General features: G+C 37.8%; 1 protein-coding gene and 2 long non-coding RNA genes across 6 annotated transcripts; 2 read left to right on the top strand and 1 right to left on the bottom strand.

Annotated features, from left to right (window-relative positions):
• The first annotated feature begins 1,637 nt into the window (after positions 1-1,637).
• Positions 1,638-3,721, top strand: LOC114821192 (uncharacterized). Of its 3 annotated transcripts, XR_011575599.1 has the most exons (4): positions 1,656-1,858; positions 2,245-2,635; positions 3,306-3,417; positions 3,526-3,721. It is a non-coding gene; the product is annotated as an uncharacterized lncRNA (long non-coding RNA). The 3 variants fall into 3 exon arrangements; XR_003768631.2 differs by lacking the exons at positions 1,656-1,858; positions 2,245-2,635 and adding an exon at positions 3,078-3,211; XR_011575600.1 differs by lacking the exons at positions 3,306-3,417; positions 3,526-3,721 and having other exon boundaries at positions 1,638-1,858; positions 1,934-2,434.
• A 46,372-nt stretch (positions 3,722-50,093) lies between these two features.
• LOC103426983 (probable WRKY transcription factor 29) lies at positions 50,094-51,893 on the bottom strand. Of its 2 annotated transcripts, none has more exons than XM_008365060.4 (2): positions 51,457-51,893; positions 50,094-50,956 (listed from the first exon to the last, which is right to left on the bottom strand). In XM_008365060.4, the coding sequence occupies exons 1-2, from the start codon at positions 51,786-51,788 to the stop codon at positions 50,338-50,340; spliced, it is 951 nt and encodes a 316-aa protein (XP_008363282.2). In that variant the 5' UTR covers positions 51,789-51,893; the 3' UTR covers positions 50,094-50,337. The 2 variants fall into 2 exon arrangements, with proteins under 2 accessions (XP_008363282.2, XP_070668645.1); XM_070812544.1 differs by having other exon boundaries at positions 50,094-50,953.
• Positions 51,894-54,375: 2,482 nt separating this feature from the next.
• On the top strand, positions 54,376-59,172 carry LOC139191615 (uncharacterized). The gene is made up of 4 exons (XR_011575720.1): positions 54,376-55,430; positions 55,924-56,538; positions 58,645-58,823; positions 58,912-59,172. It is a non-coding gene; the product is annotated as an uncharacterized lncRNA (long non-coding RNA).
• The last annotated feature ends 12,917 nt before the right edge of the window (positions 59,173-72,089 follow it).

Here is a 72,089-nt window from a genome sequence, read left to right as displayed (position 1 = left end):
AAGTAGGAAAGTGCCTAATTGAAGATGAAATCCTAGTCAACAAAGGATTCCTAGTTGATGTGGGATTCCTAGAAGAATGAAGTTTCCTACTAAATCAAGGTTTCCTACTTGAAGTAGGAAAGTTAAACCTAATTGGCCTTGAGTTTCAGCTACAAAGAGGAGTCCTAAACACTTTAGGACACCTTAATCCTTGTTCTAGAAAGATTCACACCAATTTCAGTAAGGAAACCCTCCTTGCCGTGCATTCCTTGTTTCTAGAAGCTTTATCCATGCACACACATCCTTGCCGTGCCTATCCCTTCTAGAAGACCTATTTTCCTTGCCTTGCAAGGCTTTCTAGAAGCCTTATCCTGCCCTATCCAAACCTGCCGCACCTTGTGGACGTTTTCCCTTGTGTATTCTAATTGTTAAGCCTTTTTCCTTGTGGATTTGGATTTTACAAGTCCATATCTAATTTCCCTAGGGTTTTAAGTGCCTATATATACTCTCATTCACCCCTTGGCCGAATTACCACCTCTCATTCAGATCATTCACGCCAGAAACAAGAAGCCACTCTCTGCCACAGCCTTCCACCACCATTCTCCATAATTCTTGCCAAAAACCACCCCTTGCCACACCACCCATCCATCCTAAACACCACCATACTACCCCCATCCATTCTACACCATTCATAACCCCAAGAACCTGTCCATGCGTTTGTGCCGCAGCAAGGAGGAATGAGGAACTTCGTGGATGCACCTGCTGTCCAAGTTGGAGTGTCTAGGTTTTCTCTTTCTTTGGATTTCAATGTCTAAACTTATTTATCTTTGCTTTGTGCGTATGAGGAACTGAACCCCCCTTGGCTAGGGGGGATTCGAAACTATGTTTATGCTTGCTATATGATTTAATTACTTTCAATTGCGTTTCATAAGTTGTGGATTCAATTTGCTTATCTATTTGAATTAAACTGATTTGTGTGTGTTGGTTGAGAGTGCACGCTTAATTTTCATGCATAAATCTAATGCTAGGATATAAGGGAGTTTCACCTAATCGTTATGAACTTATATTCGCAAGTAGTAAAGGTTGTTGATCACAATTGTGTTAAGTAAATTCTGGGCATAAGTTTCATACACTTTCATAGTTACGAGTGCCTCGTCAATGCTTATGATTTCCATTGAACGTAATCATCTTTGATTGTATCTCTATTATGCGCTTTCATGTAGGGAGCTTTTGATGAATAATTTGATTGCGATGCGCTTTTTCCATCCAATTCATTGACTTAAGGGAAATCTGAAAGTTAATTTAAGCGTATCTAATTAACTTGGGGTGTTGAGAATTCATGGGTTATTGAAAAACAATTGGAAATCGTTTTGTATGCAAGTGTGACATGTGTGGAAAAGAACCCCTTAGCTAGCTTTCTATCCATTCACTTTAACCAAATTCGTTTAAAATCTGTTTTAGTTACAAGTTTCTGTTTTGTTTTCAATTTCGTCAAAACCAAATCCCCATTTATTTTGAAGTGTTAGATTAGTTAGAAATCAATTTAGTTTGTGTTTTTAAGTGTCGCTACAAGAAAATATGGTAATTGCGACACTTTTTTTACGACGCGTGATGCAGCCGTCGCAATAACTATTAAATTTCATTATTTTATGCGCGCTAAACTTTGGCGCTCTGTTGTTTGCGACAGGAATAAGTTCCGTCGCACACACCTCTGTTGTGAATAAGTAGAAGAAAAAAAAACACAACTGCACGCTCTCATCTCCTTCTCGCTCTCCGCCTCTCTCGTTCTCGTTCTCCGCCTATCTCCCTCTCTTCAAAGCATAGATCCTTCTTTGCCACTCTTGCCACAACCACTGATGCTGAGACACAATTGAACCAGGTAAGGATTTATGTTTCTTGTTCCTCTCTTAAATCTCCCCTTTCCCTAACCCTAATATTTTTTGTCATCTCTTAGTTTTTTCTTTTTGCCGCTAGAAATTCGAATTCAACCTCATCCCTTCTGATTCGGTAATATTATTTGAGGAATTATCTTCTAATTTGTTTTTTCTTGGTGTTGTTTCGTCATTTTTTTTCCGCAAATTCCAGTCTTATCTATTCTCCATTAGTTCTCCCATTGTTTAGGGTTTCTTTTTGTTATTTCTATGTTCAATTTCATCACTAATTGCTTATATTGTTGGAGGATTTTTTGTAATTGGAGCTAGTCAAAGAAGTATGCTGGCTTGGTTTTGTTTATTTATTCTTTATTGGCACTGGTGACTCGGTCAGCAAGAGAAGCAGAAATTTGGTGGTGGATTAATTGGAGAAGGATGAGGAAGAAAGCATTGATGAATGCAGAGATAATGGCGGTGCTTTTGTGAAGAAGCACGGGGTGGTCAGAAAAAGGTGAGATTTGTAGGGGAAAAGGGAAGAACTGTTTGGAAAGGAATGGTGAATGATGAGTAGAAATCAGAGCAAGGCGGAGGAGAAAATGGAAAGCGAGCCTCTAAGAAAAGTGAGAATGGGGTGTAGTTTAAAGGTAGAAGATGAAGTGAGGCATTTTGATGACATCGATACAGAGAAAGGTTTGCGAAGAAGCAAGAAAGTGGGTTATTTTCTTGGGGCCATAAAGGATCATACGAAGCAGGAAGAAAGAAATGTAAATAAGCAGTCCAAGAAAGTAAGTAATTTGTAAATTCTATGTTTATGTCATTTGTTGTCAATGTTGTGATTTACTCGTTTATGTTAATAAGTTACAACTTAAGTTAGCATCTGAAAGATTACCCAACTGTTTGAACAATCTCTAATTGAAATGTAATGCTTTATTTTACAAGTGCTATTTTTTCATGAACCTATTATATGTAAAAACATCCCTGGAATAGTTCCTGGTAATGGCTCGAAGTCATTTCTAATCTTGAATGTAAGTAAAATGATGTGGGAAGTGCTCAATACGTGTCCAATTTACAGGTTGGAAGAAAGCCATATGTATTCCTAGGCATGCCTTTGGCGATCAGTATCGAGCCTGATACAGTTGTCAAAGGGCCATGAAAACTTGAAATGGTTTTTAGTAAGTTAATCTCAACATTCTAGATCATATGATTGTGCTGGTGAAGTAATTTCCCCTTGAATATGGTTTTCTGCTTCGCATCTATCTGTTTGTAATGCTAAGTCCCAGAAGGAGTCTCCCCTGTTGCACTTGATGTCTACAATTTCAAGGGGCCTGGTGTGGCCCTTTCTGTGTATAAATGCTGATGAGGTTTGTGTTACCACAGTGGGCATCGCATACCTTTTTGTTCATTTAGGCAAATGTGCCGATAAACTTTACTAACAAAACCTTGGTTTTTTGGTAGGCTATTCCAGAGTTTGCCGACTTGTCAATGTCGTTGGCTCTTTCCAAGAAGTGGCCACTATACTTAAGCACCAAAAACACTATTATGAAGAAATAGTGAAGTACGATGGCAGGTAAATTTACCTTTGTTGGAAGAATTATTCAACATTCAACTATCAATTCTATATCACTTAGTTCTATAAGGAAATTATTACAAATGTTGAGTTATTTGACTGCCCCAGGTTTAAGGACATATTTGAGGAGGTTTAGGACGAGAGGTGGAAGCATAAGTTTGAAGACAATTCTACATGGTTTGTATTATCATGAGGACCTTGACGTTGGAATATAGAACCTATTAACGTTTTGATCATGTATATATGTTTCATTACTGTAAGTGAAATACATTCTTTGATATCAAAGTGTTTCTCATTTTGTGAATTATGAATTTTATCAGTTTGGATTTTATTTTAGTTTGAAATATGTAGTAACATTTCACATGAAACAATAATGTGATTGTGGCGTCCCATTTGACGCCTAATATTTTTTTTTATACCTGGTGCCAATTATTTGCGACGCATTACTTGCTGTCGCAAACCCCGTAGCAAATAGTATTTGCAACGCGCTAAAAACGTCGCATATAATTGACCAACATTTACGACGCCTATGTATTGTGACGCGTCATTGGCCGTTGCAAGCTCGTCGTAAAAGGCTTGTTGCGACGCTTTTTGCTGTTTTTGCGACACGTTTTGACTATCCCAAAAGGGCTTTTTTTTTGTAGTGTGTCTTGAGTCAAGTTCTAACCTATTTTCGTCCAAATTTGTGTTTGGTGTTCAAAACTGCCCAGATTGTGTTTTTAAGGCAGTTTGGAGTGTTTCTGTGCTGTTTTGAGTCTTTTGGTTTGTTTTAGTGTTTTAGAGTTTAGTTTTACATTCTTTGAGTCTAGTTTAGTGTTTTAAACTTTGTTTTTACGTTTTGAGTTAGTTTTCAAGTGATTTAGCAATCCCTCATAATCCCCGGCCTAGAACGATCCCTACTTACATACTTTGCTACAATTGATAAAAAGAGGGTTTAATTTGTGTGCTTATATATTGTGCATCAAATTTTTTGGCGCTGTTGCTGGGGATTAGCAACGTTGCTAATCCCTTGGATTGTTTTATTTCAGTTTATTTAAATTGTCCAGATTCTGACCTTGTTTTTGTTTCTTGTTTTAGCTACTAGTTTATGACTCAAAGTTCTCATCCGATTCGTGAACACATCTTGGACTTTGACGACGATTTCGAGCGAGAATTGAGACGAAAAAGGAAGAATCCAGAACCTAGTGAATCAAGTTCAAATTCAGAAGCCGAAGTTGAGGTTGAAGAAGAGGAACCCACGACAATAGTGGGTGAAGTAAAGGAAGTCATGGCACAAGACAATCGTACAATCAAGGAGCTTTTGGCTTCGGGATTGGACAGTGCCGCACCCTTATGTATTCAATATCCCGCGGCTGCCCAAGGAAAGACCGAGGAATTCGAGTTGAAGTCAAGTTTGCTACACCACATTCCGAAGTACCATGGGTTGTGTAAACCATCTGAGATTATCTAAGGAAATAATTATACAGAAGCAAGAAGGAAGAAAGAGATAGAGAGAGAAGAAGAATGTCGAAGATATTAGAGAGAGAAAACTGTTATTTCTTTTCTTATCAGTTACAATGAATTGTTACAAGCTATATATCCTAACACTTTGTAGCTTACACTCTAAGTAACAATATAACCAACTTAACTATCTTCATGATCTTTTGACACTTGTCCATTTCCTACCTATTGGATCTTAATACTCCTAACATCCCCCCACAAGCTCAGGGGCAGAGAATGTGAGCCTGAGATTGGCACAATGAGTTTGAAAAAGAGGAGCAGATAAGCCTTTGGTAAGTATATCAACAAAGTGCTCGGTGGAAGAGACAAAATGCACCTGCAGTTGCTGTTTTGCTACCCGCTCGCGAACAAAATGTACTTCAACTTCTATGTGTTTTGTACGTTGATGCTGAACAGGATTTAAGGTCAGTGCGATAGCAGATAGGTTGTCACAGAAGAGAATTGGCTTTTCGACAACTGGAACCTGCAGAAAATGTAACAATTGGTGAATCCAATCAAGTTCAGCAGTTGTAGTAGATAAAGCCCGATACTCAGCTTCTGTGGATGAGCGAGAAACAGTTTGTTGCTTCTTAGATGACCATGAAATAGGATTAGATCCCAAAAATACAACCATTCCAGTAGTCGATCGCCTATCATTAGGATCCCTAGCCCAATCTGCATCACTATATGCAGTAATATCCAGTGAACTCTTGACATAATGAATGCCACAACCTTGAGTAGCTTTTAAGTACCTAAAAATTCGTTTCACTGCCATGAAATGTGACTCCATAGGATTTTGCATAAACTGACAAACCTGATGCACTGCAAAGGCAATGTCAGGTCGAGTGAATGTGAGGTACTGTAAAGCGCCAACTAAACTGCGATAAAGGGCCGGATTATTATAAGGTTTGCCATCATCTTTGAGCAATCTGTTGTATGGCAAACAGGGAGTGGCACATGGTTTAGACAGTAGCATATCAGCCTTAGTTAGCAAATCTGTAACATACTTGTGTTGAGAGAGAAATAAACCATCCGTCTTCTGTAAAATCTGAATCCCCAGAAAATAGTGGAGGGGTCCCAAATCTTTAATATCAAACTCTCGGGTAAGGGAATGAATGACCTCAGTAATTGCTTATGTGCCACTACCAGTAATAATAATGTCATCCACATATAGGAGTAAAATCACCACAGAACTGTCAACAACCTTTACAAATAGTGAAGAATCTGCATATGTGGATTTGAATCCCAAGGATGGGAGAAATCGAGTAAACCTATCATTCCAGGCCCTTGGTGCCTGTTTTAATCTATATAAAGATTTATGCAACCTGCACACATAATCTTCATGCTTTAAATCAACAAATCCAGGTGGTTGAGTCATGTATACTTCCTCTTGCAAGATATCGTGGAGAAAAGCATTTTTCACATCTAATTACCGCAATGTCCAACCAAAATGTGCAGAGAGAGCTAGAACTAGTCTTACTGTTGTAGGCTTCGCAACCGGACTAAAGGTTTCCCCAAAATCAATACCTTCTTCTTGATTAAACCCTTTAGCTACTAGGCGAGCCTTATACCTCCCAATAGAACCATCAGCATTCTTTTTGATCTTAAAGACCCATTTACATCCTACTAAGTTTTTATGTCTTGGTAGAGGTACCAGAGACCATGTACCTTGATGATGCAATGCTAAAATCTCATCTTTCATAGCTTCATGCCATACCAGGAACTTTAATGTAGACTTATATGTGGCAGGCTCAACTTGATTCAGATCAACCCCTCCATGTTCATGTATAACAGCTAAAAGAGCAATTTTCTTGGAGATACCACTCTTTGACCGTGTCTGCATAAGGTGGAGATTCATTGGTGGGATAGATAGAACCACTTGTAAGTGTTCAGGTCGAAATTCAGGGACCACATGAAGTGTAGGAGGTAAGGGCTGTGTAACTGCTGCACCAATGGATTGATTAGATACTGATTCTGCGGAGTGTGAACTTGTAGTTGCCTCTGGTATGGACTGGAGCTCAGGAGAGACTTGATGCATATCAGTATTTGACAGAGGACTCATTGTAGTATCGGAACTTAGGTGTTCAGGAGAATCAAGGGATTGACCAAAGGTGGAAGGATTCTGAGTTGGTGGTAAGACAAGCACACTATTTTGATTAGGTATTGGAATAGGTGATGGAATGAGGGATGGTAATGGTGCAGAAGTAATCGATTGATATTTGAGAACCAAGGATTTGTAAGGAAAATCAGTTTCATAAAAAATCACATGTCTTGACACATAAACTTTCTTTCTAGACACATCATAGCAGAGAAACCCTTTATACTTAGAAGCATAGCCTAAGAATACACATTTTGTTGTTCTAGGTTCGAGTTTTGTGCTAGTGTATGGTCTTAACCAAGGATAACATGAACACCCAAAAACTTTCAAGTGTTGGATCTCAGGGAGAGTATTATGCAGCAACTGAAATGGTGATTTATGATTTAATGTGGATGAAGGCATTCTATTAATCAAATATACTGATGTTTGACAGGCAAAGGACCAAAACAGAGATGGTAAAGAAGCAGTTTGTAATAGGGTAATGGATGTTTCAATTATGTGTCTATGTTTTCTCTCTGCAGTGCCATTTTGTTCTGGTGTATAAGGGCATGACATCTGGTGACTGACTCCTTTATCAAGAAGAAACTGTTGAAATGCCTTACTTGTATACTCACCACCACCATCACTTTGAAGAACTTTTATGGATGTATGAAACTGATTGAAAATAAAATTGTAGAAGGACACAAAAGTTGGGAAGACATCACTTTTATTGCAGATTGGAAAAATCCAACAGTACTTGGTACAATGATCAATGAAAGTCACATAATACTTGAATCCCTCTAAAGACACACAAGGAGCAGGGCCCTACACGTCACTATGAACAATACCAAATGGGTTTACAGACTTTGGAACTAAGGGAGAGAAAGGAAGTTTACTAAACTTGCCCTCTAGACAGGTTTGACACAGAGAAAGAGTACTATCAGCAACACAAGGAATTTTGGAAGTGCTTAACATCTGAGAAACTATTTGATTGGACGGGTGACCAAGCCTCTTATGCCAAATACTGACAGTGACTTGTTTGCCAAGAAAAGCTACAGGTTGTCCTTTATTGTTGACTGGAGGAGAACATGATGAGATGATGGGATACAATCTATTGTTACACAGCCCTTTGTAGAGAATCCTCCATGTGGTTTTGTCCTGAATCCAAAAAGAAAAAGCATCGAAGATCAACTAGCAGTTGTTATCCAAACAGATTCTATGTACAGACAACAAGTTTTGTGATAGTTTCGAAACATATAAGACATAATTGAGCTTTATAGGCTGCATTGAAGTTGATAAGAGAGAGAAACCAATGTGAGAGATAGCTAAACCTTCACCATTAGCGGTCTGGATTACTTCATTTGCAGGATATGTAGTAGCTAAGGAAAGATTGCTCAACTCGGAAGTCATATGATTATTTGCACCTGAATCAGTAAGCCAAACTTGTTGCTGTGTAGGTGCAGGTGGTACTGAAAAAGGAGAAGTAGCAGCATGCATTGCATTCATTAGTGAATTAGAATTCTTTTAAAAACAAGTTTCTGCAGTATGATAAGGATTGCCACAAATCTAACAGCTTGAAGAAGCAACTGCATTCCTATATCTGCAGGTATCAGCAAAGTGATTGTTTTACCACAAATTTGACAGCCTTGAAAGGTGTTTGTATTCCGAAACTGACAAGTAGAAGCCAAATGATTACTCTTCCCACAAATCTGACATGGTTGATTGTGAACACCATAGTTTTGAGCCCTTGGTGGAGATGTACCAAGAATTCCAGGAGCATGGTTCGGTTGAAAAATTTTGTTGTTACCAAACTTCGGAGTAAAGTTGGAATTGAACCGATTTCTACCCTTATTGTTGTAGTTGAATGCCTTGTAGCCAGTAGAATTAGAACTGCTATGAGTAGTACCAGAACCAGAGAAAGACTGATTCTTGGAAGGAAAACTATTGCTTTGTGCCATAAATGTAGATAACACAGGTGAATTAGAGTCTTTCTCAAGTAAATTTTCTTCAGCAAGTAATTGAGATCGAAGATCTTTCAGTGATATCACAGTTTCACGGCCCCTAATCACAGATCTGATGGTATTGAATTCAGTAGGCAGCCCATTTAACGTAAGAATCACAATGTCGTCATCATCAAAAAATACACCAGTAGCAGACAATAAATCTCTTGCTTCTTTAATTTTCTGCAAATATAATGTGACAGAATCATTACCCTTCTTAATTGTCTGAAGCTTAGATTTGAGTTGAAAGATACTTGTTCTTGTGACTGTAGAAAACTGGTCTTTGAGGCGATTCCACAGTTCTTTAAAACTAGTACTTCCAATTACACAAGAAACTGCAGCAGGAGACAAGGTTGCAGTAATTAATTGCATCAACGCTTTATCATGCATCTTCCATATCTTGTAATCATCAGTCGGAACCCTTGTAGAAGAATCACCAGACAAAATTGCTGAACCATCAGAGGAATCGTGACTGAATTGAGCAGGACAGGACATTGAACCATCAACAAAACCAATTATGCTATGACCTTCAAGCAAGAGCTGCATTTGGAAATGCCAAGCTAAATAGTTCGTCTCATCCAATTTCACATTAACCGAACTGGAAATAGATGTAATCAAAGAAGTAATTGGAGATTGTAAGATCTGTAACTAAGCAGTTGTCACCATTGTTGCAAATTGTAAAGAAATCACACGAAATCTTGACAGAAACCAAACCACAAACAGTTGGTAGGCACGTTCGGAAGATTGAAGAACCGGACGGAGGAGTACAGAGAAAATACCCCAAATATCATAAACGAATCAAATCCAATCACAATATACTAATGAACCAGAAACCAATCACAATAGCGGAAGCAATGAAAACCAAGATCGACAAATCCGTCAAGCTTTTATGCTTGTTCCGGCGATGATACCATGTAAACCATCTGAGATTATCTAAGGAAAGAATTATACAGAAGCAAGAAGGAAGAAAGAGATAGAGAGAGAAAAAGAATGTCGAAGATATTAGAGAGAGAAAACTGTTGAGAACTGTTATTTCTTTTCTTATCAGTTACAATGAATTGTTACAAGCTATATATCCTAACACTTTGTAGCTTACACTCTAAGTAACAATATAACCAACTTAACTATCTTCATGATCTTTTGACACTTGTCCATTTCCTACCCATTGGATCTTAATACTCCTAACAGGTTGTCCATGGAGGATCCTAACAAGCACTTGAAACAATTCGAGGTGGTGTGTTTAAGCATGACTCCAATCAACGTCGATGGGAGCATATTGAAGATGAAGGCCTTTCCCTTTTCTCTCTTGGAAAAGGCAAAAGATTGGTTGTATGAATTAGCTCCTGGAACTGTCACATCTTGGGAGAGCATGAAACGGGCTTTCTTGGAGAAGTTTTTCCCAACTTCTCGAGTTATTCTTTTACGAAAAAGGATAAGTGGAATTCAACAAGATGAAGGTGAATCTTTTCCTACTTATTATGAACGTTTTAAATCTCTTGTTGCGTCTTGTCCACAACATCAAATGAAGGAAGAGCTTCTTCTACAATACTTCTACGAGGGGCTTCTACCAATCGAACGTCAAATGCTAGATGCCTCAGCGGGATGAGCTTTCGTGGACAAGACTCCCATGGCTGCAAAGACATTGATTGCGAATCGAGCGTTGAATGCTCAACAGTACGAAGGTGTTGGACAAAGGAGCACCTCACGGCAAAACCAAGTGAATGAGGTAAGTGCCATCTCCGAACTTCAAAATCAAATGGCTAACCTTACTACTCTTCTTTCTTAGGTTGTGGAAGGACCAAAAATACAAAATGTAAGTACTTGTGGCGTGTGCTCCATGCATGGACACCTTACGGACAAGTGCCCATAATTGATAGAGAATGGAAGGTGGGAGACCCTCAATGACGTGGGTTTTGGGCAGCCATACCAACAAATAAATGATCCCTTTTCTAATACATACAATCCGGGATGGAGGGATCATCCAAATTTCAAATGGTGAGAACCCCAACAAGGCCAACAACAAAGTACATTTAGGCAACAACCCTCGGGTTTGTATCAAAAGCCGTTTGCACCAACTCAACCCCAAGCACAACCTGAAGGAATATTTTGTGAAAACATGTTCATTTAAGCAACATCTATAAGCATGCAATTAACAATTAAAGGCGGAATCATGCTTGTATGCACTTAAAAACAAAACATTAACCATGAAATTCAAAGCCTAGTAGATTGGTGAACCAAGACTCAACTAAAAACAAAGTGAGTTGAAATTGTACCTTTGTAGATTCATCTTTGCATAAGCAAAGGCTAATCACCCAAAGAGAGGGCCTTCATTCCTTGCATCTAAAATCTATGGATTTGGATGGATGAAAAGGTTTCTCCAAGTTCCCAAAATTGAGAACCTCTAAGTCTCCACACCAAGGAGAGATTGGAGAAGAAAATGAGTGACCTTGGAGTAGTAGTATGGCTAGATACACCCTCCAAGGGTCCGGCCTCTTTAGAGAGAAATGGAGAGACAAGTTCTCACCAATTTTCTCCAAAAGAAACCCTTAAATGAATTTTGGCTATAAAGTCATATTTATACCTTTATTCATTTGAGTGGCAAACTTGTAATTAAAGCAAGTTCACTACCCTTCCTCTAAATGGCCGGCCATGGGGTTTTGTTTGGGCTTTTGGGCCTTTGTGAATTAAGTTGTCATACAACTTAAGTCAATGGACTTGACGTTCGAAGCCCATTGGGCCTTGAGGCCCAAAACTAACCCGTGGTCTTTTAACGAACTTTATTCGTTTGACTAATTAACATATTAATTAATCCTTGCCATAAATAAATAATTAAACCATTTAATCATTCTTACTCATCTCCATTGTTTCTTCAATCTCCACCTTACACGGTGTACGATCCATTAGGTTCCTTTTAGCGAGGCAGTGGGCGATTAGAACTCTTTCAAATCGATTGTGAATTGAAACTTACTTTCAATTCTCCCTTTAGTGTTTACACACGTTTAGGGCTTCCACAAACCATGAGTGACACCTAGCAGCATATCATGGTTACCCAAGCTAATCAGAAGAGGTGAAGAACCTATTCAGTTTGAGATTACAAATGCAATACGGTCTTTCTCTAATACAATACTCTTGACCACATTGTTTGGTTTGATAGTTTATTTATTCATGTCTACTATCCAATGTGATTCGTGTGCTTATATGATTACCTTGAATGTGATTTAGAACGACTTTTCTAAATCTCATTCATACTCTGGCCAAAGATTCTAAATCATATCATAGAGTATTCTCCCCCAACGGTTTGAAGGTTAGAGATCCCTTGTTGCGCATTCACTTGTCTCCATGACTAAGTGGCTTAACCCCAATGATGCCGTGGACACCCCGATGGGGTGACTTTGACATAATCAAAGATCAAGTACTTAACCACAAGACAACTGTGATGCCTCAGGTCAAAGGACTACTTTGCATTATCCCAACCATGAGTTCTCATGTGACATGAATATGAGAACTCTTCGTTGATCGTGTTCAGTGAACTCATTCTCTATTGAGCACCTACGTACTTGACTTGACGTCACACACACCAATGACTCGAGACTAGTCACTCTCCCTGAGAGAAGACACAGTACGTACTAATCTTAACGGACTGTCAATGCCCAATTGGCAATCCTATGATCAGGAACGTTTAGGATCTGTCTACGAAAGAATGGTCTCATGAATCTAACTTCTTTATATCATATTCTCCCAATCACATATTCCTTGGACTTTATCGTTTAAGCATATAACATTTATATGAGACGGCTCAAACAATAATCTTTGCCCTTGATATTAAGCTTAGATTAGTTTAACATGTGAAATGTCCGTAAAGTATCATCATATGATTGGCTTTAGGGCACATTTCCAACACAACCCGCCCAAAACAAATCAGGTTCGTCTATTGATAATGATCAGATTTTTCAATTACTAACTTCTATGGTGCAAAGTATGCAAATTAAGGACAAAAGGGTGGACGAGTTGGAGAAGCAAGTAGGGCAGATTGCGGAGTTTGTGGGCCAATTCCGAGAGCAAGGTAAGTTGCCTAGTTCAACCGTTGTCAACCCAAAAGGAGGATTCGAATCCGCCAAGGCAATCATGTTGCGAAGTGGGAAACAAGTGGGAACAGCCCCCCAACCATCTAAATCAGCCCCAAACGAGGTGGAAGATTTAATAATTGAAGAGGAGGAGCAAAGCATGCCCACGGCAAGGGAGGAACTTTCTTTGCCGCAAGCCCCCATGGCTCCTAAACCATCAAATTTGTCCAAATCAGGTAAGGAAGTTCCAAATATGATTAATTCTAACGTTATGCCTCCAAATGTACCCTTTCCTCGTAGGTTCATGCAATCAAAGAATGAGGAGGCTGAAAAGGACATCTTGGAAACGTTTAGAAAAGTTCAAGTCAATATCCCCCTTTTGGATGCAATTAAGCAAATCTCGAGGTATGCCAAGTTTTTGAAGGAACTTTGCACCACTAGGAAGAGGATTTTGACCAAGGAGGTTGTAAAAGTAGGTGAAAACGTCTCAGCCATCTTGCAACGCAAACTGCCCCCTAAATGCAAAGATCCGGGTAGTTTTACAATTCCTTGTGTCATTAGTAATACTAGGTTTGAATCTTCCATGTTAGACTTAGGTGCATCTATAAAGGTCATGCCATATTCAATTTATGCATCTATGAACCTAGGAGAGTTGAAAAATGATGGTGTGATTATACAATTAGCCGATAGATCTAATGCCTATCCAAAGGGAGTTTTGGAAGATGTTTTAGTGCAGGTTAATCATTTGATCTTTCCGGCGGATTTCTACGTGCTTGAGATGGATAAGTCAGACCAAGCCCCTTCATTGCCCATCCTCCTTGGAAGGCCATTCATGAAAACTGCTCGTACAAAGATTGATGTGTTTAATGGCACTTTGACAATGGAATTTGATGGGGAAGTCATTAATTTCAATCTTTCTGATTCTATAAAGTATCCTAGTGAGAATCATTCATGTTTTGCTATTGATGTAATTGACTCTTTGGCGCAGGACCATTTTGACAAATTGAACGACGATGCACTTAAATTGGTCATTGCACGAGGAATGGACAAGCAAAACGTTGAAGCAGCAAACATTGGAACCCACGGCATGCATGGAAACTCCTTTGCCGTGCCCCCTAGTGATGGTGTCATTGAGATGATGGCTGCCCTTGAGTCATTGCCACCATAATCCGGTAAGTTTTTGGACCCTATTTTAAGTTCAGTTTCGGCTAAAAGATGCTTCCCTCAGTTGTGCAGCCACCTACACTTGAACTTAAGCCATTGCCTAGTCATTTAAAGTACATTTTCTTGGGAGAAGATGAAACATTGCCCGTCATTATTTCATGCTCACTCACGGCACAAGAAGAAGGTAAGTTAGTGAGGGTGTTACAGGAGTACAAAACAGCAATTGGGTAGACGTTGGCCGACATCAAAGGAATTAGCCCCACAACTTGCATGCATCGCATACTTTTGGAGGAGGGGTCTAAAACATCTCGAGAGGCTCAACGCCGACTCAACCCTCCTATGATGGAAGGTGTGAAGAAAGAAATCATCCAGCTTTTAGATTGTGGAGTTATCTATCCAATCTCAGATAGTAGGTGGGTTTCGCCCGTTCAATGCGTTTCGAAGAAATCCAGAGTGACGGTGGTAGCAAATGCCGAGAATGAACTTGTGCCCACTTGCATTCAAACTGGTTAGAGGGTGTGTATCGACTATAGAAAGTTAAACGCCACTACAAGGAAGGATCACTTCCCATTGCCGTTCATTGACCAAATGCTTGAGAGAGAGGTTCGTTCTTTTCTTGGCCATGCAGGTTTCTATCGTAGGTTCATCAAAGACTTCTCAAAGGTTGCCCAACCTCTTTGCTGACTCCTACAAAAAGATGTGGCGTTTGATTTTAATGAGGAATGCACGACATCATTCAACCAACTCAAGGAGTTGTTGACCACGGCACCAATCATTGTCCCACCGGATTGGAGCCTACCTTTCGAGCTTATGTGTGATGCATCCGATTACACTTTAGGATCTGTTTTAGGACAAAGGAAGGACAAGAGGCCGCATGTCATCTACTATGCCTCACGGACGTTGAATGATGCCCAATTGAACTATTCCACTACGGAAAAAGAACTTTTTGCCGTTGTTTTTGCTTTAGATAAGTTTAGATCATATCTAATTGGTACTAAAGTAATTGTTTTCCCTGACCATGCAGCTTTGAAGTACTTGCTCACTAAAAATGAAGCCAAGCCACGGCTAATTCGTTGGATATTGCTACTTCAAGAGTTCGACATTAAGATTCATGACAAGAAGGGAAGTGAAAACGTGGTGGCTGACTACCTAAGCCGAATGGTGCATAATGAGGAGTCCCTCCCTATTGCCGAGATATTCCCCGATGAACAATTGTTGTCCATAAAGGTAAGTGAGCCTTGGTATGCCGATTTGGTAAATTTTTTGGTGTCAAAACAAGTTCCAAACACCCTAAACAGAAACCAACGTGATAAATTGAAAAAGGATGCTAAATTCTATGTTTGGGATGATCCATACTTGTGGAAATATTGGTCGGATCAGATTGTACGTAAGTGTGTGCATGATATGAAGTTTAATTCAATTTTAACTTTCTGTCACACTTATGCATGTGAGGGACACTTTGGGACACAACGCATTGCCCTTAAGGTTTTAGAATGTGGTTTTTATTGGCCAACTTTATTTAAAGATGCTAGAACCTTTTACATGTCTTGTGATCGTTGCCAAAGAATGGGTAATATAAGGGCAAAGGATCAAATGCCGCAAAATGTCATACTTCTTGTTGAAATTTTTGATATTTGGGGCATCGATTTTATGGGTCCTTTTCCCTTATCGCATGGTTTCCTTTACATATTACTCGCTGTGGATTATGTCTCGAAATGGGTGGAAGCAAAAGCCACCCGTACTAACGATTCCAAGGTGGTTGCAGATTTCGTGAAAACTAACATTTTTGCTAGGTTTGGAATGCCTCGAGTTCTAATTAGTGATGGAGGCTCCCATTTTTGTAACCACACCATTGAGGCGTTGTTGAGGAAGTACAATGTCACCCATAAGGTTTCTACACCTTACCATCCTCAAACCAATGGCCAAGCCAAGGTTTCTAATCGAGAGATCAAGCAAATCCTAGAGAAGACCGTGGGTCCAACAAGAAAGGATTGGAGCATGCGCTTGGACGATGCATTGTGGGCTTATCGAACGGCCTACAAAACTCCTCTTGGCATGTCACCTTTTCGGCTTATCTATGGTAAGCCATGCCATCTGCCCGTGGAGCTTGAGCACAAGGTATATTGGGCGGTCAAGACCTTTAACATGGATATTGATGCCGCTGGAATACATAGGAAGCTCCAATTGAATGAACTTGACGAGATTAGATATGAAGCATATGAGAATGCTCGGATTTACAAGGAGAAGACCAAGGCTTTTCATGACAAGATGATTCGTGGTAAATCATTCTCAATCGGGCAGAAAGTTTTACTCTTTAATTCCCGCCTTCAGTTGTTTCCTGGTAAGTTACATTCCAAGTGGGTTGATCCGTTTGTTATTACTAATGTTTTTGTGCATGGTGCAGTCCAAATCCAAAGCATGAAAACTGGACAAGAATTCAAGGTGAATGGGCACCGATTGAAGCCATACTATGACAACTTTGTGGAGCATGTCGTGGATGACATCCCCCTGCATGCTGTGGGCTCCAATGAGGAGTGAATGAGTTCTTCGTCCGGCTGCACGACATTAAAGAAAGTGCTTCTTGGGAGGCAACCCATGTATTCAACAAAGGAAGACCAAGAAATCACTCCAATTGCATATTTGCGTTCCTAAACCCTTCTCTTTGTTGATTGTTTCGTTATGCCATGTTTAGTGTGTTAGTTGCTGTTTGTTTATTGGTTTGTTATTTGTGTTAGTTTATGCTTGAAACATTGAGGACAATGTTTGATTTAAATGTGGGGGGGGGGTAACCAAAGTGTTTTAATGCAAATTCGTAGGGTTTTATCACCCATAACTTCCAATGTTGTTCCTTGCTATTTTTAAGTGGTTTTTAAGCTGTTTTGATGCATTTTAGTGTGTTCTACATAAAAATTCGAAAATCCCATAAAAGTTTGAAAAAATTGTTTTGAAAAAAAACCAAAAAGAGTTGTTTTGATTTGTTTTTGTGTATTTTGTTTGTGTTTTAGTGTACCTTCCAACACAATGATGAGGATTCGGTTTTTAATTGCATGACTGTTAAAGAGAGTTATAAACATGGATGAAAGTTTGATTTACTCTTTGGTTTATGCTTGGTTGTGGTTATAACCTATGAATTCACACGTAATCATAAAGGAAAAAAAATTAGTTTTTGTAACATGCTTGAAGGAAGGAACTCAAACTAACGCTACAACCTTGTGAGACTTGAGCCTAAACATTTATTTGGAGAGTTAATAATTTGTGCATTGTTGTTTTCTAAAGTCGTTGCATGATCTCATTATTCTTTGCTTGGTTACTACTTAGAAGGCGTTTCATCATTTAGTTCCAAACACTAGAACTCATGCCCATTTCATTCAAAGCATGCTATTGATTTGCATAACACATATTCAAGATGAAGTTGTGTAGTGACCACCATTTAAGCCAAATTGCCATGTCCCCCATGTTCATTTGTTTTGTAGGTTTTAACCCCGTTGAGCCTTGTTTAGCCTATATTCTTTGTTAACCCACACTATCCTCACCTAGCCTAGATTAGGACCATCCATACCCTTGTTCTTGAAGCATAGTAAAGCATAACTCAAGATGAATTCCTTTTGATTAATGTATTGCAGAAAACAAGTGTGGGGGAAGGGATGTATGTGTTTGCCAAAGTCTTTAATGTGGCATGAGTAGAAAAGAGAAAAAAAAAATTCGTGGAAAATACAAAGAAGAAAAGGAAAGTGTGAAAAGTATGAAAAAGAGTGAAAAAAGATGTGAAAAGATCTCTTAAGTATTGATTGTTGAAGAAAGGGTCCAAAACATTGAATTCGGCCCTAAGTATGCATGAATCTTCCTTTTATGTTTAAAAGTTGATTTCTGCATTCTAAAGTGAATTCTAAGTTCCAATTTCATTACTTTGCTAGCTATCGCTTTAAGAACGTGTGTTATCTCTATCTTTCTTTGTTAGCCAATACACCAAGCCCTGTTACAACCTTTGACTTCTATCTTGAGTGTTATGTGTTTCAATTTGTGGAGTTTAAAATTGGTATGAGCATATGGTGTCACTGGTTCTCGCATTTAAGTAGTAGCATTCCATTCATGAGATCATATCTAAACACGCTTATTAACTCTAGAAATTGCTTTCTTTGTTATACATATATGTGAGCGTTCGTTTTCATGTTTACATCAATCTTCTCACATATAACTAGTATAGGGTGTGTAGTTAGAAAATCTGAGTGAAAATTGAGTGCATATCTTGTAAGGAATTGAGCAAATTCTCTAAGGCATGTTACTACATTCAAAACATCGTTTTAATTGGTTAAATGTGAACTAGTAAGTAGTGACTATGATTAAGTATGTGCTTAAATGTGAAGATGACTAAAATCTGTGGGAATGATGATTTTTAATATGTCATGTGCATTGGAAATTCCTGAGGAAACGTTGGAAGGGTTAGGTTTTGTTTGTTTGTTTTGTTTCATTTTGTTTTTCTTTTGTTTCTTTGTTTTGCTCGAGAACTAGCAAAAGCTAAGTGTGGGGGAATTTGATAGGAGCATATTTATGCGCCTTAGTTAGCTAGTTCTTATGCATTTCCATGGTGTTTTCTTAGTTAAAGTAGTCTTTTAAGCCATTTTTGTGTGTTTTCAGGTTTTTAGGGCAAAGTATACAAAAAGATGCATTTTGGAGCCTTTTGGAGCAAAATGGAGCTTGGAGTGGATGTCACATACTTGGAGCCAAGGGAATGGACGAAATTGAAGATTTGAAGATGTTGATTCCTACTTGAACAAGGTTTCCTAGTTGAAGTAGGAAAGTGCCTAATTGGACGAAATCCTAGTCAACAAAGGATTCCTAGTTGATGTGGGATTCCTAGAAGAATGAAGTTTCCTACTCAATCAAGGTTTCCTACTTGAAGTAGGAAAGTTAAACCTAATTGGCCTTGAGTTTTAGCTACAAAGAGGAGTCCTAAACACTTTAGGACACCTTAATCCTTATTCTAGAAAGATTCACACCAATTTCAGCAAGGAAACCCTCATTGTCGTGCATTCCTTGTTTCTAGAAGCTTTATCCATGCACACACATCCTTGCCGTGCCTATCCCTTCTAGAAGACCTATTTTCCTTGCCTTGCAAGGCTTTCTAGAAGCCTTATCCTGCCCTATCCAAACCTGCCGCACCTTGTGGACCTTTTCCCTTGTGGATTATAATTGTTAAGCCTTTTTCCTTGTGGATTTGGATTTTACAAGTCCATATCTAATTTTCCTAGGGTTTTAAGTGCCTATATATACTCTCATTCACCCCTTGGCCGAATTACCACCTCTCATTCAGATTATTCACGCCAGAAACAAGAAGCCACTCTCTGCCGCAGCCTTCCACCACCATTCTCCATAATTCCTGCCGAAAACCACCCCTTGCCGCACCACCCATCCATCCTAAACACCACCATACTACCCCCATCCATTCTACACAATTCATAACCCCAAGAACCTGTCCATAAGTTTGTGCTGCAGCAAGGAGGAAGGAGGAACTTCGTGGATGCACCTACTGTCCAAGTTGGAGTGTCTAGGTGTTCTCTTTCTTTGGATTTCAATGTCTAAACTTATTTATCTTTGCTTTGTGCGTATGAGGAACTGAACCCCCCTTGGCTAGGGGGGGATTCGAAACCATGTTTATGCTTGCTATATGATTTGATTACTTTCAATTGCATTTCATAAGTTGTAGATTCAATTTGCTTATCTATTTGAATTAAACTGATTTGTGTGTGTTGGTTGAGAGTGCACGCTTAATTTTCATGCATAAATCTAATGCTAGGATATAAGGGAGTTTCACCTAATCGTTATGAACTTATATTCGCAAGTAGTAAAGGTTGTTGATCACAATCGTGTTAAGTAAATTCTTGGCATAAGTTTCATGCGCTTTCATAGTTACGAGTGCCTCGTCAATGCTTATGATTTCCATTGAACGTAATGATCTTTGATTATATCTCTATTATACGCTTTCATGTAGGGAGCTTTTGAGGAATAATTTGATTGCGATGAGATTTTTCCATCCAATTCATTGACTTAAGGGAAATCTGAAAGTTAATTTAAGCGTATCTTGGGGTGTTGAGAATTCATGGGTTATTGAAAAGCAATTTGAAATCGTTTTGTATGCAAGTGTGACATGTGTGGAGAAGAACCCCTTAGCTAGCTTTCTATCCATTCACTTTAACCAAATTCATTTAAAATCTGTTTTAATTACAAGTTTTTGTTTTGTTTTCAATTTCGTCAAAACCAAATCCCCATTTATTTTGAAGTGTTATATTAGTTAGAAATCAATTTAGTTTGTGTTTTTAAGTGTCTTGAGTCAAGTTCTAACCTATTTTCGTCCAAATTTGTGTTTGGTGTTCAAAACTGCCCAGATTGTGTTTTTAAGGCAGTTTGGAGTGTTTCTGTGCTGTTTTGAGTCTTTTGGTTTGTTTTAGTGTTTTAGAGTTTAGTTTTGCATTCTTTGAGTCTAGTTTAGTGTTTTAAACTTTGTTTTTACGTTTTGAGTCAGTTTTCAAATGATTTAGCAATCCCTCCTAATCCCCGGCCTAGAACGATCCCTACTTACATACTTTGCTACAATTGATAAAAAGAGGGTTTAATTTATGTGCTTATATATTTCGCATCACCCTTTCTTTTATAGGGGCACCAATTGTGTGTAAGAAGTACGTTCAGAGAGTTATTGCTTGTAGGAATTTTTCCCTTGTTTTTGTACTTCAGAGATTTATTGGACCTCATTTATCCTTCATCATTTCTGAAAATGTCTGGCCCATTCGACCGTCGTTTTGACTTGAACTTTGGTGAAGAGGCAGCCATGTCTTCTCAAGACAACATATGGCACACATCCTTCTCATCCCCTACTGGTCCTCTTACTGTTGGGGACTCTGTGATAAAGAATGATATGACCGCTGCGATGGTGGCCAGGAACCTTCTCACTCCCAAAGATAACAGACTACTGTCCAAACAGTTTGATGAGTTGGTTGTTAAGGATTTTCTGGCTCTTAGTGTTCAGTGTGCAGGTTCTGTGTCTAATATCGCCCAACGCCTATTTGCTTGAACCAGCCAAGTTGAATCATTGGCGGCTGAAGTGATAAGTCTCAAACAGAAGATCAGAGGGCCCAAGCATGATAATAAACAGTTGCATAGGCTTGCATATGACTATGCTACAAACATGAAGAGGAAGCTTGATCAGCTGCAGGAATCTGATGGTCAAATTTTGCTTGATCAACTGCAAGAATCTGATGGTCAAATTTTGCTTGATCATCAGAGGTTTGTGGGTTTGTTCCAAAGGCATTTATTGCCTTCATCTTCTGGCGTTGTACCGTGTACTGAAGTTCCAAATGATCAACCTTCGGTGCCTTCTCCTTCTGAGGTTCTGCCCAGTACTGAGGCTCCGAATGATCATCCTCCGGTGCCTCCTCTTCTTGGGGCTTTGCCGACTGTTGAGATTTCTCCTGAGCAACCTTTGTGAAGGCTCCCTCTTGTTTGTTTATTTTGATTCATGTATATGTACATATTTGTAACTTATCAAAGATATCAATAAATAATCTTTGCTTCATTTCAATGTATTGTGTTAAATACACCAAGGCTTCCTTCACTAAGTTCTTTGAATTTTTTTGCTTTTGTTGAAGCTTGTATTTTGAAGCTTTGTGAGTGAAGCATGTAGGTTTAGGTAATGCTCCCTTAATTTCCCGAGTGAGGAAAACCTTTCGGTTGGAGACTTGAAAAATCCAAGTCACTGAGTGGTCGTGAGACTTTCGAGTATCAAGGTGCAGTAGCATATGGTAGGAGTCCCCCAAGTCTCCGGTCGAGGGAGTTGACGAAGGAGGTGTCTTGCTAGTAGTCAAGTTTCCAAGTAACAAAACTTCACCATTTTCCTTTCTAAGTGGTAGCCCAAAACTCATTTTTCATATATATTTGTTAGAAAGTTGTTAGGCCCAAAGAAGAGAAAGCCTAGGCAATTTTTTTTTTTTTTTTGAAATTTTGAAATTTCTAATTTCTGAATTTTCAAATTTCCGAATTTTTGAATTTTCGAATTTCCAAAAAAAAATATATATATATATTTAAGCTTTATAGGTTAAGCTTTCTAGGTGAAGCTTTGAGGTTGAAACTTTGTTGGGTACCATGAATTGATTTTGCTTCACACTATCTTGATCAAGATAGTGTGAAGCTTTTGTAGGTAAAGCTTTTGTGTTGAAGATTTGTTGGTGAAGCTTTTGTAGGTGAAGCTTTTATGGGTGAAGCTTTTGTGGTGGGTGAAGCTTTTGTTGGTGAAGCTTTTGTGGGTGAAGCTTTTGTAGGTGAAACTTTTGTGATGGGTGAAGCTTTTGTTGGTGAAGCTTTTGTAGGTGAAGTTTTTATGGTGGGTGAAGCTTTTGTAGGTGAAGCTTTTGTAGTGGGTGAAGCTTGTGTTGGTGAACCTTTTGTGGGTGAAGCTTTTGTTGGTGAAGCTTTTATGGGTGAAGCTTTTGTGGTGGGTGAAGCTTTTATGGGTGAAGCTTTTGTAGGTGAAGCTATTGTGGGTGAAACTTTTGTGGGTGAAGCTTTTGTGTTGAAGCTTTGTAAGTGAAGCTTTGGAGTTGAAGCTTTGTAGGTGAAGCTATTGTGTTGAAGCTTTTGTAGGTGAAGCTTTGGAGTTGAAACTTTTGTTGGGTACCATGAATTGATTTTGCTTCACACTATCTTGATCAAGATAGTGTGAAGCTTTTGAGAATTTGTAGTTGTCCTCCATTGATGAAGCTTTGTTGAATTTCCCTTTTTGGGGGGGGGGGAACTAGAAATTTGAAAATGTGGGAGAGACAACATATAAAAATTTTTCTTTCACATTGTTGAGCAAGAGATTGTGATGCAAGCCACACCTTATAGTAGTAGAAGGTTTGGATGAACCATATAAATTGAATTTGCTGCGAACAGTCTTGATCAATAGTGTGTAAAGCTTTCTACGAGTTGTAATTGCCCTTCATTGATGAAGCTTTTGTTGGCACCATAAATTGGTTTTACTTCACACTGTCTTGATCAAGAGTGTGTGAAGCTTTTGAGAATTGTGGTTGAACTCCTTTGATGAAGCTCTTGTTGGCACCATAAATTAGTTTTGTTTCACACTGTCTTGATCAAGAGTATGTGAAGCTTTTGAGAATTGTGGTTACCCTCCATTGATGAAGCTCTTGTTGGCACCATAAATTGGTTTTGCTTCACACTGTCTTGATCAAGAGTGTGTGAAGCTTTTGAGAATTGTGATTGAACTCCTTTGATGAAACCACACGGCCGTGCTGTTCTTGGAGAAGTTCAACATGAGAATTGCTTCAGGGGGTTTCTTCTATGAATTTAATTTCACTCATGTTGTTCTTGATATTTATATATTTTGTAATCATGTTGTGTAAAGTTCATAGTTGGGGATTTCGATGTAGCCTTGCAAAACTATTCTATGTTATTAAGTTAAAGTATTCGATTAATCAATATGTTTTCTTGTTTCATTCACTGATTTAATAGTTTAATTTGTTCGTTTATCTTAATGTTTGATCACCATTAGGGTTTCTTACAAATTATTTGATCAAGATTATAGTACACATCATTCTCAATCTTGGTAAACATGTGAATGAATGAAGAAGCTGCTATGCATACATCATGCCATGTGATTTCTTTGGTTCTTTGAAGTTTTCTTGTTCTTAATGGATTCTTACTTACTAGTCTAAGTTGAACACTAGGTTGTAGATTAGGAGTACTTGATCACAACCACACATCAAATGGATGATCATAAATGAGTAAAATGAACTCTAGTTGCAGATTGGATAGTTGAATGTATTTTGACTTAATTTTCAAGGAATTGGCTTGTAATGGTTAAATCAGTATCCCTAGTTCCATTCCCATTGTTTCTTAATCATTCTATTATTCATATTTACATTCTCTTGCGTTTTAAGTTACTTTACTTCTCAAATCAAAATCAGATCTCAATTTCTTAGTTTCGTTGTTTAGTTAGGATTCTCATAAAGCCAGTAATTTGTAGAGGTCTAATCAGTCCCTATGGTTCGGCACCCCTACTTGTACCACTATACTATCCTTATTTTTGCACTTGAAAGGAACACAACATAATTTTGGCGCCGTTACCGGGGACTGATTTTCGTCCCTTCTAATTGCTTGCTTTATAAACCTTATCTGCTTTTGTTTTCTTAGTTTAGATTTTTCATTTACAATTTAGTTTGTTTTGATTTTCAGTTTGTAACCAAGATGTATGGTGAATGTCCGTTATGTGCTAAAATTGGCTATCCCCTTCAATTCTGCCTAAGGAGATATGAGTTTCCTACATTTGTTCGTGAGCACTCACACCGCATGTGTTTCTCTAACCAAGGGCCACTGCAACCATTGTCAAATACATATAGCCCTGCTTGGAGAAACTCTCATCATGACTCTTGGAACAACATACAAGTTCCAAATCAAGCATTTGTACCTCCACCACAACAAGAATCTTTTGACATTACATTGGAGGACACTTTGAAGCTACTCGCTCAAAACAATTTGCAATTTCAATAATCAACGAGTAGCATTATTCAGAACCACTCTTTAACTAACTAAGTTGGAAATTGAAGTGGGTCAGATTGTCCAAGCTATAAATGAACATCAATCCGGTGGTGATGATTAAGAAGAGAAGGAAGAACAACCAAAGGAAACTTTCTGTGCATATTTTCATAGTGAGGTTCTTGCGCTTTATGAAGATGAAGAGCCTTACACTCCTCCCAAGCCATATGTTCCACCAATTCCTTTTCTAGGGAGATTTTTCAAACAAAAGCATGATGAGACACTCATAGATGTGCTTGAAGAAATTGTGCCAGACATAGTGTTTGAAGCTCTTCCTCAATCTTCTAATTCAATTGAATGTTTTTCAAAATCTATGTCGGATTCTCCATGCTTTACATCTTTTCAGGTGCCATATTATTCGTCTTTGGAAAAGGATTTGCTACCATTTCAAGAGGGAAAGTAATTGAAGTTCGATAAAGAGACCTTGTCGCTATCTCAAACAAAGGAAGAGGATATGGCCTCGCATTTTATTCACAAGGAGAGACAAAAACGCCATCACAATCAAGTCCTTGTGGAAATTCAATGTACCATATTCAAAGTCCCTCGAAAGAAACCACTTCTTCCGACCATGGTTCGAAGGTACCTTGACTTCTACCACCCTAGATGTTCATCCATCATACCCACCACATCTTGCCTAGACGTTAAATAAAGTGCTTGCTAAGAGGCAACCTAGCTGGGTTTGTGTTCTTTCCTTTTATTTTGTGTCTTTTAGTATTCGTCTTATTTCATTCCATGCATACACTACCTTGTTGCATTGTTGGATTCCATTATTTTTTTTTACGCATCGAGGACAATGCTTAGTTTAGGTTTGGGGGTGTGGGATTGAAAGTTTTGGTTAAGTTTGCTTTTAGTATTTGTCTTATTTCATTCCATGCATACTCTTATGCACTCTTAAAATCGAGAATTGTAGATGGTGATCTGTTAATCAAATAACTTGCATGATTAACAGCCTCTGCCCAAAAACTATCAGGCAATCTTGCATGACATCGCATACTCCTCGCTCTCTCTCCATGAGAGTTCAATTCATCCTCTCAGCAACTCCATTTTGTTGTGGATTCTTCTTTATTGTGAAGTGCCTTATGATGCCTTCCTGCTTGCAGTAATCAGTAAACTCATTACTTATATATTCACCTCCATTGTCACTTCTGAGGTATTTGATGTTTCTTCTAGTTTGATTCTTGGTTTCTGTTTTCCATTCCTTAAACTTTGCAAAAACCTTGGATTTCTTCTTCAAAAAATAAACCTAAACCTTTATAGAAAAATCATCTATGAAAGTACCAAAATATCTAGCTCCACCATTTGATTTAGTTGGTGCAGGGCCCCAAACATCTAAGTGAATATAGCTGAGTTGCTCCTTGCTTCAGTTGTCTGCACTGCTACTTATGAATGATACCTTTCTTTGCTTCTCGAGAACACAGTATTCACAAAAGTCTAGTTTGCAAGATGACACGCCTAATAGGCCTTACTTGTGTAATTCTTGCAACCCATTTTGGCTTATGTGCCTGAGCCTATAATGCCAGAGTTCAGTCTTATCTTCTACACTTTAATTTACAGAAACAGCTGCTCCCCTGACTATAGCGATGCCAATTAACTTATACAGCTTATTGGGTTGCATGTCACCTTACATTACCACTAGCAACCCTTTGGGTACCCTAAGTCTTCCTTTTTTAGACTTGTACCCATAACTGGCCTCATCTAAAGTACACAAGGAAATCAAATTCTTTCTTAGTCTAGGCACATATCTAACGTTCCCCAAAGCTCGTATCATCCCATCGAACATTCTTATTCGAACAGTGCCGATTCCTCTTACAGGACATGAAGAATCATCCCCCATTAAGACTTCCCCGCTACTAACTTCTTTGTAAGTATCAAACCATTCTCTTACTGCACACATATGAAAAGTGCATCCAATATCCAAAATCCAATTTGTGAAAGCCTTGGAACCTGATGTTACTGAAAGAAGCTCCACGTCACTCTCATGCTCGGTGACTGCACTAGCTGAACCTGAGCTTCCTTCCATTTTAGCTTTCTTCTCTTTCCAAATCTTGCAGTTTCTCTTTCAATGATCGGCTGAACCACATTCGAAGAAACCTTCTTTCTTTTCCTTTTTCTTCTTATCTTTGCCCTCCCTCTCTCCTTGCCTTTGACATAAAAGCCTTGAGAGCTTTCAGTTATATCATCCAGTTTAGCATATGACTGAAGAGCTTGAATTACATCTTCAAGTTTCAGGGACCCTTTTCCAAACATTAGAGTTGTTCGAAAGTGTTTGAAAAACGAAGGTAGAGACCTCAGCAAGATTATAGCCATATCATCATCTTTGTAAGTTTCTTTGACCTTCTGAAGATTAGCCATGCAATTCTGGAACCTGCATACATGATCTTCAATATCACCTCTTTCTTCTTGTCGAATCCCATATAGTTCATCCCTTAGAAAAAGTTTATTAGACACGGTTTTGCCCATATAAACATTCTCCAACTTTTCCCATGCTTCCTGGGCAGTCATCTTTTCGATTATGTGTGACCGAACTGATCTTGTGAGATGGATCTCGATGGAACTCTTGGCCTTCTTGAGAACTTTAGTCCATGCTGCTTCTGTCATGTTTGCCGGCTTTCTCACCATTGAGTGCATCATCCAAATCCTGTTGTATCAGTACGTTCTTCATCAACTTTTGCCAGTCTATGAAGTCATCCTTGCCGTAAAAGGGCTTTAACGCAGGTCCTAGATCCGTATTCATCTTCCCTTTTGACGTCGTAGAATACCTTGAACCTAGCTCTTGATACCAATTGTTGAAAAACTACACACTTGATCTTGTTCTTTAATGTAACCAACGACAATAGACTAAAACTTAGCAAAATAGAGAAAACTAGAAAACACACAAGACTTATACTGGTTCAGTAGAACTTTTGCCTACATCTAGTTGTGATTTCTCTAGGTAGAGAAATCACCGCTCATTTGATTAATAATAGAGATTACTGAACTTTTGCAAACCCTAGAACTAATCTCTCTCATTTGTCTCGGCTGTCACAGTTTTTCCTCTCTAAAATTTAAGCCTTGTCGCACCTTATTTATAGGCATAGGGGCAGTTTACATGTCCTTTATAGATTATAATTCCTATTCTACGTGGAATAGGAAATTAGACTTCCTTTCCAATTCCAAATAGACTTCTAGGATTTCTAATCTAAATTGTATAAGGAAACTAAGATTCTTTCCTAGCCCTTTTAGGAGAAGAATCAATGCACCCTTTTTTTTCCCTAAAACAATCCTAAACAGAAAAGGACACTAATTGATGAGCCAAAATCTAACAGAATTATTCTATTCAATATTGTAGACTACGTTTGGACTATAGAGTTAAATTTCCTAATGCAAGAGGCAATCTTTTTATGTTATAAAACATACACCGAATATTTGCGCTTCTTCATATTCTCATTGAGCTTTAATCAATCTTCTTATTAATAGTTGTTATGTGTAAAAAGATTGAAATATGCTAATATAGCATAGTATTAATAGCAGCTGGCAAGGGTGTGATTAGTGATTTTTGTTTTTCATGTTACTAAGATTTAGATTAAATTGCTCGCAAATTGAATTATTTTGCAATTATTGTAATTAAATTGGGGGGAATTGACCTTTCTATTCTCCAAAGTCTTTACTAGAAATTACATTTACCTAAATTTTGTATTTTGTATTTTTTTTATTGTTTTATTTTTATTTTTTTGGTCTATCTAACAGAGTTTTGTGATTGAAGTTTGTGTTGGGAAAGGAAAGATTTTTTAAGGGAACTGTTATTAGCACTCCAAAAATCTCATTCTACATTCCAAATTTTCTATATTAGAAAAGAAAAATATACTTGTGAGGAGTGTAAAATGAGATTTTTGTAGTGCCAATAACACTTCCCTTTTTAAATTCTATTTTTATTTGTGTATGTGTGTGTTAAATTTTTGGGTTATGTGTGTGGATATTATTTGATGGCTTATTATACAAAATAGTCCATGAGATTTGCATGATCAATAAAAATGGTCCCTGAGATTGTCGACCATCCATGATTTTGGTCATTCTGTTAAAAACTCTTTGGGCAATTTCAAAGCTTTGTAACTCAATCGTTTCTTAACCAAATTCAACCCATAATATATCAAAATGAAGATAGGAAAGTGTAGAATAAGATTAAACCTATTTGGAAGCCCAATGGTTGTCGAAGATGGCCGGAAAATGGCCTGAAAGGTGACTGGTCCATAGAAAAACTGGAAAACTCTCCGGAAACTAGGTAAACTTTAAACGTTCATAACTTCTTCAATACTCAACGAAATTGAGTGATTCAAAAACAAAAAGTTGAAGGAAAAATTTTATCCTAGCTATTTGAATACATATGCAAACTATTAACACTTTAAAGTAGGAATGCATTCAAAAACAATTCATAAAACCCATGACTTTCAAAGCCTAGTATATGGTGAACCAATAAACTCTTTAACAACATTAAAGAGAAGTAAAGATTTAGAGTTTCTTTACCCTTGAAGCTCATCCTTGTTTACACAAGGGATTCACCCAAGTGGAGGGCCTTCAAGTCACCTCCTAGCTCCTTGGATATTGCTTGTGATTTCCTTCTCCTTTTGTGCTCCTTTAGACTTTGTGGATGTAAGGAAAGGATCTCCAAAACACCAAAAGTTTGGTGTCTCTACGTCTCCACACCAAGGGTTAAGTGTGAAGATGAAATGGATGACTTAGGGAAGAAGAGATTGCTAGATTAATCTCCCTAAGTGGCCGGCCTCTTTAGAGAAATAGAGAGAAAGTGTTTCACCTCATTTCACCAAGAAAAACCCTAAATGAGAAATAAAGCTATAAAGTTCCTTTTATACTTCATTTCAAGTGAGTGGCAAACTTGTAATTAATCCAAGCTTGCCCATTCACCCTAATGGCCAGCCATATTAATGTTATTGGGCTATTTGCCCATTTTGTTTTAGTTGTCATACAACTTAAACATAATGGGCCTTTTGGACCAAAACGCTTTTGGGCCCCGAAACCCAAAACCAACATATAAGCCCAATACGAACCTTTCGTAAACTTAATTAACTAATTAATTAATCTTGACCATTCTTCAATTAAACCATTTAATTGCATATCCATTTCATTTAATTTCTTCACTATCACCCTTACTCGGTGTACGATCCATTAGGTTCCAATTAGCGAGGTAGTGGGGGATTGTTACTCTTAACGATCGATTGTGAATTGAAACCACATTTCAATTCTCCCTTTTATGATTAGTGTTGCCTAATCATTAGGGCTTCCACAAACCATGAGTGACACCTAGCAATATGTCATGGTTACCCAAGCTAAGTAGAATTGGTTGGAGAACCTATCCAGTTACAACTACAATGCAATACGGTCCTTCTCTAATACAATACTCTTAATCACATTGTTTGAGTGATAGTTTGTTTCATGTCTACTATCCAATGTGATACATATCTATATGATTCCCTTGAATATGATTTGGAACAAACTTCCTAAGTCATATTCATATGCTTTGGCCAAAGACTTTAGAATCATATCTTAGAGTATTCTCCTTCCACCATGGAAGGTTAGAGATCCCTTGTTGTGCATTCATATGCCTACACGACTAGATAGCTTGACCCCAACAATGCCGTGGACACTCCGATGGAATGCCGTTGACATGATCAAAGATCAAGGACCTAACCATTAGACATCTATGATGCCTCAGGTCAAATGACTACTTTGCATATTGCAACTTTCGAGTTCTTACATGACATGTATGTTCGAACTCCTTTTTAATCGTTGTTCAGTGTACTCGATTACTCTTTCGAGCACCTATGTGTTTGTCTTAGTGTCCAACACCAAATGACTTGAGACTAGTCATACTCACGCTTGAGTCAACATAACACATACTAGCCTTAGCGGATTGTCAATGCCCAATCGGCAATCCTATGGCTAGGAACGTTTTAGGAATGAACATAAGAGAATGGTCTCGATAATCTAACTCACTTAGATCACTTGTCTCTTAGATCAAATACATCCCTAGGATTCCCTTATTGTTTAAACACAAGATACAATAAATAGTGATTAACAATAAGCTTTGCCCTTCATTAAACATATAAAAGTTTAATACATTAAGTATTCCAAAAAGCTATTACATCAAATGAGTGGCTTTGTGGGCATACTTCCAACAATCTCCCACTTGCACTCAAATCCATCCTCCCATGTATCTAATACCCATCTTTTCCATATGACGGTCAAGCTGGATTTGAGACATTGGCTTTGTCAGTGGATCTGCTACGTTATCGGCTGAAGCAACTTTGAGGATGTTGACTTTCCCCTCAGCAGCATATCTTCTAATGATATTAAAGCGTCTGTCAAAATGCTTTTTCTTTTGATGTGCCCTGGGTTCCTTGGCTTGAGCTATCGCCCCACTATTATCACAGTACAAAGTTACTGGTGATGTAATGGTTGGAACCACCCCAAGTTCAGTGATGAACTTCTTCATCCAGAACGCTTCTTTGCCGGCTTCAGCTGCAACGACATATTCAGCCTCTATTGTGGAATCAGCAATTACACTCTGTTTCTTGCTCTTCCAACTGACAGCCCCACCATTCAGAGTGAATACATATCCGGAGTTGGAACTTCTATCATCGACGTCAGATTGGAAATCTACGTCTGTATAGGCTTTCACTCGCAACTCTGCTGCTCCTCCATATACGAGGAACATGTCCTTAGTTCTTCTTAAGTACTTAAGGACCGTCTTGACAGTTGCCCAGTGTTCTGGTCCTAGGTTAGATTGATATCGACTAGTAATGCTCACAGCATATGCGATATCAGGCCTTGTGCATATCATGGCATACATGAGACTCCCTATGGCGGAAGCATAAGGAATCATATTCATTTGCCGTATCTCTTCAGGAGTCTTAGGTTCCATGGACTTAGAAAGGTGAATTCCATGTCTCACAGGAAGAAAACCTTTCTTAGATTGTTCCATCTGGAACCTACTTAGCACCTTATCAATGTACATAGATTGGGATAATCCAATTAATTTTCTGGATCTATCACGATAGAGCTTTATCCCAAGTACATAAGATGCATCTCCTAAATCTTTCATGTGGAAGGTTTTGGACAACCACACTTTTACAGAAGAAAGTATTGCAGTGTCATTCCCGAATAGTAATATGTCATCTACATATAACACTAGGAATACTACTGCTTCCCCAACGACCTTTTGATAAACACAATTGTCGTCTTCGTTTTGAGTAAAACCAAACGTTTTGATTTCAGTGTCGAAACGAATGTTCCAGCTCCTGGAGGCTTGCTTAAGTCCATAAATGTAAATGGACCTTTGAAGCTTGCATACCTTAGTCTTTTCAGACTTGGACATGAAACCTTCGGGTTGAGTCATATAGAGCTCTTCCTTTAGGTAGCCGTTCAGAAAGGCCGTCTTCACGTCCATTTGCCATATCTCATAATCATGGTACGCAGCTATAGCAAGCAAAATCCGAATGGACTTAATCATGGCTACAGGAGAGAAAGTTTCTTCATAGTCAATCCCTTCTCTTTGCCTGTAACCCTTGGCTACTAGTCTAGCCTTATAAGTCTCCACGTTCCCATCAACGCCTATCTTCCTCTTGAAGACCCATTTGTTTCCAACAGGTACAATACCTTCTGGAGGGTCTACAAGAGTCCAGACCTGATTTTGATACATGGAATCCATCTCGGATTTCATGGCCTCTTGCCATCTCTTTGAATCAATGTCGGACATTGCTTCAGTGTAGTCCCTAGGGTCCTCCTTTGTGTCATTGTCACCTAGAATGTGCAATTCCGCAAAGTCATTGTCTAAGCCATACCTCTTAAGTGGCTTACTAACCCGTTCAGATCTACGTGGAGCTAGGGGTTCAGGAATAGGGTTGTCAACTTGTCGAGTGCTTGTTTGTGGTTCATTATTAATCTCATTAATTTCCATCTCTTTGCTTATAGTTCCTTTGAGAACAAATTGTTCCTCTAGAAACATAGCAGTTCTGGCGACAAAGATTTTCTGGTCGTCAGGATGGTTGAACTCATATCCCATAGTTTCTCTAGGATATCCCACAAAATAGCACCTTACTGATCTCGCTTCAAGCTTAGTAGCTTCAAGCTTCTTGACATATGCTTCATGATCACTCATATATTTCATGCATTTATACCATCCATTTCTAAAGTCTTTGTGATGTTTTTGTGTTAAAATTGTGGCATTTTACCTTATCTTGTGTTAATGTACAGTTAATTTTGTTTTAGGATTAATTTCAAACAAAATGGGCTGAAAAGAAAATAAAATAATGAGAGAGTGCACTGGCGGGACAGCAGAAAAGAAGAAAAAGCGGAGGGAAAGAGGAAGTCAGGAGGGCAGTGCACTGGGAAGACATGAGAATGATGGAGGAATAAAGAAAAGAAGAATAAAAGAATGAGAAGGCATGGCAGACAGAGAGGAAGTGGAACAAAAGAAAAGAATAAGGGAATAAAATAAGAGGATGGCATGATTTGTTCAAGGCACACGGGTTGAGTGGAAAACAAAAGAAAGAATAAAAGAAAAAAACAGTGGAGGGAGGACTGAAAAGAAGAATAATAAAAGAATAAACAAAGGAAAGCAAAAGTGTGGGAGTAGAATAAACAAAGAAAGAAACGGAAATAAGAGAGGGCAGGACAGGAGCAGAAAACAGAGAATAATAAGAGAGAGGAGAGACTGCCAGAGAAGTAGCATTCAGCAGAGCCAAGTGTGCGGAGAGACCGACAGAAACAAGAGAGAGACAGAGGAGACAGAGAGACTGAAGGGCGGCAGAGAAGAAGAGAGGCAGGGCGCAGAACACAGAAGCAGAAACACGGCAGAGAGCAGAGGCTTCACTCTATATTTCTTGGTTTTATCTTCTCAAACCCATGTTTTACTTTTAGTTTAATTTGAGAATAATGTGTAACTAATTTTTAGTAGTTAGGGGCTGTTTTGAAGCCCTGAATATGATTGCAAGTTTATTGTGATATTTTGTTTGAATGACTTTTATGAAAGGATGAAAATTGTTTCACTACTTATGTCATTGATAAATTCTTTATGTGTTTCTATGGATGCATACATAGTGAGCATATCTAGGATTTTAATGCTATGAATATATGTTTACCTACCCTTGTTGAATGAGGACCTACATATGTTCTAGAGTAGCACTTGTTAATTGTGGTTAACATGTGAACCGATTTCTAGGATAAGTAAGACAACGCCAGTACTTACGATGCCTTGTGATGACTCAAACTCTTTTTATTCTTAATGATTTCTACTTGTTAAATCTATGAACACGCCATTCTAGATTGCATGTTAGGAACTAAGTTAAGTTGAAAACGCCATTCTCTTAACATACTACGTAAGAAAGAGTAATAGGTTGTGTTCTAACATTGAGCCAACTTGAGCATCTTCATCCGGAAATAAAAGGAATTTGAATGAAACATAACATGTTTGCATGATTATTTGGTGGTGGATAACAATTCCCCCTAACTCGTTTTCTTAACTTGTGAATTAAAATCTATTGGTATTATTTAAAACTTGTTGAGGTCCTGTTTTGTCCGATTTAATTTAAATAGCTAATCAACTCCAAAAATCCCAAAAATTTGTGTGAGCATATCTTGGTGTGTCTGGTTTATGTGTATAAAATTTCGTTGCATTTGGATAAGTGTAAGTTAGTCAAATAATTATTGTTCGGTGGCTGGTCAGTGGAGACAGCCACCCTGTTTTTGTGACATTTTAAGTATTTGGATAAAACAATCTTCTGCGGGAAAAACCCTTATTTTCATATGCTACAATCGACAAATTTTAGTGTTAATAAGGAAAATTAATAGGATATTTGTGTGCTACTTTGTGGTGTGCTTTTAATACCTACCACTTCACAACCCCAAATCTTAATGTGATTAAGACTTGGCTTTCTTCCATGCCATATCTCATAGGGCGTTTGTGAAACTGACTTGGAAGGTACTCTATTAAGCAAGTAAGCTGCTGTATATAGAGCGTATCCCCAGAATGTTACTGGTAGATCAGCGGAACTCATCATAGAACGAACCATGTTCATCAAGGTTCGATTTCTCCTTTCAGAAACTCCATTAAGTTGTGGAGTTCCTGGTGGAGTCCATTGTGATATTATTCCACACTCTTTGAGATAATCTAGGAATTCATTACTCAGATATTCACCCCCTCGATCCGATCTTAGGATCTTTATCTGTTTCCCAGTTTGCTTCTCAACTTCATTCTTGAATTCCTTGAACCTTTCAAAGGATTCAGACTTGTACTTCATAAGATACACATAGCCAAACCGAGAGTGATCGTCGGTGAATGTGATATAGTAGGAAAAGCCTCCTCTCGACGTAGTAGACATAGGTCCACATACGTCAGTGCGGATTAACCCTAGAATTTCAGTGGCACGCTCTCCTTTTCCAGTAAATGGAGATTTGGTCATCTTCCCTTTCAAGCAACATTCACAAGTACCCATCCGGTCATCACCTAATAGGCGGAAATATCCGTCTTTCGACATCTTGCGAATCTTATCAAGGTTCACATGTCCAAGTTTAAGATGCCACATCTTTTCTTGGTTAACTTCTTCTTTAGCCCTTTTGGGTTTTGAGGTATTCCCGCTTGCAATATAGTGCATCCCACTATTCGTCTCTAGGTGAAAAAGTCCCTCTATCATATTACCATGAGAGATAATACGACCGTTCAAGTATAAAGCGCAACTCATTTTGTCAAACAATACTGAGTGCCCATCTCGTAAAAGCTTAGAGATGGAAATCAAATTCTTTATACATGAAGGAAAATATAAACAATTTTTAAGTTCCAGGACTTCCCAGAGGGTAGGTTAAGCATGTAGGTGCCTATTGCTTTTGCAGAGATTTTAGTGTCGTTCCCCACTCGCACAACCATCTCCCCATTGCGCAGTGACCTGCTCCCTGCTAGTCCCTACATCATATTACAGATATGTTGACTAGCGCCTGAATCATATATCTAGGAATTGGAGTTCACTGTAAAAGCACTCTCTATGACAGAAATAGTCTATTCAAAAGTTCGTGTCATAAGGCTCGCAATGCGCACCCTGTATTTCTTCTTCCAACGTTCATCATTTCCACAATGAAAGCATGTTCCTTTGGATTTCTTTGCCTTCTTCTTATGCAACCTTTTCCTTATAATTGCATTCTCACTCCCACTGTCCCTTTTGAAACCTTTTTCAAATTTACAGCACATGTCAATCATCTCGTTTAAAGCATGATCGAATCTATTCACTTTATAGTTTACAATAAACTTAGTGAAATCATCCTAGCGAGATGCAAGGAAAAAGTCTTGGGCCATTTTCCCATCAATGGAAGTTCCTAAACTTTTAAGATCTTTAAATATCTTTTCCATCTTTTGTCCATGTTTATGGACCGATGTCCCTTTGCCATTTTGGCATTCATTAGACTACAAACATTTGAGAATCGTACATTACTAGTCTCAATGTCATGTATCTTATGCAAACTTTCAACCATGGCACAAGAAGTATCCATGTGCTTATGTAGCTTCATAAGCTCCTCACTAAGTGAAGTGAGGATTAAGCATTTGGCTTGTAGGTCATCCTCATAGTGTCTAACATATTTTTGACACTCCTCCTTTGAAGCTAGTTTCGTAGGAGGTAAATGAGGAGGGGATTGCTTAAGCACATACAGTATGTCTTTCACCTTTGAGACATTCTCAATGTGGCGATACCAAGCAAGGAAACGTTGGCCCTTAAGGCCCTTTTTGTCAAGTATAATGGTGGGTATAATTTTAGGCATGTCGTTAACTACATAACATAACAGAAATCGTATTAGATTGTTTGTTTTAAAACTATTTGATTGGGTCTTTGAATCAAATAGTACCACCCACTATTTTTGGCAAATTCCACATCCCTCAGTAGAATTCGAGAGTTATATTGAACTCTTAGCGGGGTATGGGAGACTCACCATTACCAAGCCCACCTCAAAATTATATCATGTTGGTTAGCAAAAATAATGATGAGAGAATAACACTTTATTCATTTACAACTCTTGTAATTACCCATCTAATTTGGCCTCTAGAGAATGATTGCCTCATAATTATATCATGTTGGCACCATTGCACTTAGTTAAGTCATTCCCACCATGCTTAGTTTATGTAGGGGTTCAAGCACAACCTCAGAATTATATCATGTTGGTCATACTCGTTGTCTACACTCACCTCATCATATGTTTATGGACTTCTCCTGGATGTAAGCACATACTTTGAACTTTCCCATTATAGGGTAAAGCCGGTGTATGAGTCACAAACGATTGGAGCCCACCACGGTGGAAGGCCTACGAAGAGATGTTCAAAGCATCTCTCGCTTATCAACTTAATATTCGTTTTGAGGGAGTAGTTTTGGGCTACATCAAAAACATTTTAATCACATTAAAAGAACTTGGGCCTATCACAACCATTGGTCCAAGTTAATATGAATTAGTAGTTTATAATACTCCCACTATTTCGAAGAAACAAGCGAGACTATATAGAACTACTAACGAATGCATTGCATCCTCATATGGACTATATAGTCATATTAGGTTTTAGGATGATTATGAACCGATTAATTTGATCCAACACGAGCCTTGTGTTGGATCTTGGGTTTAAGGTAGATAGTTGTTGATTTTAGTTACGTGTTTAATCCAATTAAACCGTTATTTCCTATTGGACGTTGGACCCAACTATTCCATTTTGCATACATATAAACAAAAGGAATACATGAAATAATAATAAGGGCTTATGCCCTTTTACAACACAAATGATGGACTTATGTCCATTTACAACAAATTGAATTAATCAAATTACATTCAAATCTACACTACCAAACCCAAACATTCATAATGTAAAGCGGCCAATCACATAGCTCAATTATCGAGGCCTTTGGTTCATAATCACCATTTTCTCAATTAATCACATTAACTAAGAAAGCAACTTAAACAATTGTTTTTTTTGGATCCATAGAATTGATTTAAATAGAACTAAATGAAATGAAAATCCAATTCTCATTAAAGAGACAAAACAATTTTGTTCTCATTTTATTTGGGCCAAAAGGAAACTATGACCACAACAATTGGGCCATAATGCAAATACAAAAACTTTTGGGGTCACTTTGTAAAAACACAATAGTCCACAACTTCATGTAATTACAACTAGATCCCAAAATTTTATTAATGTAAAAACATCATTAAAGGATCAAAACAATTCGTCCTTTAGAGTTTTTGGGCCTTAACGTAAAAACGTAAACTTTTGGGCCAAAGTACAAATACACAAAAGTATCAAAACTTTATGTAATTGCATAAAAGACCCCAAAAGTACCCCCACTAGGGGGTGGCCGGTTTTGGAGTGGTAAAGGAGTGTGAAAGGGTTTTATGCAAGTTGATTTTGGTGGGTGAGGTAAAGGTGAAATTGATGGTTTGTAAGAAAATGTTTTGTAAAACATTTATGAGTTTAGACAAACATTAAAGCCAAAATTAATGTTTCACCAATAACTTTCACCCATCAAAATTAAACCAAAACTTTATGAAAAACATAAAACTTTTGAATCAAAACTTCAAACCTTTTTGTTCTTGGCAAGAACTTCAAGAACATTTGAAGAACACCATGAAAACTCATAATAGCTCCATGAATGTTTTCATTCACCAAAACTCAATTTTTCACCACTCAAAAGAGGGCTAATATCCTAGGGTACTTAGGGGTTCCAAAAGTCACCTTAAAACCATTTTAACAAGACAAACATGAACCCAAAAAATCACCCTAAGGATTTGGCCGAATTTCCAAAACACATGGCACCAAATTTTAGTTCCAATATTCATGCTTAAATGAAATACGTCTACAACATTTGAGATGCTAAATTTTCTAGCAAAATTTATATATTCAAAAGCAAGAACAAAGCTTGTAACATTTACAACATTTAAATCATAAATCATGAAAATCACAAAACCCAAAAGGATTCACCATAAACTAGGCCTAGGCTCTGATACCACTTGAAGGAAAAATTTTGTCCTAGCTAAGAACAAGTAAGAACATTTGAATACATATGCAAACAATTAACACTTTAAAGTAGGCATGCATTCAAAAACAATTCATAAAACCCATGACTTTCAAAGCCTAGTATATGGTGAACCAATAAACTCTTTAACAACATGAAAGAGAAGTAAAGATTTAGAGTTTCTTTACCCTTGAAGCTCATCCTTGTTTACACAAGGGATTCACCCAAGTGGAGGGCTTTCAAGTCACCTCCTAGCTCCTTGGATATTGCTTGTGATTTCCTTCTCCTTTTGTGCTCCTTTAGACTTTGTGGATGTAAGGAAAGGATCTCCAAAACACCAAAAGTTTGGTGTCTCTAAGTCTCCACACCAAGGGTTAAGTGTGAAGATGAAATGGATGACTTAGGGAAGAAGAGATTGCTAGATTAATCTCCCTAAGTGGCCGGCCTCTTTAGAGAAATAGAGAGAAAGTGTTTCACCTCATTTCACCAAGAAAAACCCTAAATGAGAAATAAAGCTATAAAGTTCCTTTTATACTTCATTTCAAGTGAGTGGCAAACTTGTAATTAATCCAAGCTTGCCCATTCACCCTAATGGCCAGCCATATTAATGTTATTGGGCTATTTGCCCATTTTGTTTTAGTTGTCATACAACTTAAACATAATGGGCCTTTTGGACCAAAACGCTTTTGGGCCCCGAAACCCAAAACCAACATATAAGCCCAATACGAACCTTTCGTAAAATTAATTAACTAATAAATTAATCTTGACCATTCTTCAATTAAACCATTTAATTGCATATCCATTTCATTTAATTTCTTCACTATCACCCTTACTCGGTGTACGATCCATTAGGTTCCAATTAGCGAGGTAGTGGGCGATTGTTACTCTTAACGATCGATTGTGAATTGAAACCACATTTCAATTCTCCCTTTTATGATTAGTGTTGCCTAATCATTAGGGCTTCCACAAACCATGAGTGACACCTAGCAATATGTCATGGTTACCCAAGCTAAGTAGAATTGGTTGGAGAACCTATCCAGTTACAACTACAATGCAATACGGTCCTTCTCTAATACAATACTCTTAATCATATTGTTTGAGTGATAGTTTGTTTCATGTCTACTATCCAATGTGACACATATCTATATGATTCCCTTGAATATGATTTGGAACAAACTTCCTAAGTCATATTCATATGCTTTAGCCAAAGACTTTAGAATCATATCTTAGAGTATTCTCCTTCCACCATGGAAGGTTAGAGATCCCTTGTTGTGCATTCATATGCCTACACGACTAGATAGCTTGACCCCAACAATGCCGTGGACACTCCGATGGAATGCCGTTGACATGATCAAAGATCAAGGACTTAACCATTAGACATCTATGATGCCTCAGGTCAAAGGACTACTTTGCATATTGCAACTTTCGAGTTCTTACATGACATGTATGTTCGAACTCCTTTTTTATCGTTGTTCAATGTACTCGATTACTCTTTCGAGCACCTATGTGTTTGTCTTAGTGTCCAACACCAAATGACTTGAGACTAGTCATACTCACGCTTGAGTCAACATAACACATACACTAGCCTTAGCGGATTGTCAATGCCCAATCGGCAATCCTATGGCTAGGAACGTTTTAGGAATGAACATAAGAGAATGGTCTCGATAATCTAACTCACTTAGATCACTTGTCTCTTAGATCAAATACATCCCTAGGATTCCCTTATTGTTTAAACACAAGATACAATAAATAGTGATTAACAATAAGCTTTGCCCTTCATTAAACATATAAAAGTTTAATACATTAAGTATTCCAAAAAGCTATTACATCAAATGAGTGGCTTTGTGGGCATACTTCCAACAAAAGTATACTTCTTGACGAGCCAAATAGAATGGTACCTTTTTCAAAGGCTAACATGTTGTGGTTTGGTCGGACAACAGCTTGAAAGTGGCTAACCATTTTCGAGTTAGCCACTTTCGAGCAGTTTTCTGGCCAAACCACGGCGAGTTAGTATTCAATAAAGATGGAATTCTTTTCTCCTCATCGAGTAGTATGATTTTAATTTTTCAATCACTTGATTTCTTTTAGTATTGAAGAAGTTATGAATGTTTAAAGTTTACCCAATTTCCGGCTAGTTTTCCAGTTTTTCCTCGGACCAGTCACCTTTCAGGCTGTTTTCCGACCATCTCCGGCAATCATTGGACTTCCAAATAGGTATAATCTTGTTCTACACTTTCTTATCTTCATTTTGATATATTATGGGTCGAATTTGGTTAAGAATCGATTAAGTTACGAAGATTTGAAAATTGCCCGAAACGTTTTTAACGGAATGACCAAAATTATGGATGGTGAAAATCTCAGGGACCATTTCTATTGATTTTCAATCTCATGGACCATTTCTATTGATCATGCAAATCTCAGAGACTATTTTGTATAATAAGCCTTATTTGATTGAATGAAAAATTGATGTTTCTTAATTTTTTTTGTTTTATTTTGTAGGGTTTTAGTTAATAGGCAACCGGCTGCAAGGTAGAAGAAGAGGAAAGTGAGGTGTACGAATAAGTTGGAGAGGAAGGTGCAGGCACTTCAAATCAAGGCAACCACCCTCTCAGCAGAAGTCATTCTATTACAGGCAAGGTATTAAATATCGATGATATCGGAAATATCGGCAGTCCGAAAACACGGAAATATCGATGGAAATATCGGGATAATATCGATATCGATAAAAATAATATGGAAACCACGGAAATTGTAAGAAAAACTTGGAAATTTTTATTGAAACTTTGCAGGATGTTTATTTAGTCAATTATCTATTAGTTTATCAAAAAAAATTGGAAGGAAATGCATTGCATGATGGATTTAACATTATCAAGTTGATTATATAGCGAGCTGGCAAACATTGTGAGTGTAGAAAATATATAGTAATTAATGAAAGAAGTTTAAACACACCATAATCATTTATATATAATGAATTAGTACAATATTTTACACTTTATACATTGCATGGTAAGATACATGAGTGACTTAGTACCACATAGAGTTCCTATGAGGTTCAAATTTTTCACTATCTTCATCATCTCTATGTGTAGAGTGAGTGTATTGTGAAGAGTAGTTATCAAATGATAAATCCCCAAAATAGTTTTGCATGTAATTGTTAACATGCCACCCATATGGATCCGAGATTGGTTGACCTTGTCCATAAGCAAAATCATTTGAAGATTGAGTCTCTGATTGTTTCCATGAGTCGCTCGATTCCATCCCAACAGGAATGGGATATGAAGGGTAGGGAAATGGTTGGTTATGATTATAACCATAGTTACTACTTCTCACTCCAACAAAGTCCGAAGTTATAGATAACGAGTCATCTTCTTGACTTAACAAAATCTCATTGCCCCTTTCTCTACGAGTATAGTCCTTCCCTATGGCACCAATTCCTGGTCCTGCCCGCCTACTGCCATGGTCCTCATCCTGTGTTGCATGCGGGAAGTTTGCCTCACCAGTGAAGGGGCTCATAAATCTGGGAGGTGGTCCAACATAGTTTCCATATCCACCACAACTACCTCCAGCTCCACTATATCCTTCATCATTCCCACCTCCGATGGTAGGTGAGTCTCCTCCTGATCTTGTACTAAAGCTATCATTAGTATCAACACGATGTTGTGGTTGTGTAGGATTGGAAGAAAGTGGAATTCCAGTGTTTCTTGGTCTTGGGCGCAAAAGTTCTTCCAAAGAGTTAGCGCTGCTAGATCCCACCTCCTCTGCTAATACTCTTTCTACATTTATCCCTTCATTACGTGCTTCTTCAGCAACTTTGGGAGCTGGGTTACCTTCATCATCATCTAAATAAAGAGGTCTAATCCATTGATAAAGTTGGTTACCCTCTGTATCATTATCATCTTCAGCAACAATATCAAACACATCTAGTGGGTCTCCATGGTCGACATAATCTATTTCTGCTTCCTTATCTCGAATTTGAAGCTTCATGTTGTAGTTGCAATAAACTAATTTTTCCAACCAACTATGAGCCAACCTATTTCTTTGCTTTGTGTGTATGAGTGCAAATGTGCTCCAATTTCTTTCACAAGCAGATGAGGAAGCTGTTTGTGATAATACTTTGATTGCTAACTTTCTCACAATTGGTGCATCGGTCCCATACATGATCCACCATTCAGCTACAATGAAAAGCAATGTTGATAAGCCTAATAACTCCAACAAATTCTATTATAAACTTATCGTGAAATATGTTTACACTCACTAGGAGACATTTTTGTTCGAGCAACAACTGATGTTGGTTCTCCAAAAGTTCTTCTTGCATCTTTAAACCATGTTAGGTGAATTCAATAAATCGTGTTAGTTTAATCCAACAAAGTAATTATTATAATTTAAGTAATTGTGTACCTCATTTCCAAATTGGCCAACTGCTGGTGATGCAGGGTCTAATTTAGAGTATACATTATGTACATCACGTGTAAGGGTACCATCATCTCCAACACCGGGTCTGTATTGGTATCGAGGATTTAAATAATATGCTGTTCAAAGAAACATATACTCTAATAAGAGAAATAATATTTATGCAACTAAAGAAATGAATTGCAAATTATGACATAATTTATACCTACTGCATGCAAATCATGGTATAATGTTTTATACCATCAGTCTTCAATTATCTTTATGACCCACCTTGCACCATATTTTCTTTCCAATTCATCCTTCACTATACGCATCAACTCATATATTGCCCCCATAGTAGGATACACTTATGTGTCAACGATCCGTAAAACTTTGTAAAGAGGTTCAAACACTTGGCACACATGTTCTGATTGTGTCCAAAAAGAATGATCAAGCACTATACTTTCCACCATACGACCTGCATTTGAGCGGCTCAAATTATGGTTGGCCCAATCGTCACTGGTGAATAGTTGCTTCAACCCTGCTTTCTTCTTAAGTAGGCTGTCTAATGCAATATAGCTGGTGGCGAATCGAGTGGTAGCTGGACGAATAATGTCTCCTTTGCAAAATTCACGTATCTTTGCCAACAACCAACCATGATTGTAAATATAATTTGTGATCATTCTAGCTCTTTTTACCACAATAGCAACATTCTCTCTCTTCCCCATTGCCTCAAACATAAGATCAATACAATGTGCTGCACATGATGTCCAAAACACATTATGATGCTTCATTAACGTTTTTCCAGCTTTGACAAATGCAGAACCGTTGTCGGTCACGACTTGGACAACATTATGCTCTCCCACCTCCATGATTACATCCCTCAATAATTTGTAAATATACTTGTAGTTCTTTATATGGTCTGAAGCATCAATAGACTTCAAAAAAAATGTCTTTCCCTTGGAGTATACCATGAAGTTTATGATAGACAATCTGGTCGGGCCAGTCCATCCATCACACATGATTGTGCAACCATTAGTTTCCCACTTTGACCTTAACTTGTTAACATACTCGCCAATGTCTTTATACTCCATATCCAAATATTTGTTTCTTATCTCATAGGGAGTGGGAGGTTGTACTCCAACACCGGCCTGTTGACATCCCACTACCATATTTTTTAAATGATGTGATGATTCTTTCTCAGCAAGGACATTTTCATAGATAAAGAACTTGCTAATTAGACGCCCAATTCCCTCCTTCACATTACCTCCAGTGAAAAAACTCCAAACACTCTTTTGACGTGTTTTGGATGACTTATATAAACTTAGGGCTATTGGTGGTGTTGGTTGTGATTCTCTAAGACTGCCTCCCAGTCTCATTTGTGCACCACCACTTGTCCCGGAACCTTGTGCTCTATTAGGAATTTTATGAAGGTGTTCTCTTTCCCATGCTGACTGTTTGGAGGCACGTAATGCTTGTTTCAAACTGTGTCGTTCTTCAGGTCCCATGTCATCATCACAGTCGTCCTCATCGTCATCATCATTACTGTCAACCGCTTGGCCATAGACTTCTCCTCGTAGCCCAGCTCGAATATTTTCCATTCCATGTGTTATCTTTTCCTTTTGTTGTTTTTTATTTTTTAATAATGTGCTGATGAATGCCTTCACTTCTGGGGGGACATTATCACATCGTTGGACATTTTTTGCTGGATCTAATCCACTAAGATGGTACTTAAGTCGTGTCACTCCGCCACTCTTCATTACCCGACCACAATATTTGCAAATTGTGCCATGTTTGTTTCCGTCTATTGGGTCTCCATGTTCCCAAGCTGGATCACGTTTAGTAACTCCACTGGACATCTTAAACGTACCTATATTTATTTTTCATGAAAATTAGACAATTATTTTTTGGCCAAAAAATATAGTAGTGATGACGGTTATATAAGAGAACCTAAATAATAAAGTTATTCTACAAAAGAATTAAATACGAAGTAAAGAAAATGATTGTAAAAATTTAAGTAATTATAAAAATAATATGGAATAATAAAACCTAATATTAATGAATAATAATCCAATTTGATAATAATCCAATTTAATGAATAATCCAATTTGATAATAATCAAATTTAATGAATAATAATCCAATTTGATAATAAAAAAAACCTAATATTAATGAATAATAATCCAATTTGATAATCAAACCTAATATTAATAAAATAATAAATAACATTAAACATATTAAAATTATCCTAGGGAATAATTATACAACATTACTTAATTACTTAAAAAAATTAATATGTAATTGTTAACATTACTTAATTACTTACAAAAATTAACATGCAAGTATTAATTACTTAAAAAAATTAACATACAAGTCTACACAAATTTTTTTGTTGTTGTATAAATTACAATAATATAAATATAAGTTTGTAAACTTACTTTAAATATAGAACCTTTGTGTTCAAGCTCAGGAATGGATCTGGAATGGCTTTGAAAAGGGTAAGGGAAGAAGAAGAAACGAAAATGCTCTGAATGGCTCTGATACTCCACCTCTGAGAATGTGAAAGAATATCACAGACTCACAGTGGCACACGGTTTTGAATGTGAAAGAATATCACAGACTCACAGTGGCACACGGTTTCATTATGAAAGCACTATTATTTTTGTCCATGGTCTGAAATTGTAAAAAGTGATTGTAAAAGTTGTCAGGTGAGTGTGAGTCAGATGATCCAACCACACACACACACCGACACGCCACCACACACGCACACAACACAACACACGCACACAGTCTCTCTCTCGATCCTTCTCTCTTCTCTGATCTCCCTTCTCCCCCTTCTCCATTCTCCCACACACACACACAGATCTCCCACACACATGCATAGAGACCCAAGGTCTCTTGATCCTTCTCCCACACACATGCACAGAGACCCAAGGTCTCTCGATCCTTCTCCCATATCGCCTTCTGTTCCTCCCTTGTCGGCGCCGTCTCTCTCCTTTCTCTCTGCACCGAGGGTCCGAGACCCACATACACACACGCACATTATCGCACCTGCTTCAGGAAGACACCCATCATCATCAGCAACCTCGTCTTTCTCCCTCTCCTTCTCATCTCTGCAACTCGGCGAACGCAGGAACTTCGGCAAGGTTCTTGAATTTCTCCCATTAGGTAAGCTTCAGGTTTGCCTCTTTCTATTCTAGATTGAAGCTTATATGTGAAATTTAAGTTCAAAATCGTGTTTTTGCGAGGTTTTTGGGACGAAATCGGCTCGGGAATAGGCACACCCATCTCCAGCTAGGCCGTGGGTGTCGACTAACTTTCCGAACACCTCCAACCGTTTCACGGCAAACGGAATTTATAAAAACATTCATCTCGTCTTCTATTTCATTTTGATACCTAGATCGATGTCTAGGGTGCTCTTTTACAGTCGGCCGAAACTGTAGAAGCTCCGGCGTTCTTCTCCGAGTAGCATAGTTCCAAAATATTGCGATAGTTTCGGAAATATCAGTACCGTGAAAAACCGATAATATCGGTGAAATATCGCCGATAATATCGGCATTTTGTTCCTGATTACAGGTACAATACCCGTTATTGATTGTTTTTCCTTCTTCGTTAATTGGAATCAAATTGTGGTTTATGATATTCTATCAATGGAAAAGTGAATCACACGCCACCCAAGCCTCTATCAGTTCTAGAGATCTCAGTGAATCACACGCCACCCAAGACACTGGTGGAAAAATGTATTTAACAATTTACTTTCATATGCATAGGCTTGTCTTCTAAAAATGCATCTTGCAAAGGTATGGTTCATAAGTCTACAATGTCTGAAAAATGTATCCTGCAAAGCTATGGTTCATAGGTCTACAATATCGATAAGGATAATACATATATATCACATAAAAAAAGATTAGATCAAACTTAATTATCTTTCATTGAATTATGAGATATATCTAATTTAATCAGCAATTTAAGTTGACCAATACTTTTTGGAAGAGTCCTGTTAAACTGGGATGAGACCTGATATTGAACTTCAAGAAAGATAAAGGTGGTTTAAATTTCTAAACTTTCTAACATGATCATCTGTAAAATGGCCTAAAAGATTATTAAACCCCAATGACAATGATCTATTCTCTCCGAACTACAAACAGACAAATTCTCAAACATATCAGATATATCTTCATTTAAATTGTTGTTTAACATATCAAGATCCTTCAACTTCGCCTCACTAATCCCAATTTTCAGCAGGATTTCCACCTCTCTGATTGGGATTTCTACAACAGTAATACTTGGGTGGGTGGTAAGATAAATCCTTTTTTGCTCCATTTGAAGCATCTTAACTACTTGGATTTGAATTACAACAATTTTCAAGGATTGCAGGTTCTCCAACAACCCATTTAGGTGGAGATTTGATTCCATATTGTTTACACATCCATCTTGAACGATGTCTTGCAGAATCTGGTAGATAATTCCAAGTTTACTATCTGATGTGCTATTAGATATTTTTTTTTTGTAAAATTAGATACTTTTTATGAAGAATTTTCTTTACAATTTAGTAATTGGATTGCTCCTTTAGCTGTATGAACTAAGTAAAAGTTTCAGGTTGTGGACTCTGAACTATTGAATCTCTATGGTTTCTTCTGTTTCGTCCAATTGTTGTCATTATTCCAATTGGGTAATTTTGGGTTTTTCACGATGTTTATTTGTTTACTGATCAATTAGGGGGTCTAGACTCTTAATTGCAGGTGAGGAAAACAGAGAGCCAGCAAACACCCAAAAACGTAAATTTGTTTACCACTTCTTCTAAATGTAATTTTTCATATTTCTTCTGTCTTCTGATTTGTTCAATTTTTTGAATTTTGAAATCACTTGATGAAATAAAATTTCCGAAACATGTTAAGAGTGTAATTTTACGCGTTCAATTCGAGTTTAAAAACAACATTTACATTCAGTTTATCTTTTGTAACACCATCTTTTATATATTTTAAACATAATCTTTTGTATAATTTTCTATCATGTAGCAACGATCCTGCATCAACGCACGGGCATAATTTTTAGTATAAGCCTAAAACTGTTGTTCAATGTGGTGAAAAAGGAGTGGGAATAGATTTCTTAATGACTTGCTTATAGTTTTGCTACTCCAAAGTTCTTGAAAGGCGTGCACTGTTCACACTTAAAATGAGCTCCCTCCTAGATCTGGTATTCGTGTCGTGTTTTCTGTGTTCGTGTTGTTTTCGTAATATATCCTATATCTTAATGGGTCATGTTGTATAACACCCGTTAAAGTAAACGGGTAATATAATCCGACCAGAAATTGACCTGTTAATATTATCAAATAATATGACCCGACCCGTTATCCGTTAAAAAAATATATTTTAAATCAATAAATAATGAAAATGAAAAACATAATTTGACCCCAAAAAAGTTGAAAACATAATACTAAATTTATATATGTATATCATATTGTCACATAAATATTACTTCAAAACATAAAAACAACATTTGTCTTTTAAGTATTACATACCCCAAAATAAGAGTAATGAAAAAACATTAGTACATTACCACAAAATACTAAATGTTCAAGGATATGCAAAATGAAAGAAGTTGCATTTCGCGGTTGAGGAAACCTTGCACCTTTTTTTACAATAAAATCCTTCAATTTCATCAATCACCAAGGGAAATGATATTGGTTTATATTGGTTTATTTTGAACTCCCTTAAAAATACTATTCATGAAGGTTTGTATGGTTTTAAAAAGTCAAACTACGATGTATCCATCCTTAAAGAGTAATGGATTCGATCACTAGCATTTACATTTTGTTTTACATTTTGCACACTTACAAATAAATTATTATATTTTTTTTTGTAACATCCCACATCGTCCAAGGGAGTGGATTATGTAAACCTTATATGTATATTCTCATCTCTACCTAGCACGAGGCCTTTTGGGAGCTCACTGGCTTCGGGTTCCATCGGAACTCCAAAGTTAAACAAGTTCGCACGAGAGCAATCCCATGATGGGTGACCCACGGGGAAGTTCTCGTGTGAGTTCCTAGAAACAAAACCGTGAGGGCGTGGTCGGGGCCCAAAGCGGACAATATCGTGCTACGGCAAAGTCGAGCCCGGGATGTGACATTTTTAATGTGTTTGGTATTTTTAAATTACTTGATATTTTTATTTTTAATGTGTTTCATAATTTTTTTAATCTCACTCTTTGCCTATAGTATACTATAAAAATAAATAAAACTTAAAATTTTAAATTTGTATAGAATAATAATACAATAATACATATTTTAATATAAAATATATACACAGACTATGGCTATTGTATTTTATGGTAAGTTTTTTTAAGTAGTTTAAAATATTAAAATCATCAAAACAAACTTTTTGTTAACGTGTCAAAATGGGGTTAGCCACGTATCACTCTCGTATAAACTTGTTAAGGACCCATAATTAACGGATTTTTATCGTGTGACCCGATAACGACTTGATTAGTTATCGTATCGATCCAAAACCTGTTATTTTCGTGTTGTTTACATGTCGTGTTAATGAATTGTGTAAGAAATTATCAGGTCTACTCCCCCCCCCCCACCCCATTTTGTTTTTCGAGTAAAGTCTCTTTCCTCCTGCATTTTATTAGACGCAACCAAAGTCCCCAATGTAGCAAATATAATGGGAATTGTTATTAATACTCCAAATTTCTTATTGTGCAATTCAAACATCTTATATTTAGAAATAAAAATGCAGTTGTGAGGAGTGCAAATTGAGATTTTTAGAATGCCAAAAATAATTCCCAAGATAACTACATATGGATCAAGTAGTGTCCCACCAGCAGAATATCAGAAATTCCTCCAAATAAAATAAAATCCAAGTTGATGGTGCATATAAGCTCACCAATTATTTGAAAATAAGAGATGATACCATTCTAATCCATGTCCGTATACATAATAGCCTTAATTATTGAGATTAGTTACAATTTCATGTCCATCAACTTTGTTGACTTGCTACTCGCATCTTCCATCTGTAAAAAGCTAGACCTAAATAAAAGAAAACTTGCATGGGCTAGGAAAATATAGTGATGATACAAATTTGATATAAACCAACCAAATGTTGCTTTCTCTAATGCATGGCTTCTGGTGAATCAGCAAGCACCGGTTACAGTACTAGAGTGGCCATTAATATTGAACCAAGGACTTGAAAAATTGTCCAAAAATTGATCCGAAAACAAACCTTCCATGACTGGTTCCAACTTTCTATCCAAATCCTCTAAGCTTTGGAACATTTCATCACTCACCATAGTACCCAACACGACATTTTCATTACTAATTTCATCCTCTTCCAAGAATTTCGCTTCCTCTTTTACGATATTAATATCCGCGCTTTCCACAAACTCACGGTTATCTTCAATGGATGCGGCAAGATTAGGCGTAGCTGGAGAATTCGAAGAACTACTACATTTGTCCTTGTTTCTAGATGAAGGGAACTTGCTTCTGGTGCTGCCAGCAAGAGAGTTTCGACGAGTTGGATGAACATGGTTGTGTTCTGCAGTGTAGGTTATGATGAACGTTTCAGGATTGGAACAGCTCCTTTCTACTTGTTTTCTTGCTGAACATCCTTTTGAGCTGCTGCATCTGTAATAGCTCCTCGGATGTGGCGATCCCTTGATGGGTTTTTGCCCATACTTACGCCACGCCCACACATCCGAAAAGAGATCTTCTGCTTTAACCTCTTTCACAACCCTTTTGTTCTGATTCTTCCTGCTGAAATTAACATTTAAAGAACAAAATTAAAAAAAAATTAAACATTTGGAAAACTTATAAATCCAGAATCATTAAGTCAAAATTAAAAAAAATAATAAAACATAAAAAAAAAATAAAAAACACTTTTTAACCTCATTTATTTCTAACAAGTAAGATACTGATACTTGCAAGTTAATTAATTTCTTTAACCAATTGTCAACACTATGATTGTTTGTGTGATAGTATCTACTATATACGATTACTAAAATTGCTTAGGATACCCTTTTTTAGCTTTTACAATACATTTCTTAATTCAAGATCCCTCTTAATAACTAGAATCAAAGAATTATTAGTAGATTTGTTCTGAAAATATAGGAATGGGCTAGGGTTATGAACTTATATAATCTGATGATCAGACTCGATTTCATGGTTATAATAAAGTTCATTGCATACCATACCAAACCAAAATAGGGTTAGATACATTCTAATTATGAGAAGGGGAAATTAGATAAATAACCAACCTTATTCTTTTACAAATAGGTGCTGATTCCTTCATGTTTTTTATCAGCTTGGGTGCTTCTGTGATGACTTCTTGGGGAACAGATATGGAGGAGGCAAGAATAGTTGGTGGGGATGTAATTTGATTAACTGGGTAAAAAGGCTTGTAAAGCTCCTCCAATTCAGCTAAAGTTGTTGTGGCTTCAAAGGCCTGAGGAAAATAAGCTTGAAAAAGCTCGTCGTCTTCCTGAAGGCTTAAAGGAGCAAAGAAATATGGTATTTGGGAGTCCTCCATGACTTCATCAATATCGGTATTGCACCCTCTTACCACAGCTTGCAAATCCCAGTTCTCCATGCATACAATTCTGGGAGAGAGAGAGAGAGAGAGAGAGAGAGACAGAGAGAGGTTTGTATTAGCTAGGCAGCTGACTTTGGTTTGTAAAGAAATATGATGAGAAGAAATCTGCAAGGCCTGCTCCTATATATTAAGGAGGAGACTCAGATTGTCTGAAACCCAGAGTGCTTTCTCACTGGGTTGACTTTTGGACAAAGTCAAAAAACAATTTGTGCACGCTATTTAACCATTTGACAACTGGGCACCTTTGGCTTTTGGCATCACCAGCAGCCAATAAGGAACTAAGAAATTATAGATGTCAAAACTGAGCGAATACGTACGTTCTGTGTGGGGCGTATGTGCGACTGCGTTCAGTAGTTATCATCTCATATTTTCAGGAGCAATAATTTGGATTTTTTTTTGGGATATCTACAAGCTCGTCACTCTTTCGTCTGTCGGCCGCGAAGGCTGACAAATTGGCATAAAATTTTGTTAACTTGCCTGTTATAAATTGGGAATTTTCAACACATACGAAAATTAAGTTTTTCTTTATGTGCAAGTTGCTGCCAATGCACCTCTCATAATTGAGTGAAATTCTTTTGGTTTTTCCGGTGACATTGAGTGAAGTTCTTAATAAGTTTGTTTGCGAACCTTGTGTCATATCCATTTAATACTATGTGCATATAATACAGACGGTTCGAGTTTTGAAATACATTATGTAGTGAGCCCGAAAGAGTATGTAAAAAAATCTTTCCCATGATTCTAACATTGTATACCATATGGTATCACTAGTAGAAAAACTATTTGCGCAACAGAATTTTGTGCGACAAAGTAAAATCTGTCACTCAAAGACATTTTGGGCAACGAAAAAAAAATTCTTCGTCGCGCAAGGTTGGTCAACTTTGTGCGACGGAGAACTCGTCGCGCAACAATGTTTGCACGACCAAAAAAATATGTTCGTCATGCAAAGCCAAAAAGAAAACTGCAAGTGATTTTTTTTGTTGGAGCAAAAACAAATGCGCGACGAAGATTTTCCCACAGAACCTTTGCGCAACAAAGTCTTCGTCGCGCAAAGTTTGTTCAATTTTTGGGGCAAAGCATTCAACGCATGGGAATCAGAGGAACACTTGTGCGACAAAGGCTTCATTGCACAAGTTACAGTCAGTTTTCATGATAATTCATATATTTCATGCATTTATTCCATCTATTCCTAGTCTCTTTGTGATATTTTTTAGTTAAACTGGTTGCGTTTTACTCTCTTTTGTGTTAATATGTAGTTAATTGTATTTTAGAGCCATTTAAGGGTAAATAAGGTAAAATGATGCTGAAAGTGGAGAATTGAATAAGGATTCTAATGTAGAGAGAGATTCAAAGTGTACAATTGAATATGGTGATGAATATGGCCCTTTTGAGAAACCAATAACAGTAAAAAACACCTGAAATAAATGCTCCATTACTGGGATGTCTTGGCATTCTATAACAGCCTCTTTAATCTTATAAAACTGAGAGTTCTAGCCACTTTTACACATGCTCCCCCTTGGGGTCGCCCAAAGCTCTCTCTCTTCTCTTTCTTCCAAAAACAAAACCCTATTTCTCATCACCATCTGCTGCCACCAAAGAAACCACGCAGTCGTGCTATTCTTGGAGAAGTTCAACATCAGAATTGCTTCAAGGGGGTTAATTCTATGAACTTTAATTTCACTCATGTTGTTCTTGAAATTTATATATTCTATAATCATGTTGTGTAATTAAGTTCATAGCTGGGAATTTCGATGTAGCCTTGCAAACCTATTCTATGTTATTAAGTTAAAGTATTGAAATTACCAATCTGTGTTCTTGTTTCATTCACTGGTTTTATAGTATAATTTGTTTGTTAATCTTAATGTTTGATCACCATTAGGGTTGCTTATAGTACACATCATGCTTAATCTTGGTAGACATGTGAATGAATGAAGAAACTGTTGTGCATACATCCTGCCATGTGGTTTCTTTGGTTCTTTGAAGTTTTCTTGTTCTTAATGGATTCTTATTAGGTTGCAGATTATGAGTACTTGATCACAACCACACATCAAATGAATGATCATAAATGAGTAAAACGAACCCTAGTTGCAGATTAGAGAGTTGAATGCGTTTTAACTTAATTTTTATGGAATTGGCTTGTAATGGTGAAATCGATATCCCTAGTTCCGTTCCCATCATTTATGAATCAATCTATCGTTCATTTTTATCTTGTTTTGCATTTTAAATTACTTTAGCTTTCAAAACCAAAATCTAAATTCAGTTTTCATTTTCATTGCTTAGTTAGGGTTTACATAAAGCTAGTAATTTGTAGAGGTCTAATCAGTCCCTGTGGTTTGACACCCTTACTTGTACCATTATACTATCCTTATATTTACACTTAAAATGAACACAACAAAATTTTGACGCCATTTCCGGGGACTGATTTCATTCCCCTATAATTGCTTGTTTTATAAACCCTATCTGTTTTTCTTTTCTTAGTTTAGATTTTTAATTTACATTTTAGGTTGTTTGATTTCAGGTGGTATAGAGAGATGTACGGCAAATGTCCGTTATTTTCTAAAACTGACCATCTTCTTCAATTCTGCCCAAGGAAAGATGAGTTTCCTACATTTGTTCGAGAGCACTCACACCGCATGTGTTTCTCTAACCAAGGGCCACTGCAACCAATGCCAAATACATACAACCCTGCTTGGAAAAACTCTCATCATGACTCTTGGAACAACATACAAGCCCCAAATCAAGCATTTGCACCTCCACCACAACAAGAATCCTTTAACACTATATTGGATGGCACTTTGAAGCTACTTGCTCAAAACAATTTGTAATTTCAACAATCAACGAGTAGCATTATTCAAAACCATTCTTTAGCACTAACTAATTTGGAAATTCAAGTGGGTCAGATTGTCCAAGCTATAAATGAACATCAATCCGGTGGTGATGATCAAGAAGAGAAGGAGGAACAACCAAAGGAAGTTTGCTATGCATATTGTCATGAGGTTCCTGAGCCTTATAAAGATGAAGAGTCTTACATTCCTCCCAAGCCATATGTTCCACCAATTCCTTTTCCAAGGAGATTTGTCAAACAAAAGCATGATGAGTCACCCATAGATGTGCTTGGTGAAACTGTGTCGAACATAGTGTTTGAAACTCTTCCTCTATCCTCTAATTTAATTGAATGTTTTTCAAAATATGTGCTGGATTCTCCATGTTGTTTTACATCTTTTTAGATGCCATCTTTGGAGTCTTTTGGAGATGATTTGCTGCCATATGAAGAGAAAAACATATTGAAGTTGGATGACAAATCATTGCTACCCATTCACCATAAGAAAGAAGATTTGGAGCTAGATGATGAGATTGCTACCTTGAACAAATTTCATTCATCCGTTGAAATCATTGCTCAAGCCACATCTTTAACAATTTTCGAGGATATGCTTCTTCGCAAGGAGAGACGAAAACATGATCACAATCAAGTTCTTGTGGAAATTCAACACACTATATTCAAAGTCCCTCGAAAGAAACCACTTCTTTCGACCAAGGTTCGGAGGTACCTTGACTTCTTGCCACCCTAGGTGTTCATCTATCATGGTACCATGTCTTGCCTAGACATTAAATAAAGCACTTTCTAGGAGGCAACCTAGCTGGGTTTGTGTTCTTTCCTTTTATTTTGTGTCTTTTAGTTTTTGTTTTATTACATTCCATGCTTACTCTGCCTTCATGCATTGCTGCATTCCATTCATTTTTTTTATGCATCAAGGACAATGCTTAGTTTAGGTTTGGGGGGTGTGGGATTGAAAATTTTCGTTTGTTTTTAGTGTTGGTTAAGTTTGCTTTTGCTAACTAATGTGAATGTATATGAGGGCTATGTTTACAACAAAACTGCAGTGTTGTCATGAAAAAGTTTCGTATCTTATTTTCTTTTACAAAGTTGTTACTCTTGATATTATGATGGTAAAAGTACCATGCTCATATTATAGAAGAAGAATAGTGGAGACTACCCTAGTGAGCTATTTTGAGCCTATTTGCATCTTTGAGAGGGTTTAAAGTGTTTATGCTCCTATCTTTTTCTTTCAATTTCACTTTAAATGATCTCATTATTTTTGTTTGATTGAATGCTAAGAACTATTCTCTTTTGCAGATACCATGTGCTTGTTATCACTTATGAATGAACCCATTGAGACGATGTTGGGCTATGCATGTTTTAACCACCAAATGGTTTTATTCCCAACCCTTTGTGTGTTCCATTCATCTTTTTTGCAGCCAAACACTTTTAACCTGATTATTTCATCACCTACACCATGTGCTTGTTATCACTTATGAATGAACCCATTGAGACGATGTTAGCTATGCATGTTTTAACCACCAAATGGCATTATTCCCAACCCTTTGTGTGTTCCATTCATCTTTTTTGCAGCCAAACACTTTTAACCTGATTCTTTCATCACCTACACCAAACTCTACTCATCTTAGCCCATTACAGCCATACCCTATAGTTTGGAGAATACCAAAGTGATGAAGACAAAGATAATGATTAAGCTCTACATCAAGAAAATGGTGTGTACCGAGGTAACACATGCTAGAATTGCAAAATAAAAAGAGAAATGAAATATAAAAAAAAAAGGAAAAAAAAAAGAATAAAGAATATGCAATTTCCAAATCCTTCACTATCGCACATGGGTCTTGGATGCCAAGAACAAACAACGAAGACCAATTCAAGAGGAGAGCTTGTTGGTTTCACTACAAAGACACTTTGGTATGTCCCAAGCTCTAGTATTTCCTATCCATTCTTTCGTAGCCTAAGCCTTACATTACAATCTTGTAAAAGACCTAGCTGATCTTTGGGGATATATTCATGGGTGCTGGTAAGTATGTGTGTTATCCATATTATTAGTGTTTGATTCCTTTCATGAGATGTATTCTGAAATTGTGCTTTTATTCATATTTCATATGTGAGAATTTTGATTCTTTTTTACATAACTTCACTCACATATGTTTGTCGAGAGACTACACCTTAGGATCTGATTGAAAATTTGAGTGACAATCTGTGAGAATTAGAGTTTAGGCAAATTCTATCTTCAGTCTTTAAGTATGGTGCTTTTGAAGTCATGAATCATGGAGCAATACTTTTACACTACACACATGATATGATTCTTTGAAGTGGCATACTTTTGGTTTGAATGTATGACTAAGCTTTCATTGGTTCTTATTAGTTTGTTTCAAGTATGCTTTAACCAATTTATTTGTCGAGTTTGTATATGTTTGTGGGCATCATCGCTGTAAACCCTAAGGAGACACAACTCCTCCTACTAGGGACACCTAGAGGTTTAAAGGCTTGTTGCACAAGCTCATTGCAATCGTTTAGCCATCGAAAGTGGTCTAGTTAGATTTTTCTTTGTTTTGTTTGTTTTAGCTTTAGTTTTGCTCGAGGACTAGCAAAAACCAAGTTTGGGGGTATTTGATAACTCATATATTTCACACATTTATTCCATCCATTCCTAGTCCCTTTGTGATATTTTTGTGTTAAACTAGTTGCATTTTACTCTCTTTTGTGTTAATGTGCAGTTAGTTGTATTTTAAAGGCATTTGAGGGTAAATAAGGCAAAATGGTGCTGAAAGTGGAGAATTGAATAAAGATTTTGATGTAGAGAGAGATTCAAAGTGTACAATTGAATATGGTGATGAATATGGCCCTTTTAAGAGACCAATAACAACAAAAAAACGTATGAAATAAATGCTCCATTACTGGATGTCTTCGCATTCTATAACAGCCTCTTTAATCTTATAAAACTATGAGTTCCAGCCACTTTTACACAAGCTCCCCCTTGGGGTCGCCCTGAGCTCTCTTTCTTCTCTTTCTTTAGCCTTTCTTCCAGAAACAAAACCTTATTTCTCATCACCATCTGCTACCACCGATGAAACCACGCAGCCGTGCTGTTCTTAGAGAAGTTCAACATCAGAATTTCTTCAAGGGGTTTCTTCTATGAACTTTAATTTCACTCATGTTGTTCTTGAAATTTATATATTCTGTAATCATGTTGTGTAATTAAGTTCATAGCTGGAAATTTCGATGTAGCCTTGCAAACCTACTCTATGTTATTACGTTAAAGTATTGAAATTACCAATATGTGTTCTTGTTTCATTCACTGGTTTTATAGTATAATTTGTTTGTTAATCTTAATGTTTGATCACCATTAGGGCTGCTTATGAATTATTTGATCAAGGTTATAGTACACATCATGCTTAATCTTGGTAAACATGTGAATGAATGAAGAAACTGCTATGCATACATCCTGCCATGTGATTTCTTTGGTTCTTTGAAGTTTTCTTGTTCTTAATGTATTCTTATTTGGTAATCTAAGTTGAACATCACAACTAGGTTGCAAATTAGGAGTACTTGATCACAACCACACATCAATTGGATGATCATAAATGAGTAAAACGAAACCTAGTTGCAGATTGGAGAGTTGAATACGTTTTGACTTAATTTTCATGGAATTGGCTTGTAATGGTGAAATCGGTATCCCTAGTTCCATTCCCATCGTTTCTGAATCAATCTATCATTCATCTTTCTCTTGTTTTGCATTTTAAGTTACTTTAGCTTTCAAAACAAAAATCTAAATTCAGTTTTCATTTTCATTGTTTAGTTAGGGTTCACATAAAGCTAGTAATTTGTAGAGGTCTAATCAATCCTTGTGGTTCGACACCCTTACTTGTGCCATTATATTATCCTTATATTTGCATTTGAAAGGAACACAACACGTCACGCAAAGGCTCTAACCTTCCTATAAATATGCGTTTTTGCTCTCCTTATTCTTCATAATTATGTTCTCCTTACTCTTCACAATTTTGTTCCTGCTAGGATGGAGGATAAAAACAAGGATCAAAGCGTCCCCGCCAACCCATATGATTTGAGGCAACATGTTGGAGTTCACGTATGCGATTGGTGTAGCCATGCAGAATAATTATCCTACTGCTGAGTGGCGTTCTTGGAAATATGTGCTAAAAAATGTGAAGAATGCAGTGATGGATGAATTATTAGTAAGTATAGTGTTGATGGATCAATAATTAATTTTGTGAAATTTTTTGTTATATGTTGGAATTAATTATTTGCATATATGTGTAACAGTGTAAGTATACTCTTGATGACGATATGAATAAAGAGTTGATGAAGTTGATGGGGGCAGCGTTGAAGGGAGGTTACAAGTGGTAGCATTATGACATTGAGCAAAATGGAGGACCATCGAAATAGTAGTTTTAAATTTATGTTTTTTAAGACAATATTTAAATTTATGGTTTTTTTATAAGTTATGTATTTGGAAGCTTTAATTCCTGTTTGGTTTTTTAAATAATTGAATGGAATATAATATCAATTTATTTAAGGTTTTAATTATTTTTAGAATAAATGTTATAACTGAAAATTTGTTTGTAATTATGAAGTTTACGAAAACATAGATATCTATGTTTATGTAAACTTCATAATTACAATCGATCACGTTCGTCGCTAAAACTTTTGTGCGACAAAGGTTGTCACTGTGCAAAACCTTGCGCAACAAAGCCTTCGTCATGCAAATGGCTTTCAGTTTTAGATCAACGTATTTGGTGATCTAAATCAAAGAAATCAATACCTTATTTAGTGCAGATGTTTGCTAGACAAAGTCTTCGTCACACAAAGTGACTTCACAATCCCTATTACTTCGTCAGCAGTGATTCGGTAATGGCTACGACCATAAGTGTGTCTGACCCGTTCCGCATAAAATTTCTTCTTGTCTATCCATAAAATATTTTTTCATAATACTGAAGCTAAATAAAAAATTTATACAAAATGCAAAATTTACAGCGCAAACCTTTTCCGTAACCTTCGCCATCCGTTGTCTTTGACGAATGCGCACCACTGTTGGCCATAGTACCAACAATCAAAGAACAAATTGATTATAATCTACAGACTTGGTAAGCATTTCTGAAACGAATTGTTAAGAATAAAGAGAGCAGAAGCGCACATTTATATGAGCATTGGTGCGTACCAAATGTGCTACAGATTGGGAGTCTTGGAGAGCCATCCCCGAGAAGCTAAAGATGCACATGATTTATGAGTTAGCTGTATCTGTTAATTTTATTAGTTAAATAATAATGTTTGTTAAATATAATATAATAGTGAGTTTTTAATTTATTGATTTTTGCATGACAGCCCAATTGGAACATTGACAAAAGTGACCCAAATCTGATGAAGGCTATTGACAACATGTTCAAGTCGTGTTTCCGAGAGTAGAAGTTTGATAAGCAACGCGCAACAGAACTATAGCAAAAACCAGAACTACCAATGGATGAGTAGAATATGATTTTTTATTTTAATTTTATTGCTTATTTAATAATTAGATCTGAATTTTAAGTTTTTTTAGTATGAAGAGCTTAATTAAATATGTACTTAATATTTATTATGAATAAAATTAATGTATTTTAATAAATATGTATATTAATTAATTATGCACAAATGGTACAATGAAATAAGTTCTTAATTTATTAAGTATTTATTTGGTTTGAAAAAATTTGGAGAGTGAATGGAAAAATAAAATGTTTTTTTCAAAAAACGAACGTTTAAAAAGAAAAAAAAAAGTAATGTCGAAGAACTATGGTTCGTTGCACAATGTGTTATAAAAATGCGGCAAAGCATAGTTGGATGGCACCAAAAAGTTGAAGCGCAAGGTTTTGCGCGACGATGCTTTCGTCGCGCAAAGTCTTTCACTTTACGGAACTTAACCAGAATGTAGAAAGGTAGAAGCTGCAAAACAATTGCAACAGCTGCCTTCCTCTACTGGAATTTCTAGCCGTTGGGATTGTCGTTTGTCTCGGAGATACAATTTTTCTTAACGAACTTATTTAATTTCCATTCATTTAAATTGTGTTGTATGTAGTTTATAGGTATTGTGAGTTTTTGTATTTGTATGCAAACATTTTTTTATGGATTGATAGGAGCATATTTATGCGACTTAGTTAACATGTTTTCTTGCATTTACTTAGTTAGTTATTGCTTATAAGAGTGTTTTAAGCTATTTTTGTGTGTTTATAGGTCCTAATAGCAAAGTTGGAAAGAAAGTGCATTTTGGTGCAATTTGGAGCAATTTTGGGCCAAAATGGATTGCATGCATATGGAGCAAGTGGGATGGATGTTTTTGGTGTTTTAAAAAGGGTTTCAACACATGCAAAAATCTGAATAATGAAGTTGAAGTATGGAAGTGTGCAGATACATACACTTAAGGAACAATTTGAAAGGAAAAGAAGTGAAAGATGCCATTTGTTGGATTGCTTTACAAGTTGTATTCACATTTTCAGCAACTACAAACATAATTGCAAGCTGAAATGATGCATAGCATGTGTGTAGAGGTGTAAAGTGGCCAAAAGTTGATGTTTGCAAGATGAAATGATGCAAAACATGTGTGTGAAAGTTGTCTAACAGCTAGTACATGTGGAAAAGGGATGGAATACAAGGCAAATGCATCAGAAATTGAAGAATAAAGGCACATGGACAGCTACAAAGGAGTTGAATTAGCAAGAGAGGAATGATTGCCTTTTGTTAAAGGCAAGACACAATGATAAAAGAGCATGTAAACTAGCTGTTTTTGCATCATTTTGGTCTTTGTTTGTATTGTTTATTGAAGCCGCTTGAGTGATTCTTTGCTTTGGAGCTTCTATAAATAGGGAGTGAAGGGAAGAACACTAGAGACATGAAAAATACCCCCTTTCATCTCAGAAATTCGTCCAGCCACATTCCACACCATTCTACACTCCCAAATCACCATACATCCATAATTCCTTACCTTTGCCGCACCCTCCACCTATCCTAAACACTACCATACCATCTCACATCCATTCCTCCATAAAAATATCACCCAAAACATGTCCCCAAGTCTTGTGCCGCAGCAAAGAGGAAAGAGGACAGTCTATAGGCATGCTTGTTGTTCAAAGTGGATCATTGGAGCGTCTAGGTGTTTTCTTTCTTTTGTTTTCAATGTTTAAATTTGGCGCCGTTGCCGGGGATTAGCAACTTTGCTAATCCCTTTGATTGCTTCTTTTCATTCATTTATTTTGTTGAAGTTTCTGACCCTGTTTTGTTTCTTTGTTTTTAAGGTACTAGTGCATGACTCGAAGTTCCCACCCTGTTCGTGAGCATATTTTGGACTTTGACGACGATTTTGAGAGAACTTTGAGACGAAGAAGGAACCAACAAGAGTCCAACCCACTTAGCCTGGAACCTAACCTTGAAGAACAAGTTCCAGAAGAGGAGGAGATACCCACGGCACAAGTGGGAGAAGTAGTGCAAGACATGGCCATGAACAACCGAACACTCAAGGAGCTCGCCGCTTCGGGATTAGATAATGCCGCACCTTTGTGTATCCAATATCCCACGGCTGCGCAAGGTAAAACCGAAGAGTTCGAGTTAAAGTCAGGTTTGCTCCACCACATTCCAAAATACCATGGGTTGTCCATGAAGGATCCGAACAAGCATTTAAAAGAATTTGAAGTGGTGTGTTCAAGCATGACTCCGGTTAACGTCGACGGAAGTATTTTGAAGATGAAGGCTTTTCCATTCTCTTTAATGGATAAAGCCAAAGATTGGTTGTACGAGTTAGCTCCCGGAACTGTCACATCTTGGGAGAGTATGAAGAGGGCGTTTTTTAAGAAGTTTTTCCCAACTTCTCGAATCATTCTCCTACGTAAAAAGATTAGTGGTATTCAGCAAGAAGAAGGTGAGTCTTTTCCTACTTATTATGAACATTTTAAATCACTTGTTGCTTCTTATCCACAGCATCAGATGAAGGAGGAGTTACTTCTACAATACTTTTACGAGGGGCTCCTACCACTTGAACGTCAAATGCTCGATGCCTCGGCGGGTGGAGCATTGGTGGACAAAACACCCATGGCTACCAAGATCTTGATTGCTAATCGAGCGTTGAACGCTCAACAATACGAGGGTGTTGGCCAAAGAGGACCCCCACGGCAGCAAGTACATGAGGTAAGTTCCACACCCGATATTCATTCACAATTAGCTAATCTTACTTCTATTGTGTCTCAGATGGCCGAAGGAATGAGAATGCAAGGGCCAATGGTGTGTGGCGTATGTTCTATCCAAGGACATGCCTCGGAAAAGTGCCCTCAACTCATTGAGAATGGTGGATGGGAGAGCGCTAACGCAATTGGATTTCAAGGCCAAAACCAACCGAGGAACGATCCATATTCAACCACATATAATCCAGGTTGGAGAGACCATCCAAACTTCAAGTTGAGGGAGGCCCAACAACCCCAACAACAAGGAGGCTTTAGGCAACAACCCCCAGGGTTTTTCACTAACCCATACGCACCCCCACATTTTCCACAACAATCTGCCCCAAATGCTTCAGGTACATCTCTAGACAATGATACACTCCTTAAGTTACTAACTAACTTGTCTCAGGGGCAAGAAAATCAAACCAAAGCTATGCAAAGCCAAGACAAAAGGGTGGATCAATTGGAGAAACAAATTGGGCAGATTGCAGATTTTGTAGGGAAGTTTCGAGACCAAGGCCAACTTCCTAGTTCTACCATTCCAAATCCAAAAGGAGGTTTCGAAAGTGCAAAAGCCATATTGTTGAGAAGTGGAAAAGAAGTTGGGGCAGGTCCTATACCATCAAAATCAGGTCTCAAAGAGGATGAAAACTTGCAAATTGAAGAGGAAGAAGCAAGCCTACCCACGGCAAAGGTGGTTCCACCTTTGCCGCAAGCTTCTAGTACCCCAAATCTATCCAAATCGTCCAATAAGGGTAAGAATGTGTCAAATTCAGTTCCTACTAATGTTTTTCCTTCGAATGTTCCTTTTCCTAGTAGGTTTATGCAAACAAAGAAGGAGGAAGCTGAAAAGGACATCCTTGAGACATTTAGGAAAGTTCCAGTTAACATACCCCTTTTGGATGCAATCAAGCAAGTTCCGAGATACGCCAAGTTTCTAAAGGAGTTGTGCACCACTAGGAAGAGGATTTCGACCAAGGAGGTTGTAAAGGTAGGTGAAAATGTCTCCGCCATCTTGCAACGCAAACTACCCCCCAAATGCAAAGATCCGGGTAGATTTACAATTCCTTGTGTCATTGGAAACACTCGCTTTGAATCTGCCATGTTAGATTTAGGTGCTTCTATAAATGTTATGCCATACTCAATTTTTGCATCTATGAATTTAGGAGTGTTGAAAAATGATGGTGTAATCATACAATTGGCCGATAGATCTAACGCCTATCCAAAGGGAGTTTTGGAAGATGTTCTTGTGCAGGTCAATCACTTAATCTTTCCAGCAGATTTCTATGTTCTCGAAATGGATGAATCGGATCATGCCACTTCATTGCCCATCCTCCTTGGACGGCCATTCATGAAAACGGCCCGGACTAAGATTGACGTGTTTAATGGAACTTTGTCCATGGAATTTGATGGGGAAGTTGTTAATTTCAATCTTTCTGATTCTATTAAATACCCTAGTGAGGACCATTCATGTTTCTCTATTGATATAATTAACTCTTTGGCGCAGGGATATTTTGAAGATTTGAATGATGATGTGCTTGAAAATGTCATTACAAGAGGCATGGAACTCAATACCAAGGGTGCAAACCATATGCTAACCCATGGCATGCATGAACCATTCCATGTTGTGGCTTCTAGTGAGGAATTCATTGAGTTGGTTGCTGCCCTTGAGTCATTACCTAAGCATGGTGGTAAGTCTCCTAACTTCGATTCCATTCCCATTTCAACTAACAAGTTGCTTCCATCAATAATTCAGGCACCTTTCCTTGAACTCAAACCATTACCAAGCCATTTGAAGTACATTTTCTTGGGAGAAAATGAGACCTTACCTGCCATCATATCCTCATTCCTCACGGCACAAGAAGAAGAGAAACTAGTTCGAGTCTTGAAGGAGTTCAAATCTGCCCTAGGATGGACCTTGGCCGATATCAAGGGTATAAGCCCTACAACGTGCATGCATCACATATTTCTTGAGGAGGGGGCCAAACCAACTAGAGAGGCTCAACGTCGTCTCAACCCTCCAATGATGAAAGTTGTGAAAAATGAGATAATCAAGCTCCTTGATTGTGGAGTGATCTATCCTATATCCGATAGCCGTTGGGTTTCACCTATTCAATGCGTGCCCAAGAAATCTGGAGTGACGGTTGTGGAGAATGTGGAGAATGAGCTTGTACCCACACGAATCCAAACCGGTTGGCGATTATGCATTGATTATAGGAAGCTAAACGCCACCACAAGGAAGGATCATTTCCCATTGCCGTTCCTAGATCAAATGCTTGAAAGGTTAGCGGGTCATTCCTTTTATTGTTTTCTTGATGGATACTCTGGTTATAATCAAATTGTCATTGCCCCGGATGATCAAGAAAAGACCACTTTTACTTGTCCCTTTGGAACGTTTGCATATCGACGCATGCCATTCGGTTTGTGCAATGCTCCTGCCACATTTCAAAGGTGTATGGTTGGCATATTTTCTGATTATGTTGAAAGGATTATTGAGATATTCATGGATGATTTTAGTGTGTTTGGTAGTTCATTTGATAATTGCTTAGATAATCTCACTTTAATCTTGAAACGTTGTGTTGAAACAAACCTTGTGTTAAATTGGGAGAAATGCCATTTTATGGTTAAACAAGGTATTGTTTTGGGTCATATAATCTCTGAAAAAGGAATTGAAGTTGATAAGTCTAAGATAGATCTTGTACGCTACTTACCCTCTCCTACTTCGGTGAGAGATGTTCGTTCTTTTCTTGGTCATGCAGGATTCTATCGACGATTTATCAAGGACTTTTCCAAGATTGCACAACCTCTATGCCGTCTCCTACAAAAGGAAGTGTCGTTTGAGTTCAACGAGGCGTGTGAGCAAGCATTCAACCATCTCAAGGACCTACTCACTACGGCACCAATCATTGTCCCACCGGATTGGAGCCTACCGTTCGAGCTTATGTGTGATGCGTCCGATTATGCGTTAGGAGCTGTTTTTGGGACAAAGGAAGGACAAGAGGCCGCATGTCATCTACTATGCCTCACGGACGTTGAATGATGCGCAGTTGAACTATTCCACTACGGAAGAAGAACTTATTGCCGTTGTTTTTGCTTTAGATAAGTTTAGATCATATTTAATTGGGACTAAAGTAATTTTTTTCACTGACCATGCAGCTTTGAAGTACTTGCTCACTAAAAAGGAAGCCAAACCGCGGATAATTCGTTGGATGTTGCTACTTCAAGAGTTCGATATTGAGATTCGTGACAAGAAGGGAAGTGAGAACGTGGTGGCTGACCACCTAAGCCGTATGGTGCATAATGAGGAGTCCCTACCCATTGTCGAGACATTCCCCGATGAACAATTGTTGTCCATAAAGGTTAGTGAGCCTTGGTATGCCGATTTGGTGAACTTTTTAGTGTCAAAACAAATTCCAAGCACTTTCACTAGGCACCAACGTGATAAACTTAGGCATGATGCACGGTTTTATGTGTGGGATGATCCATATTTGTGGAAATTTTGCCCGGATCAGATTGTACATCGATGTGTGCATGATTCTGAATTTCGTTCAATTTTAAGTTTTTGTCACACATATGCATGTGGTGGTCACTTTGGCACACAAAGAACAGCACTTAAGGTGTTACAATGTGGGTTCTATTGGCCTAGTATCTTTAAGGATGCTAGAACTTTTTGCTTAACATGTGATAAATGCCAAATAATGGGTAACATAGGTGCTAGGGATCAAATGCCGCAAGTTTCTATCCTTAATGTTGAAATTTTTTATGTTTGGGGAATTGATTTTATGGGTCCTTTTCCTTCCTCGTATGGTATCATGTATATTTTGCTTGCGGTTGATTATGTGTCGAAGTGGGTGGAAGCTAAAGCCACCCGGACTAATGACTCTAAAGTGGTTGCAGATTTTATTAGAACTAACATTTTTGCAAGGTTTGGCATGCCACGTGTCATCATAAGTGATGGAGGATCGCACTTTTGCAACCGGACCATAGAGGCGTTATTGAGGAAATACAATGTCAACCATAGGGTTTCTACACCTTACCATCCTCAAACGAATGGCCAAGCCGAGGTTTCCAACCGTGAGATCAAACAAATTCTAGAGAAGACCGTTGGGCCTACAAGGAAGGATTGGAGCTTACGGTTAGATGATGCACTTTGGGCATATCGTACGGCGTACAAGACACCCATTGGAATGTCCCCATTTCGGCTCATCTATGGCAAGCCGTGCCATCTCCCTGTTGAATTGGAACACAAAGCTCATTGGGCCGTCAAAAAGTTCAATATGGACCTAAATGCCGCAAGGAGTCATAGGAAGTTGCAACTAAATGAACTTGATGAGATAAGGCATGAAGCGTACGAGAATGCTAGCATTTACAAGGAGAAGACCAAAGTTTTCCATGATAAGATGATTTGAGGCAAAACATTCTCCGTAGGGCAGAAAGTGCTATTGTTCAACTCCCGTCTACGGTTATTTCCCGGTAAGTTACATTCTAAGTAGATTGGACCGTTTGTTATTACTAATGTTTTTATTCATGGTGCAGTCCAGATCCAAAGCTTGAAAACGGGACATGAATTCAAGGTGAATGGGCATCGATTGAAGCCCTATTATGAGCATTTTGAGGAGCATGCCGTGGAGGACATTCCCTTGCATGCCGTGGGCTCCAATGGGGAGTAATTGCGTTCTTCGTCCGGCTGCACGACGTTAAAGCAAGCGCTTCTTGGGAGGCAACCCATGTATTCAAATAAGGAAGATTATTGAATCGCTCCACAATCAGTTTTGCGTTTCTAAAAACCTCCCATTTTCTGCAGTTTTATTTTGCCTATATTATCATTTTTATTTGTTGCTTGTTTAATTGTTTTTTGTGTGGGTTTATTTTTGAAACACTGACAGTTATGCAAGGTATTTTTACATTCATAAAAAAAAGAAAGGAACATTAAGCAGATAAATACAAGATGGAGCTTTCATAAAGGCTGCTTAGGAGAAGTCTCAGTAGTTGGCGGAGCCTCAGCAGTCGGCGGAGCCACAGAAGAAGGAGGTATCGGAGGTTGATCATTTGGAGCTTCACTACACGGTACAGCCCCAGAAGACGAAGGCAAATGCTGTTGGAACAAACCCACAAACCTCTGATGATCAAGTAAAATCTGACCATCAGATTCCTGCATCTAGTCAATTTTCCTCTTCATGTTTGTGGCATAGTTGTGTGCGAGCTTGTGCAACTGTTTATTCTCATGCTTGAGTCCTCTAATCTCCTGTTTGAGACTCATTACTTCAGCCGCCAACGATTCAACTTGACGAGTTCGAGCAAATAGGCGTTGGGCCATGTTGGACACAGAACCCGCACACTGCACACTAAGAGCCAGAGACTCCTTAATAGCCAACTCATCAGACCATCTGGAAAGCAGTCTGTTATCTTTAGGAGTGACAAGGTTCCGGGCCACCACCACAGCGGTCATGTCATTCTTCATCACCGGATCCCTAACGGTAAGAGGACCAATAGGGGATATGAAGGATGGGCGCCATATGTTGTCTGGAGAAGGCGGGACTGCCTCTTCACCAAGGTTTAAGTCAAAACGACGGTCGGAAGGGCCAGACATTTTCAGAGGTGTTAAAGAAAGAAGAGGTCGGACAGGTCAAGATCGTAGAAGTGCAAGAATGGAGTTTTTACAGGTTGAAATTCAAGTGCGCTTTGAACGTCCTGCGTACTTCTATAAAAATCAACATGTGATGGGATTTCAGAGATTGAAGAAGCGAGCTCAGAATTCAAAGAGGCCAATTCAAAAATCGAAGAGGCGTCAGCTTTCTCAAAAGTTGAGCTTACTCACAAACCACCGATTCCAGATATCGAAGAGTGTCAGCTTTCTCAGCCTCGTCAGCACCCGTCACACGCAAACTCAGCTTTGCGAAAATCACGAAAAATTTGTCAAAGCTTCGATCTCAGATAGCGAAGATGCGCCTGTCTCTCTCAGCCTCGTCAGCACTTGTCACATGCAGAGAAAGCTTTGCGGAAATCACGGGCAGTTTGTCGAAGCGCCGATTCCAACCATCTATCTTTCTCAGCCTCGTCAACTTTGAGGAAATCACGGGCAATCTGTCGACGATTTCTGTTGAAGTAGAAAACACGTGAAGTTTACTGTTCAATCATCCAACGGTTGCCGACAGAAGTGAAAGAACAGTACCGGTTATTATTTCCTATAAATGTCGACCTTCACCCTCCATGGCAAGGCAGACATACATAACCTTCCGTCATCTCCGAGAATGCCTTTCCAACAAACCCTCTCGAGTCACTCAGTGTTCCTTATTCCTTGGGGTACCTCTGCAAACAACCCATCCAAAGCAAAAGTATTTCATATCATGAAGGTTGAAAGCAAGAGTATCTCATATCATGCTTTCTCCCTGTCCTTCTCCTTGTCGTTGTTTTAGGACAAGGAGAAAGTGAGTAATCAGCCAGCACTTGGTATCAATCTTCCGATCAAGAACCGACTGCCTGGTGATGTGAAAAATAAGTTAACACACAAATTAAACCCTCTTGTTGACAATTGTAGTATATGTATAAGTAGGGATCATTCTGGACCGGGGATTAGGAGGGCTTGCTAATAACCTCTCACTTGACTCAAAAATATAAGAAGAACTTAAAAACACAAAAGTAGGCTTTAAAACACTAAACTAGACTCAAAGAGTTCAAAACAAACTTAAGCACACTTTGATACAAGAAAATAAATGGGGGGTATTGGTTTTGGTTGTGATTGAGATAAAAAGTAAAACTAAATATATGGTTGATGGATTAGCTAGAGATCCATTCTTCACACATGACACACTTGTACATGAATTGATTTCCAATTGCTTTTCAATAGATTATGAAACTCAACACCCCAGATTAACCGTGATGCACTAATTAATCCTCAGATTTTCCTTGATTTATTGAATTGGATGAATGTATACGACAATCCAAATTATTCTCAAAAAGTCCTCTACATGAATGCATAATAGAGATACAATCAAAGATCATTACGTTCTATGAAAATCATAAGTGTTAACGAGGCATTCGTAACTATGAATGCATGATACGTTTGCCAAGAATTCAATTAACGCGATTGTGACTAGCAACCTTCACTACCAATGAATATAAACTTGTAACGATTAGGTGAAACTCATTTATATCCTAGCATCAAATTCATGCATGAAAACTAAATATGCATCCTTAATCAACATACAAGAATTAGTTTTGGAGAAAGTAGTTAATTGAATTGCATTCACAACTTATTAAATCACAATTGGAAGAAATCAATTCATATCTCAAGCATGTTCATGGCTTCGAACTTCCCCCTAGCTAAGTAAGGTTTTAGTTCCTCATACTTGCAATTAAACAAAAACAATTGATATTAAACATAGAAAAACAAAGTAGAATACACCTAGAATGCTCCAACAACTCCAATGGAATGGCTAGCACAACTCCAAGCACTCCTCCTTCTTTGCAAGCAGCGGCACTAGAGGTTTTGGACGGTTTTGGGTGGTTTTTATGGTGTAGAATGGATGGGGAATGGTATGGAAATGTTTAGGGTTGATGGGTGGTGTGGCTAGGGGTGATTTTTGGCTGAATTTGGAGAGAATGGTGGTGGAGAGGTGTGGCTAAGGCAAGGATAAAATCTGTTCTCCCTTTGATGAATATGGAAGGTGGTATTTATAGGCTTGAGAGAGGACCACTCCATATCCTTTGCATGTGCAGCTTGTGTGGGTGTGTGTTGGCATGTTTCCTCTTTACATTTACACACACATGCTTCATCATTTCAACCACAACACACACACATTTTCTGCCCTATTTTCCTTTACATTTACACACACATGCTTCATCATTTCAAGCACCAAACACCCACATTTTCAGCCCATGTTTCTCCTTTCCTTTGCATGTGTTGTGCCTTCTCTTCTAGCTGTGCATTTCCACTTGCTCCAAAGACAAATGAGTATAATCATAACCCCATTTGCTTCTGAGTGTTGATGACAAAGCAAAACACAAAACAAGTGCATTTTATTAGCCAAATCTGCTTAGCCCGTTTCTAAACCTTTCAGTGTTAAAATGCCCATAACTTCTTCTAGAAAAATGATTTTAACAATCTGTAAATTGCTCCAGAAAATAGACATCCGTAGCTTTCCAAGCATATAAGGCTCATTCTCTCATTCATTCGGAGCTGTTCGTAACATGCTTCCAAAGTCAGCTAATCTGCACAGGCAGTTTTGACGAATTTGTTGGTTGTCCATGTTTCTCTTTTGCACATGCCTTTCTTGCTGTTTTCTTCTTTGCATGTGTGTGTTGTCATCTTTGTTTCTCCTTTGCACATGACATGTGCTGTCCATGTTTAGATCCCCTTTGCATTTGCACACACTTGCTTCATCATTTCAACCACAAAACACACCATTTCCTTCCCCTTTGCCGTGTATGTCCCTTTCACTTTGCATGTGGGCTTCTTTGCATGTGTTTTCTCCCTCTCTTGCCTTGAGTTTGCATGTGGGCTTCTTTGCATGTGTTTATCCTTGCAATTACACACACACACTTGCACACACAAAAGCCCAAAACGTCCATCCTCATGTCTCCATGTTTGCACCATCCAATCTTAGCCCAAAAATGCTCCAAAGTGCTCCAAAATGCACCTTCTTGCATCCTTGGCCTAAAGAACCTACAAACACACAAAAATGGCTTAAACTACTAACATAACTAAGAACTAAGAACATAAATGCACGAAAACAAACATACTAAGTCGCATAAATATGCTCCTATCACCTGGAACCCTTCCTGATTGCTTACCTAGCCTTGCTCTCGAGTACTCATCTTCATCATCTTATGCTTCCGCTTCGTCTACCACATCTGCCTGGGGAACAGATAAGGGAAGTGAAAATGATACCTCGAAGCATGTGGAGACAATTTACCAATTCATCCTCAGCTAGGGACAAGGAGAAAGAAAGCAAGAGGTGGGCACTTGGAAAGATTGAAGAAAGAAACAGACCAACACCTCTACCTCGTGTCTGCTTGCCGTGCAGAAGAAACAAGCAGAGAAGAATGCAGACTGCACAATCAAATCAACCCAGCAGAAGGAGTCTGATTTGAAACCAAGGAACTCTGATATTCCTCGCTCAGAATTCCAAACCAGTTCAAGATCAAAGCTGTGGAAAGTCAATAAGATCATCTATCTCCAAAACCAGATTTAAGTTCTTAAACTCTACTCTGTCTATTTTTTTGTTTACTTTGCTATACTTGTCATGTTTATTCGTTGTTTTTTTA

Source organism: Malus domestica, chromosome 14 (genome assembly GCF_042453785.1).
Source record: "Malus domestica chromosome 14, GDT2T_hap1".
NCBI classification, from domain to species: domain Eukaryota; kingdom Viridiplantae; phylum Streptophyta; class Magnoliopsida; order Rosales; family Rosaceae; genus Malus; species Malus domestica.
The sequence above is the reverse complement of the archived record's forward strand: the minus strand, read 5'-3'. Positions and strand labels throughout refer to the sequence as shown.

Coding starts and splice junctions, on each gene's coding strand:
- LOC103426983 (XM_008365060.4), bottom strand. CDS start 51,788: ATGGAGAACTGGGATTTGCAAGCTGTGGTAAGAGGGTGCAATACCGAT. Junction 50,957..51,456: donor CCTATTTGTAAAAGAATAAG/GTTGGTTATTTA, acceptor TGTTAATTTCAG/CAGGAAGAATCAGAACAAAA.